This window comes from Taudactylus pleione, unplaced genomic scaffold (assembly GCF_031769625.1).
Source record: "Taudactylus pleione unplaced genomic scaffold, aTauple2 ptg000081l, whole genome shotgun sequence".
Classification (NCBI taxonomy): Eukaryota; Metazoa; Chordata; class Amphibia; order Anura; family Myobatrachidae; genus Taudactylus; species Taudactylus pleione.
In genome coordinates this window covers 872,428-944,516 of record NW_028284483.1, presented here as the reverse complement: position 1 = coordinate 944,516, position 72,089 = coordinate 872,428, and positions in this window count along the sequence as shown.

Genomic DNA, 72,089 nt, shown 5'->3' with positions numbered 1-72,089 from the left:
AAAAATGGGGCGCCGCAACAGGACACACCATCATTTCTCGTCACTCTGGGAACATTCCTTTCCATTCCATATGCACCTTAATACCCCCAGTAGTAGTGCCCCTTATGCAATGTCCCCAGTAGCAGTGCCCCTTAGGCAATGCCCCTTGTAGTAGCGCACCTTATGCAGTGCCACTTATGCAATGCCCCATTGTAGTGCACATTATGCAGTGCCAACAGCAGTAGTGCCCCTTATGCAATACCCCCTGTTGTAGTACCCATAATGCAGTGCCCCTTATGCAATGCCCCAAGTAGGTGCCCCTTATGCAATGCCCACTGTAGTACAGTAGTGCCCCTTATGCAATGTACCCAGTAGCAGTGCCCCTTAGACAATGCCTCAAGTAGTAGTGCCCCTTAGGCAATGCCCCCAGTAGTAGTGCCCCTGTTGTAGTGCACATTATGCCATGGCCCCAATATATAGTGCCCCCAATAGTGCCCCTTATACCTAGCCACCAGTAGTGCCCCAATATACAGTGCCCCCTGTAGTGCCCCAATATACAGTGCCCCCCCAGTAGTGCCCCAATATACAGCACCCCCTGTAGTACCCAATATACATCATGATGTGTCTCCCTTCACCCAGTGCGAGAGCCGGAAGGCAGAACTCATGAGTGAGCTCCTTCCCGACTCCGGCCCTGGGTGCAGCTGCCAATAAGAGTCTGTCTGACTCTTTTTGGCCGCAGTGCTAAAACAATCACACCGCCGTTGGTGTGTTTGTTTTAATATGTAGTGCTGCGGATCGCACGTGCCCTGCTCGGCCCCCCCATGTTATGCCACTGCATTGACGCACATCGAGCAGCCATCTTGCCCTTGCAGCAGATCTGACCAGACACAAACACTGCAGCTCTCTTCACACGATGAGAGCTCTCATGCTGCGAATGCAATTGCATTGGCTAATTTATGCATGCCGATGAAATGGTCAGAGACGCCTGCAATTTTCTACCTTCCCCCTTTGTTTCCACCTCAAACTCTGACTACCTGTCACTCACTTTGCCAATGGATCCTATGTGCGAATGTATTCGCTGCATGTGCGATTTGGAACTTATATGCAAGCGCACTGGTAGCAAATCACACGATCTGTGTAAATATCGCCATTGCGTCCAGCTCTGAATCAGGCCCTGTGTTCTGATATGTAGTTAATCACCAATTGGCAATCCAGTAACTATATATATATATATATCTATATATATATATCTATATATATATATCTATATATATATATATATATATATAGATATATATATATATATATATATATGCAGTGGCCGAAGTGGGAATTTTGAAATGGGCGTATGGAAAATGTTGGGTTGTACTTATACACGCACTGAAAAAGGGGGCATGACCACTCAAAAGAGGGTGTGCCAAAAACACACACACTTTTTTCATCAGTGTAGTGTATCACACCGTAGTACCCCATATACACATTATGCCACACAATAGTAGTTATTGTAGTGCCCCCAACGCAATGCCCACAGCAGTAGTGCCTCTTATATAATGCCCACAGGCTGCATTGTATAAGGGGCACTACTATGTGGGCACTGTCCATTAATAAAATAAAATAGTGGTAGGATAGGGACGTATTTTTATGCACTCCAGTGCCAGCAGCAGCGGGCACTTGTTCAGAAGGAATTACAGGCAAAGGCAGAGAGTTGGGCAAGGAGTGGAGGCAGGTGTGTAGGTGGTCGAGGGCAGAAGGTGGACGAAGAGACAGGTGAGGAGGCATGCTAGTAGCTGGGAAAGGCCTGGAGGTGGGCAAGGACTAGAGGCAGGTGAGGAGACGAGCGGGTAGGCAGGAGAGGACTAGAGGCAGGCATTAGGCAGTGAGGAGGTAGGTGGGAGAGGACTGGATGGGGGCAGGGAGAAGGACAAGGAGGCTTGCTGGTAGGCAGTAGAGGACTGGAGGTGGGTATGTGGGGAGTTCAGCTTGAAAAGTGAAAAAAGAAACACATTTCAGATGCTACCTGTTCAGAACTCAGGTCCTCTGAGTGTTAATAATATTTATAATAAAAAGGTGGCAATTCCACTTCCCTCTTACTGTTCTCTTCCTCAGCTCCCCTCTTTTCTGTCTTCCTCAGCTCCCCTCTTATCATTAGTGTGACTGAGCTATAGAGAACTCCCTTGCAGCTCACTGCATAACTTCAATTAGTAGGTTAACGCCGGTGATACCAGCTCCTGCCTCAGTCGCGGCCGCAGCCCCTCCATCCCCTGCTCGTGGTCGTACCCCAGACCCTCCCTCCTGCGCTTGCCGCGGCACATGCCACACTGCACACCAGCCCAGTCTGCTTCCGCTGCTAGGATCCATGCAGGGCGCCTACTCTTTGCTGTGGCACTGTGGAAGTGCAGAGGAGTAGATCAGTGAGCCCTGGCTGCCAGAAGCAGTGCACCTGGAGCCAGCACCCGGCAGTCTGTCAGCGATTGACCAGCTGACTCCAGCCGCCTGCAGCCAGTGCCCTCTGATCTGTTCGGGGAACGGAAGTCACGCTTCGCGAGAACCACCTTCCCTACACGACCCCCGCTGCTCTGAGACAGGCAGCAGTAAGCAGTGACCACATACACTGACGGCTTCATTCTTATCATGACCGCTTACTACAGTGTATTATTATGTCAGCCTAACATAATAATTAGAGATGTGCGCCGACCCCCGTGTTTTGGTTTTGCTTTTGATTTTGCATCTGGAATTCCCCTGGTTTTGGATCTGGATAGGTTTTGCCAAAACCTCACCTCCGTGTTTTGTTTTCAGGTTTTGGTTTTGTGTCTGGATTTTTTCTTAAAAAATAAATAAAAAAAACAGCTAAAATCACATAAAATGGGCATTTTTTGTTCCTACGCTATTAATAACATCACTAACATTCATTTCCACTCATTTCCAGTCTATTCGAAACACCTCACAATATTGTTTTTAGGGCAAAACGTTGCACTGAGGTAGCTGGATGACTATGCTAAGCGACACAAGTGGGCGGCACAAACACGTGTCTCATCTAGAAGTGGCACTGCAGTGGCAGGCAGGAAGCCAATCAGCGTTATGGTGCCCATTTGCATGTAACACGGACCCGGGAGATCCGTGCTACGTGCATCTGTGTGATTGACACAGACCTCAGTGATCCCTAATCGAGGAAAAACCTCAAGATCCTCTGTGTCGGATCTCGAGGTTTTGCCTTGAGCGGCCATTTTAAAAATGCATGATTGGCTGATAGAGCCGTCTGTCATGGCTCTCAGCCAATCAGCGTTATTGTGCTCATTTGCATGTAGCATGGACCCGGGAGATCCGTGCTACTTGTATCTGTGTCATTGACACAGAGCACTGACGGCAGCCGCGACTACAATGGAAGGAGCCGTTCATTGGCTGAGAAATGGGGGAATGACCTCTCTCAGCCACTGAACATTTAGCGGCGGGGTGTCCATGGTGAAATCCTGCCGCTACGCTCTCATTCGGGAAGTACTGTTCTACTGAACTGTACTTAAGTACGTGCATCGCGATTTTCGTGTTTTTTTTGCCAAGTCCATGGGATGCCTACTTTGGAATGAAGAGGACAGAAGTTCGCATAGGAGATGGTGAGTATATTTTTTTTTCACAGGTCCCCTATGGATACACTACCGGAGAAGTGAACCGATAGCTACAGGGATACATAGGTGAGTATGTGTACATGTGTGTGTGTGTATCTGTGTGTACATGTGTGAGTGCATGTACAGTATGTTTAATAAACTGTCACGGTGTGTGTGTCCTGTGTTTTCTTGAAAAAATTTTTTACATGTGAACTACAGGTACTAGTGGGCCCTTAATGCCCTGCATGCTGGTACTTCTGGATCTCCAGCAGTTCTACTTGTAAAGACAATGGGCCTGATTCAGACCCACTCGGGAGTGGCTGTCCGCTCGCAAGTGGGTCGATGTTATTGACTGAGCATGCGCACGATGGAGGGAGCTCCGTCGTGCGCATGCGCCAGACGCGACGAGCGAAGGAAAGTCCTTCGCTCGTTGTGTCTGATCAAAGGGGGCGTGCTGTCGATGTTGATTGACAGCACGCCCCCTTTGGTAGGCGTGCCGGGGGCGTGCCTCCCTGACGGGGGCGTTCCCACGGGAACGCCTCCCGTCAGAAGCCGGCCCACTGACATCACTAGTGATGTCAGTGGGAGTGATTTTGGCTCTGATAGAGCCAAAATCAATCCAGAGCTTGCGGTTGAAAACCTCAACCGCAGGCTCCGGCTCGCAATTTCGATGGTCGCGATGGTCTCGACCATCGCGGCCATCAAAATGCACGCTCGTATAGCCTGTGGGTGGTGACCCACAGCTATACGAGCGTCCAGAAGGACGCTCCATTTTCATGGAGGCCGGCCCTCATTCAGAGCGTGCGCTCTGCTCAGAGCGTACGGCTCTGAATGAGGGCCAATGTTTGCTATTATTTATTTACACCACACCACATAATCAACCCACCACCCACCGCCACCAGGGGTGGCGGGGATAACCCCGGACTATCAGCCTAGGCCTGGGGTGCCCTGGAGAGAGGGACCCCTTTATTGGGTGGGTCTCCAGCTCTCCAGGGATCCCCGGTCTGACTAGCGGTCAGGGCTGATGCTGCGGCTGGGTCGGGCCGGTGAAAGGGCTCCCCTGGCTGTGGCATCAGCCCCCCGCTAGAAAAAGTTCGGTGCTGGTTCTGGAAGATACAGGGGAACCCTACTAATTTTTTTTCCCCTGTATTTCCAGAACCAGGACCAGATCAGAGCCCAGTGCTGGTTGCGCAGAATACGGGGGACCCCTACATCATTTGTCCCCTGTATTTTGGCAAGGTTCTGACTAGCCCGGTGCTGCTTGTGCTTAAGTACGGGGGACCTCTACGTCATTTGTCCCCTGTATTTAAGCACACCCAGCACTGGGTCACAAATGCCCGGGGTTGGTTGCTCTTTTTTTTGGAGGGTGGAACGCCATTTTTTTCTTTTTTTTTTACACAGGTTTTTTGTTTTTTTTTTACAGCGGTAGCACAGACGGGTCTCACTGACCCATCCGTGCTCTGTGTCAACCACACAGATGCATGTAGCACGGATCTCCCAGGTCCGTGCAACATGCAAATGAGCACCATAACGCTGATTGGCTGAGAGCCATGACAGACGGCTCTGTCTGCCAATCACGCATTTTTAAAAATGGCCGCTCGAGGCAAAACCTCGAGATGCGACACAGAGGATGTTGAGGTTTTGCCTCGATTATGGATCCGGGGCAAGAGGAGAGATGCGAGGGGTGCCTCGGATCACCCCGGATCCCCGAAGTTCGGGTGGGTTCGGTTCTCAGGGAACCAAACCCGCTCATCCCTAATAATAGTACACTGTAGTAAGCAGACATGATAAGAATGATGGGGAAATGGGACTCTTACACAAATTTTAATTTTATTCAACACAGACTGGGCACTTACTCTCGTTATTTCCCTTCCCTCATATTGCGGCTGGCTTTAGGGGCTTTCCTACACTGACACTGACCGCCTGTGAGCAGTGTCAGTGTAGTGGGTGGAAGCATGTACCTTTCCAGCTCAGCGCTGAAGTCACGCCTCCACCCTCAGCTCTGCCATCTTTTGAATCTGAATAAAAAGTTTAGTGCAGTGCTCGAAGTGCCGGTATGCTGTACCGTTGTATACCGACACACTTTGCAGTTACGTAATCGCACACAATGAATCTGTGAAAATATGCTAATTAGGGATGTGCAGGCTCGGATAGGTTCGAGTTTGCACGTGGAGTTCGGATTTTTCCCTCCAAAAAAACGGAACTCAGAAAGAGGCAAAACGTCATCTTACATGGACGAACATCATCATTCCTGGACTTTTTCCAGGAATGATGATGTTCGTCCATGTAAGATGACGTTTTGCCTCTTTCTGAGTTCCGTTTTTTTGGAGGGAAAAATCCGAACTCCACGTGCAAACTCGAACCTATCCGAGCCTGCACATCCCTAATGCTAATATGCTAGACGCCCACTGCTGCTTTCTCACATCCGTAATACCTCGCAGTCCCTGCGTATACATCGGTAACATCAGAGAACATCGGCCCCTCACGCACAATTACAGCAGGTCTGACCTGTCTCAGAATTTGCAAGTCTCAGCGCACGCAGTGAGTACTGCGTAAGCAATCGCAGTGGCTAATTTATGCACGCCCATGCAACAGCGTTCAAACTGACAGGCACGCCTGCGTATCTGCAACCACTCCCCCGTCACTACCCCTAAAAGCTAACGTCCTGTTGCTTATTATGCAATGGATTCCACAGTGTGTCCGTAATCACAGTGCAATTGCCACGCACGCGCTGTGCGGTGTTTGTGCAGTACGCAATAATCGCCAGATATGCATACGCGGTGGCAATTGCGATCCATGCTTGATCAGGACATCTGGTCACTGTTTTACTGCGATCTGGCAGGTGCTGGTTGTTTCACAGGAATACTGCCGTGGGGTACCACAGCACCTGTAATAGATCCGGCTTGTACACGTTTCCGATGTGTCCACGCTGCAAGCTCCGGTCAATGTGAGATATTGTAGGAAGGTGGCTTTACAGGCAAGTGAAACTCTCCGGCTTTTATAAGTATAATTGTTCTTACTGTAGCTGCAATGTAAGTGAAATCAGGGCTTCGTCCAGGAACGCATTTCAGCAACACTATTGGCCTGATTCAGAGCCGGACGCAATTAGCGATCGCTCGTCCTGAAAATAGGGGTGACTATTCAAAGGAACCGTTCGCTGTTTGCGGTCTGTTCACGCCTCTAGGTTGAACGAGCTAACAGAACTTGCGGTCGTTTTTTTGGGAAACTACGCCCCCTGGCCGCTCGCATCCTACGTCATGTCCGCTATTTATTAGATTAATCGAGTACATCGAACAGGGTATGAGCTGCTCGCTATTCTTGTGGTTGGTTTTTTAGCTACCACAATTTTGCGAGCAGTTCTGGCTATAAAATAACCCAGTGACGTGGTCAATGACGCTGCTGTTTTAAATATGCACACCCATAAAACGCCCGTTTTGACCTTTAAGCACGCCTGCGATCGGATCTCCACTCCCCGTTTTCAAGCACCTTCCCCTGTTACCACCCACATACGCCTCATCCTGTCACTCAAATTAGCAGGCATTCGCTATTTTGCGAGCACGTGAATTTCGGCCGCACTGACTGGTTCGCGCATGCGTATAACGATCCGTACGCATGCGCAGTTGGGCAAACATCGCTCGGAGCGAACGAGCTGCCGCTTACGAGTGGCTCTGAATGAGGCCCTATGGTCTTTGTGGAGCTGTATAGGTGAGTAGGCCTAACCCTATCCTTAAACCTAAAAATGATAAAAAATAAATTTGATGTCCACATTCTTTTATCGACATTCACAATTTCAATATTGTCATGTTGACATTCTGTCATTGTTGTCTTGTCACTACAGGTTGAGTCTCCCATATCCAAAATGCTTGGGACCAGAGGTATTTTGGATAATGGAATATTCTGTATTTTGGAATATTTGCATTTCATAATGAGATATCTTGGGAATGGGACACAAATCTAAACACAGAATGTATTTATGTTTTATAAACACCTTATACACACAGCCTGCAGGTAATTTTATACAATATTTTCAATCAGTTTGTGGCTCAAACAAAGTTTATGTATATACATGAAATCATACTTGCCAACTGTCCCTCATTGTCAGGGAGACTCCCTGAAATAGCAGCAATCTCCCTGTCTCCCTGAAGAGTCCAGCAATCTCCCTCATTTCACCTTACCCCCATTATGACACTATTATATAAAATAAAAATCAGATTCATTCATTCAAATGGGATCATTAGTATCATTTCCCTGCATTGGTTATAAGGCACAATGATCCCAATGGCTACATGTATTTTCGGAGAAGTATCAGTGTGTATTCATCAACAAGAAGATTGTACTAACTGCTTTGGGGCTCATTTACATGTGGATGTAAGTCAGGTTTATGACACGCCTCTCAGATGTAGCAGTACACGCCCATTACATGTATGACACGCCCCTCAGATGTAGCAGTACACGCCCACTTTACCGCTGCGCTCATAGGTGCTGCTTTCATAATCTCCCTGAAATGCTTTTCAAACGTAGGCAAGTATGCATGAAATTCATTTGTGCTTCATATACACCGTATATTAAAAAACAAACAAATACCAATCAGTGTGCAATAAACTATAAGCAAGCTGCCAGTGAAACAAAATAGGGAAAGTTCACCCAATTCCCTGAAATGAAATGTTGAGAAATAAAGGATTGTTCACTTAGGCGCTCAGGCTGATAGAAACATGCTTAAAAAAACCAGGGTGGTGGATCTGGAATTAGATAAGGTGATGTCTCACTTCCTTAGAATAATGAGCTCCAATTCTTACTCAAAAAGAATGTCCCATAAAGTTCCATATTAGGTAAAGCACGATATCCTCTTTGTTTCCAAATATCTGAAGCTGTCCAAGGGGTCAATAACTTTCAATGGAGTAACTGTATGGGCTCACATACAGAAAGAAAAGACCACAGTGCAAACAAAACTCCACGTAATAAAGGTTTCATTACAATAGTGCACTCACATTTAATTAGGGGTGTGCACCGGCCACTTTTTGTGTTTTGTGTTTTGGTTTTGGATCTGGATCTTTCTTCGTGTTTTGGATCTGGATTGGTTTTGCCAAAACCACCCTTCCGTGTTTTGGGTTCTGGGTTTTGTGTTTTGGATCTGTATTTTTTTGAAAAAAAGCATAAAAACAGCTAAAATCACAGAATTTGTAGGTTTTTCTGCTCCTATGCTATTATTAACCTCAATAACCTTAATTTCCACTCATTTCCAGTCTATTCTGAATACCTCACACCTCACAATAGTGTTTTTATGTCCAAAAGGTTGCACCGAGGTAGCTGGATGACTATGCTAAGCGACACGAGTGGGCGGCACAAACACGTGACCCATCTAGGCGTGACACTGCAGTGGCAGACAGGATGGCATTGAAAAACTAGGCCCCAAACTGTACATAATGCAAAGAAAAAAAAGAGGTGCAAGATGGAATTGTCCTTGGGCCCTCCCACCCACCCTTATGTTGTATAAACAGGACATGCACACTTTAACAAACCAATCATTTCAGCGCCAGGGTCTGCCACACAACTGTGGCTGAAATGATTGGTTCGTTTGGGCCCCCACAAAACAAGCTGGCAATTTATCTGTCCCTGCACAAACTGGCTCTACGGAGGCAAGATGTCATCCTCATCCTCCTCATCCACCGATTCCTCACCCTCTCAGTGTGTACATCCTCATCCTCACAGAGTATTAATTCGTCCCTGCTGGAACCACAGGTCCCTCTGTACGTTCTGGAGGCTGGTCTCCCTGGAAGAGTTGATAATTCATTTTATGAACATCATCTTCTCCACATTTTGTGGAAGCAACCTCCTACGCCTTTCGCTGACAAGGTTCCCGGCTGCACTAAACACTCTTTCGGAGTACACACTGGAGGGGGGGCAACTCAGGTAAAATAGAGCCAGTTTGTACAGGGACCTCCAAATTGCTTCTTTTTCCTGCCAGTACAGGTACGGACTGTCTGACATGCCTACTTGGATGCTGTCACCGATGTAATCCTTTAACAGACAGACGCACACGCTTGTCGCTGCTGCTTTGAGGATTCAAGTGCGGCTACAGCCCACACAATTCACAAAGACAGAAAAAAAAAAAGAATATTTTTATTGTTTGTGGAGCACACTTTGAGGGTTACACCACCCTTTAACAGACAGACGCACGCTTGTCGCTGCTGCTTTGAGGATGCAAGTGCGGCTACAGCCCACACATTTCACAAAGACCGAAAAAAAAAGAACAATATTTTAATTGTTTGTGGAGCACACTTTGAGGGTGTCACCACCCTTTAACAGACAGACGCACGCTTGTCGCTGCTGCTTTAAGGATGCAGGTGCGGCTACAGCCCACACAATTCACAAAGACAGAAAAAAGAAGAATATTTTTATTGTTTGTGTAGCACACTTTGAGGGTGTCACCACCCTTTAACAGACAGACGCACGCTTGTCGCTGCTGCTTTGAGGATGCAAGTGCGGCTACATCGCACACAAGTCACAAACACATTAAAAAAATAGTTTTTTATTTTTTGGAGCACTTTGAGAGTTACACCACCCTTTAACAGACAGACGCACGCTTGTCGCTGCTGCTTTAAGGATGCAGGTGCGGCTACAGCCAACACATTTCACAAAGACCGAAAAAAAAGAACAATATTTTAATTGTTTGTGTAGAACACTTTGAGGTGTCACCACCCTTTAACAGACAGACGCACGCTTGTCGCTGCTGCTTTAAGGATGCAGGTGCGGCTACAGCCCACACAATTCACATAGACAGAAAAAAGAAGAAGAATATTTTTATTGTTTGTGTAGCACACTTTGAGGGTGTCACCACCCTTTAACAGACAGACGCACGCTTGTCACTGCTGCTTTAAGGATGCAGGTGCGGCTACAGCCCACACAATTCACATAGACAGAAAAAAGAAGATGAATATTTTTATTGTTTGTGTAGCACACTTTGAGGGTGTCACCACCCTTTAACAGACAGACGCACGCTTGTCGCTGCTGCTTTGAGGATGCAAGTGCGGCTACATCGCACACAAGTCACAAACACATTAAAAAAATAGTTTTTTATTTTTTGGAGCACTTTGAGAGTTACACCACCCTTTAACAGACAGACGCACGCTTGTCGCTGCTGCTTTAAGGATGCAGGTGCGGCTACAGCCCACACAATTCTCAAAGACAGAAAAAAAAAGAACAATATTTTAATTGTTTGTGTAGCACACTTTGAGGGTGTCACCACCCTTTAACAGACAGACGCACGCTTGTCGCTGCTGCTTTAAGGATGCAGGTGCGGCTACAGCCCACACAATTCACAAAGACAGAAAAAGAAGAAGAATTTTTTTATTGTTTGTGTAGCACACTTTGAGGGTGTCACCACCCTTTAACAGACAGACGCACGCTTGTCGCTGCTGCTTTGAGGATGCAAGTGCGGCTACATCGCACACAAGTCACAAACACATTAAAAAAATAGTTTTTTATTTTTTGGAGCACTTTGAGAGTTACACCACCCTTTAACAGACAGACGCATGCTTGTCGCTGCTGCTTTAAGGATGCAGGTGCGGCTACAGCCCACACAATTCACAAAAACAGAAAAAAAAAGAACAATATTTTAATTGTTTGTGTAGCACACTTTGAGGGTGTCACCACCCTTTAACAGACAGACGCACGCTTGTCGCTGCTGCTTTGAGGATGCAGGTGGAATCTAGACGGGATTTGGAACCGAGGACACACTACCTCCATCAATTGTCTAAATCCCACTGCACTAATGTCGGATACCGGACGCACGTCTAACACCAACATAGCAGTCAAGGCCTCAGTTATACGTTTTGCTTCAGGTTGACTGCTGTCGTACTTCATCCTCATCGCTAGGGACTGTTGGAGGGTCAATTGTTTAGTAAAAGTAGTGATGTTCCTACTTCCTCTCTGGGATGATGAACAACTCCCAGCAGCAGCAACAGCACTAGGAGGAAGTGGTTCTTGATCTTTCCCTATTTTATTTTTATCGGAGAAAGTTTGGTCCTCCATTTATGTTATATTGATATATATACGTGCGGCTAAAGCGCACACAAACACAGAAAATATTTTTTTATTTTTGCTGGAGAGTAGTGCACTTTGTGGGTTACACCACCCTTTAAGAAATGAGCCAGCCAGCTCTTTACTTATGGGACACAGGCGCACGCTTGGCGCTGCTCCTTTGTTGATGCACGTGCAGCCACAGTGCACACAAGTCACAAACACAGAAAATATATATTTTTTTGGTTTGGAGTGTACTTTGGGGGTTACAGAACCCTTTAACGGTCAAGCCAGCCGGCCCTTTACTTATGACACAGGCGCACGCTTGGCACTACTTTGTTGATGCACGTGCGGCTACTGCGCACACAATTCACAAACACAGAAAATAATTTTTTTTTTGGTTTGGACTGGAGTGTACTTTCGGGGGTTACAGCACCCTTTAACGGTCTAGCCAGCCGGCCCTTTACTTATGACACAGGCGCACGCTTGGCACTACTTTGTTGATGCACGTGCGGCTACTGCGCACACAATTCACAAACACAGAAAATAATTTTTTTTTTGGTTTGGACTGGAGTGTACTTTCGGGGGTTACAGCACCCTTTAACGGTCTAGCCAGCCGGCCCTTTACTTATGACACAGGCGCACGCTTGGCACTACTTTGTTGATGCACGTGCGGCTACTGCGCACACAATTCACAAACACAGAAAATAATTTTTTTTTTGGTTTGGACTGGAGTGTACTTTCGGGGGTTACAGCACCCTTAACGGTCAAGCCAGCCGGCCCTTTACTTATGACACAGGCGCACGCTTGGCACTACTTTGTTGATGCACGTGCGGCTACTGCGCACACAATTCACAAACACAGAAAATATATTATTTTTTTAGCACTTGGGGGGAGCACCCCTGATGGACAGAGCACCCCCTGGACAACACTACAGCACCCCTTTAGGACTGGGACACTGCACAGGACTTTGGAGTGGACACAGCCCCTATGGAGAACTGACTGCACAACACAGTCCAGCCAGCCCCTATGGACTTTGAAGTAGTGGACACAGCCCCTATTAACAACAGCAGCACAGCACAACACAGCCAGCCCCTAAGGACTTTGAAGTAGTGGACAACAGCAGCACTACACTACACTACACTACACAGCCCTAACTCCCACCCTCCCTCTTCACTGTCCACAGCCGAGTGAGAAAATGGCGCCGACGCGGGTACCTTATATAGGATCCAAAACCCGCGAGACTCGGAAGGCGGGATGATGACGTTTTGCCTCGATTTCAGATCCGAGTCAGGCGGGAAAAGTCGAGCCTGATTCGGATCGGACTCGGATCGGGGGGGCTCGGGGGGGTTCGGATTTCAGAAATCCGAACCCGCTCACCCCTACATTTAATACAAACAAAAAAGCATATCACCACATGATGGTCTCTCTGGTCGTTCGGTAGGTAGGCTTGAACATGCCTTTAATCCTCCGTTGGTAAGGGAGAGTGATCATAGGTACAAAGAGGGGAAGCAATCGGGAAGCCGACTGCCTAAATACCGGCAGCCGGCTTCCCGACTGACTTATCCCGGCAAGGGTGAAATGCCGGGCGTTTAGATATAGACGCCCGCATTTCCCCGACGCCGGGAGACCGGCGCCCGGCATCACGATTGTAGTGATGCCGGGCGCCGCGAGCGGACAGCCGCGGGGGGGAGGGTTAGGTTTAGGGCTCCCAGGGGGGACAGGGTTAGGCACCCCCACGGGAGGGTTAGGGTTAGGCTAGTGGGAGGGAGGGTTAGGCACCCCCCCGGAGGAATTAGGTTTAGGCAGCGGGGAAGGGGGAGGTTAGGGTTAGGCACTTAGAGGGGGGATTAGGGTTAGGCACTTGGGGGGGAGGTTAGGGTTAGGCACCCCTAAAGAGGGTTAGGGGGGTTAGATTAGTGGATACTCACCTATCCACGATCGGGATTTCCAGCGCTGTCGGGCTTCCGCTACTTCGCACTCTGCTCCTGTCGGGCTGCCGCTGGCGGGAATCGAACCGCCGGCCGACGGCGGTATTTCATACCCATTCCACAAAGAGGTGTCATTGAATGCGTCCAGTTACTTGCTTAATGCATTTTGAACCTCCAGGGTTCTTGGTCTACCTAATATGGAACTTTATGGGACATTCTTTTTGCATGTTTCTATCAGCCTCAGTGCCTAAGGGAACAATCCTTTATTTCTCAATACACACCTTATACACACTGTCTGAAGGTCATTTTATACAATATTTTTAATAATTTTGTGCCTTAAACAAAGTTTATGTACATTGAACCATCAAAAAACAAAGGGTTCACTATCTCGGCCATGCTAAAAAAATTCTGTATTTCGGAATATTTGAACATGGGAGACTCAACCTGTATTACAAGAGACAATGTGGAGGCTCCCTGCCTCTATTGTACACCTGTGTGGAGAGCAGAGGAATCCCTATATCCACACCTGCAGCTGATTATCTCGGGATCAATTTCTGATATTTTAAGTTAAAATCCCAGAGCTCGAAGTGTGCCGGTATGTCATGGTATGACATACCGGCACTTCGTTCAAGCATTACTTTTTTTTTTTTTCAGTTTGCTAAGGGCGGAGGCGTGACTTAAGCGCCGGATTGTCTGTCAGCCAATCAGCGGCTGGCAGTGGGAGACCGCTGATTGGCCAATGTCCATCTTGCTGTACGGAGGTGCTGGGTTGAGTAGGGACCGCGGGCAGAGCAATGGCTGCGTTACCTGATTCTCCTGCTCGATGCTGCTCCTGGTGCCTGGAATGGAAGTGAGGAGGCGGAGTGTGTGATGTACTGAAGCTGCTGAACACACGTCCGGCTGCACTTACACGAATTGAAGTACGGGTCAGGTAAGGGGGCCCGGCTGCTCCATGTGCAGTAGCAATATGTGTGTGCATGGGGGGAGAGGGAGCGGAAGGGACATGGAGCAAGACGTCCATGATGCTGCTCTTGCTCCCAAGCACACATGGCAGGGAGTGCTGGCACTTGTAGATTCTGATTTGCTGCATAATCACAGCTCACTGACACCTGCTCTATAAGGAGGTTTAGAGCAGGTGTCGGTGAGCTGTGATTCTGCAACAGAGCAGGAACCAGAAGTCCCAGCACTCCCAGCCACATGTGCTTGGGAGCAAGAGCAGCATATACAGCTGTCATCTCCTTTACATGACTTCTGCTACAGGTGTCCTTACTTACACTGCTGCGGAGCTTGCACAAAAGGGACCTGCATCAGCTGCTGGTGGACAGAGGCCCAAGAAAGTAGTCACCATGCTACAAAACCACCACCATGCAGCTAAAAGCACCCTAAGCCCGAAAGCTCCCAGAGTGAAAAAAAACGTGCTGACATGCCCCGTTTCAAGTGACCATACCCCTATGACGTGTGGCCATGCCCATTTTTGGCGCACCTTCGGCGCTCGCTCATATTCACTTCTAAATATTCCATACCCTAACTTCAAAATTCCCACTTCGACCACTGATTGTAACATTAATATTATTGTAACCTGTTTAGCCCCCTACTGCCAGCCTTCACGGTAATGGACTTGGCAGAACACTGTAGACCCACGTTTCCATGCAAACTCCTGCTTCTCTGTTACATTGCCATGTGCTATATGTGGTATTGTTAGGTTACATTATAATGTGTTATCACAAATAATAGATTACAGTGCACAAGAAACATGCATGGATGGACTTAATTGTCAATGCGGTTCAGATGACAGGGGGTTTCCAGGGAGAATTGCCCAAATTTTCCATATTGGGATCTATAAGTGGATAACTTCTTTATATATAGAATCCCTATGGCCGTCATATGTTGGGGTAAATATGAATGAGAGCATTAAAGGATGTCTCTGTATACAGGGATGGATTACAGATTTCCCTGGAAGGAGGTTACACTGTTTCATCGCTGATAGTAGATGTATCAAACAGTGGATGCCAATCCTGCTCTGACTTGAATCTAACATTAGGTATTTCTGACGTGATGAAATTATAAGGGATGCTCCAGAACACTTGTCAGTAAGATCTCAGGTCCCAAGTGTATCGCACAAAGGAAGTGTTGACACAGTCCTTATATCAACAATATGTAAAAAAAAAAAATTAAAAAAGTATCAAGAAGATAAAAAGAAAAATGTAGTTTGAAATACTTTGATTCTTCTGGGAAATGCAAAGAAGAATGTATTGGCCAGTGGTTGCATTTTTCTCAGAAACCCAATGATGTCACCATGTGAACCTGATTTACCATTTATAAGCAATGTAATGGAGATGTCAGAAAGGGCGCAGGGGCAGGTTTTCGTTATTGACGAGCCAAGAAAATTAGCTTACAACCATTACGCTGCATTCAGACACAAGTGTACAGTATTTTCCGGAAGTCTGTCTCCAAAAGAGGACCACCTGCCCTATTCTATAAGGAGCTGAGCTGCTAAACTAGGGGCAACGTTAGTGAACCACAGATGGAGTGAAATGCCATCTGCACGCAGCCTAATGGTGCATACACACGGTCAGATTTTTCTTCAGATCTGAACGATAACAATTTAAAAAATCGTTCAATCGTTTATATCTGAAGGAAAATCTGACATATCTGACATGCCTGAACGATGAACGATGCGCGTTCCCAATGGTCAGATAACGATATCTGACATCTGATGTGTTTGCAGTCAGACTTGGACGATTCCATCATTTTAATGCACTCAAAAATCGTTCAATTGTTCAAATCGTTCAAATCTTTGGTAAAATCGTTCAAATCGTTCAATCGTTCATCTGACAGATCTGACCGTGTGTATGCTACCGCCACTCATTAAATAAGGAAAGTATCTATAGTTGGGATAACATGTACTAAAATGTAAGTACCAATTGTGACAAAAGGGTCTATTCATCATTACATAGTTATCACTAGTGCTTTTCTGACAAGTGATACTTTTACCCCTACACTTGTCATGTCCCTATGTATTTCCCCACTGCCGCCGGTGTCTGTGCACTCCACCTGCCCTCAGTTGCAGCCCCCACCCTGCCGCTGCTGATGTCTGTGCTCCCCCCAACCCCACCTTTTGTGTGTAACCCCCCGCATCAGCTCATCAGTGCTGCTGTGCCCCCAACCCGTGTCCCCCGTGCCCTCTCCCCCAGCATCCTCTCACCTGTGTTCCCGCAGTAGCGCCATGGAGCCTGGATGGGAGGAGAAACTTTAGTGAGCAGGTGAGCCAGAGACAGTGTGGAGTCTGGGGACAATGGGCTACAGCGCCCTGCGGTCTTAGGTGGGTGGTCGCAGGAGCTCTCAGCTCCCAGAGTTATTCAGACACAGCAGGGAGGGATCTGAATAGATCTTTCTGCTGCAGAGGCTGCCGTGTAAATGGCAGCCTGTGAAGTTTATCCCTGTGTAGATTATTGAGGACTGTACAGCATCTCAGGATGGCGTACAGTAACATCACCAAGTTCCGAAAAAACATTTTTTTGAAACTTGATGAATAGCTCTGACACTTAATTTATATGAAAATAGGTGAACATTTTAATTTGAACCTGCTTACATTAAAATTAAGTGATGATGAATAGACCCCAAAGAAACTGGAGCTTGTCCTACTCCATGTCATACCTGTCATAGCTGCATACTTACCTACCGGAGAGTTTTTGGAGGGGGGGAGATACAAGTGGCCACTAAAGGTGGCAAGACGGGACACATTGAATCATCATGATCCCGCCCCCATGCAGTGAAATGCGTGCATCATGCATCATACAGGGGAAGGACAAATTGACTGAGAAACGCGTAATCGCTACCCCGCCACGCCCCTTTCACTAGGAAGTGGACAAAATGTGGTAGGGGGCGTCCCTGCTCTCTCATGAGTTTGAGGAACTCTCCAAAATGTGTGATAGTAGGCAAGTATGACAAGCTGCCATTGGAGGGGCAATACACTGTTACTATGGTGTAACACATGCAGAGGGGTCACTTACCTTCATGGCACCCAGTGCGGCAGGAGTAGCTGTATTGCGCGCCGTAGGCACGCGTGCCCGAAAGGGGGGGTGGCTTCATGGAAAGGGGCATGGTCTCGTCTCACAAAGCCACGTCCCTATGTGCCGATCTTGGGGGCGTTACCGCCTCCCATTCTCGGCACACAGTGGGCTTCCCCAGCGCTCCTGCAGCTGCTGGGGCAGCCCACATCTCTCCCTGCCACGCTCCATGTCACGGTGACACCATCACACGGGGTAACACCAAAATAGCAGAGCAGCTCTGCTATTTTGGTGTCACCCCCTAGGATGGTGTCACCCAGTGCGGCCCGCACCCCCTAGTGACGCCAGTGAACACATGTAGGGCATATTTGCACATTAGATCCCAGCTGCATCCTTGGACAAGCTCACTGTAGGCTATAAATATAATTTTCTCAAGAAGAACAATACTTTGCTGACTGTCCTGGTTTTTTGGTACTTAGAGGGTGAACTGTAACAGATACAAGTTTGTCAGAATCGCAGATACTTTTATTAAACTCAAATCCTGTTGTTTTTGCCTTTGATACGTCACCCCTTTTAATTCAGCTGTAAAAATCACCCATCCTGTCATCTGTGGTTTTGATGAATTCCTGTTCAAATTGATTTTCCCCAAATAACAACCACTCTGAATTCAGTATTCTGCAACAATTAAACTAAAATGGTCTGATTTAAGGCTAAAAGCAAAATCTAGGTATTTGGGTGGAAAAAGCACTTTGTGCTGGGGGGGAGGGGATGCCAAATAAACCAATCTGATTCAGTATGATTAGTGCAGCTGCGTAGCACAAGTCTGACATGCAGTGTACACAAGATCTGCTACTACCTTATGCTAATGCCAGATTCCGTACAGCCAATGTGATGGTCCGTGCATCTGCAAATGGGCTTTACGTATCGTTACGTGCACCAGCTCCGTGCTAGGTGCATGAGATTTGTCAGAAACAGGCAGCCCTAGCGGTACGCACAACTCAGAATCACACAGAGCTTTCACTACACACCAATGACACTCCCACAATACTCGCACGAGTATTGGTTTTCACGTAAAGTGGGATCTGCCAGAGATCCGTCCATCTCAGAATGGATCATTGGTACGCAGAAATGCAGAAATTCGTCTCTGCCCATGTGCTGTCTGGTAAAAATCAATATTTGCGTCTTTAAGGACAGATCCGTCTAACTCAAAATCAGGCCCTTTGCGTGTGCTCCCTGCATACAGAACATTTTTACATTTGCCCCTCTTGCACTTGCAAATTATAATCCAGCAAAACTTGCACTGAACTCTCAAGAGAAAACATGAACAGGACACACTGGGCCTGATTTAGAAGTGCAGTCACAAATACATCTTTTGCCACAGAGCAACTGCACCTATATACTTATGCTGCAGCCAGGGGTTAAAGTGGGCCGGAATGGAGCGAAACAGCGTTCCGTCACTTCTATTTGGAGACGGAACCAGTTCCGCCTCCTCTGACCCACCTTAGCCCGGCGCCGCAGGGAAGCTCCATTTGCCGGGCGCCCGCTGAGATTTTGTTACCAGCGGGCGCCCGGCTCCTCCCCGCGGCTGGAGCTGCTTCCGGCTCCAGCGGTGCAGTATGGGAGAGATGTCATGACGTTTCTCCCATAGTTCCGAGGAGCGGCCAGCCGGACGGACATGGGTTAAGGTAAGTATTGTTTTTTGGAGTTTTTTGTGTAAGTAGCTTCCATATTGGGGCACTACTACTGGGGGCATTTACTTGGGGGCACTACTACTGGGGGCATTACTATTATTATTACTATAGGGGGAATTACTATTGTCACTACTACAGGGGGCACTACTACTGGGGACATTACTATAGGGGGCATTACTATTGGCACTACTACAGGGGGCATTACTACTGGGAGCATTACTTCTACAGGGGGCAGTACTACAGGGGGAACCACTCCTGGGGGCACTGCATAAGGGGCACCACTACTGGGGGCACTGAATAAGGGACACTACCACTACTGGGGGCACTGAATAATCGGCACCACTACTGGGGGCACTGAATAAGGGGCACTACCACTGTGGGCACTGCATAAAGGGCACTACCACTACTGGGGGCATTGCATAAGGGGCATTACCACTGTGGGCACTGCATAAGGGCACTATCACTACTGTGGGCACTGCATAAGGGGCACTACCACTACTGGGGGCACTGCATAAGGGGCATTACCACTGTGGACAATGCATAAGGGGCACTACCACTAATGGGGGAACTGCATAAGGGGCACCACTACTGGGGGTACTGCATAAGGGGCACTACCACTTTTGGGGGCACTGCATAAGGGGCATTACCACTGTGGACACTGCATAGGGGCACTACCACTAATGGGGGAACTGCATAAGGGGCACCACTACTGTGGGCACTGCATAAGGGGCACTACCACTTTTGGGGGCACTGCATAAGGGGCATTACCACTGTGGGAACTGTATAAGGGGCACTACCACTACTGGAGGAACTGCATAAGGGGCACTACCACTACTGTGGGCACTGCATAAGGGGCACTACCACTACTGGAGGAACTGCATAAAGGGCACTACCACTACTGGAGGAGCTGCATAAGGGGCACTACCACTACTGTGGGTGCTGCATAAGGGGCACCACTACTGGGGGAACTGCATAAGGGGCACCACTACTGGGGGCACTGCATAAGGGGCACTACCACTACTGGAGGAACTGCATAAGGGGCACTACCACTACTGTGATCACTGAATATGGGGCACAACCACTACTGTGGGCACTGCATAAGGGGCACCGCTACAATGGGCATTGCATAAGGGGCACTACTGCTGTGAGCATTATGTGTAAGGGGCACTACTGCTGTGGGCATTGTATAAGGGGCACTACTACTGTGGGAATTATGTGTATAATGGCCACTACTGTGTGTCATACATGACTAAGGGACACTACTATGTGGTGTAATGTGAATCAGGGGTGAATCAAGATTGTGCTACTGTGTAGCGTAATTTGAATTGGGAATACTATTTTGTGACCACGCCCCTTTTTAAAAGACCACACCCCTTTTTATCTTAGAAAAACGCCTAGGGGGGGTGAGTTTCACCACTTCTCTAGGACCACTTTAAGCACTGGCCGCAGCCGATAGGAACGGTACAGAGATGCCCACCGTCTGGAATCCATAGGAGAGTGGGGACCCTCCGAAAAATGGGGTCCTCCCTCTCCAAGTACAAACAGCCCTGGGCTGAAAGCTCTTCTCAGCACCCCTGGGCTATGGATGAGGAGGTAAGAGTGTCATTAAATAGTTTAAAAATAGTTTTAATATTTTACAGGTGGACTACATGTCCCAGCAAGGCTGTCCGGGCATGATGGCATGTGTCGAACTGCAAGTGCCAACATGCCAGGACATCAGGGGCCTGCTGGCATCTGTACGCTACCTGTAAAAAAAAATTAAACAAAAGACAGGAGACAGATACCGAGTACTGTAGAATTTTAAAAATTAAAACACAACCACACAGCCATCGTTGACACATTTATTGCTGACAAAATATTGGGGTCCACATCCTCTTTGGGACCATGTAGCATCCCTGAATCTTGGCAGAACAACGTTTCTGCTCCTCCTGAAGCTTCATCACAAATGAGAGGTCACTCTGGGACACTCTCAATAGGAATGAATGGGGACGTGCTGATTAGTCAGAAAATGGGAACTGCTGCTGCTAACTGTCCTTGAGGAGGGCAACCACAGTGTGTGTCCCGCTGCTATAGTGTCAACTGCCCTGGCTGGTTCAACCTACAGATGTGTCCTCACTCATCTTTGCTGTAGTCGCGTCAGTCAAGCAACTGAATCTTACCATTAGCATATGAAGTGCTACAATGCAGCGGCCACAGCTTTTTCCCACCCCAAACTCCGTTTTCAGTCTCAGTCTCACACAGATATACAAGTGTCACATATCAAAGTAATCAGCACAGTCTCCTGGTGCGTCCTAGTCACATCACATTCAGTAAAAAAAAGATGCCCAACACCTGCAGAGTCTCACAGATCAGGCGGCACATTCACATCAGGAATATTGCGCTGCTTGGCGTATTGAGGGCGGCTAGATGAGAAAAGACACATCTGCAGTGCTCGTTATTGGAAAATAGGGGGGACTAAGCCCCCCCCCTCCCCTCATGTTGCAGTACCAACCTAGGCTCAGAGAAGCCCGGGGCTAGTTACTGATTTGGGGAGGGGGGAGGGGGCCATGCCATTGACAAAAAAAAAATTATTCCTTTTAAACCTGATTTATAAAACAAAGCCAGCACAGATCATAGCAGATTACTATCAGATTTGCTGCACAATACGGGGTTGAAATCTGATGGGTATCGATGCTGGGTGACGTAAAACAGTTGAACCATTGCATGGTAAATACTGGTTTCTCTGACTGCAATCCGCGTCGATGCCCGTTGCATTAAATTCGACTGCAAATCTGACACTTAGTGAATTTACCCCCTAGAGTTTTACTTTTTGAGCAGAGCGTTGCCCTTTGCAATATTAGGGAAAATATAGCACTCAGAGCTGATCAGCAGCGCTTCCTGTCCTCTTACCTGAGGGGGGCTGCTGTTGGCTTGGGTCCCGGACCTGCGCCTGCTCAATGAATCTGGCAGGCGTCGGGACCGGCGCATGCACATGAGCGGCAGTGGCGCTGCGCATGCGCACGCTTAACACCAGCTTCTCGGGGCTGCATTATTTCGTTCTCTGCTGATCGCAGCCCGGGTTGGTAGTCCCAGGGGGAGTGGACACCTCCCCCTGGCTGCCTGTCTTCAGCATGACTGGCAGGTGGCGCTTCCAATGGGAAGCCACCTTCAGTCACAGTGAAGCCAAGTGGTGGATTTTACTAGGGGGGGCTGTAGCCTCACAGCCCCTAGGTAAGATCCGCCACTGGAGCTGACCTCTGTCAACTCAGGTTTCAGCGCAAGAAGGAGGGTAGGGAGTGACGCCACATTCCAAATGGGAATATTATACTTATAATGTCTTTACCATTCAGGCACAGCCTCACTCTGCCCGACTCCTTCTACGTTAGATCGTAGTGCAAAGTGACCAAGAAAAACGTTTGCATGATAGCAGCATACGCACTAGGGGGGTTACTGACAGTTAGAAGCTGATTGGTTGGTATTTTATCTCACTTCAAGCTTTGATTAATCTCCCCCCAAGTCACTGATTCGTATTTAAAAACCATGATGACTTGAAGTTATAAAATGCCGGGGATTACATATATAGAAAACGCACGTGTACAGCATTTTGTACAGTACACATGCTGTAAGTGCAATGAAGTGTTATGTTTAAGTAAAATTTGTGTGTAATGAAATAACAGATTATTATTAATAATAATAATAATAATAATAATAACGATAGACTTAGTTAAAACCTGTCTCTAGCAATACGCTTGTAACAAATACTCCTGAGACTGGGCAGCTAACCAGGCTCAGGTGTACACTGAAACAAAATTCAGTCACCATAACAATATTTATCAGTTTAACTAAAATCATATTAGACATTACGATAGAAAACACATGGTACATAGAGGCTAATGCCAAGATGGGGAAAATAGCATTAACATTTCCAAATATATTTCCCAATTTATTCACATTTAGGGTAAACATGCTGTAAAAATAAGTTATTCAGTCACTTAACATTTGAAGGGCACAGCTATATATTCTTTTTCACCGGGTGCCCCGAGGTGCTGAGGAGGCTGTCCCGAGGTGCTGAGGAGGCTGTCCCGAGGTGCTGAGGAGGGTGTCCCGAGGTGCTGAGGAGGGTGTCCCAAGGTGCTGAGGAGGGTGCCCCGAGGTGCTGAGGAGGGTGTCCGTAGGAGCTGAGGAGGCTATCCCGAGGTGATGAGGAGGGTGTCCCGAGGTGATGAGGAGGGTGTCCGTAGGAGCTGAGGAGGCTATCCCGAGGTGCTGAGGAGGGTGTCCGAGGTGCTGAGGAGGGTGTCCCAAGGTGCTGAGGAGGGTGTCCCCAGGTGCTGAGGAGGGTGTCCCCAGATGCTGAGGAGGGTGTCCCAAGGAGCTGAGGAGGGTGTCCTGAGGTGCTGAGGAGGGTGTCCGTAGGAGCTGAGGAGGCTATCCCGAGGTGCTGAGGAGGGTGTCCCCAGGTGCTGAGGAGGGTGTCCCCAGGTGCTGAGGAGGGTGTCCCAAGGAGCTGAGGAGGGTGTCCCGAGGTGCTGAGGAGGGTGTCCCGAGGTGCTGAGGAGGGTATCCGTAGGAGCTGAGGAGGCTATCCCGAGGTGCTGAGGATGGTGTCCCGAGGTGCTGAGGAAGGTGTCCAGAGGTGCTGAGGAGGGTGTCCCGAGGTGCTGAGGAGGGTGTCCCGAGGTGCTGAGGAGGGTGTCCCGAGGTGCTGAGGAGGGTGTCCCGAGGTGCTGAGGAGGGTGTCCCGAGGTGCTGAGGAGGGTGTCCCGAGGTGCTGAGGAGGCTATCCCGAGGTGCTGAGGAGGGTGTCCTGAGGTGCTGAGCAGGGTGTCCCTAGGTGCTGAGGAGGGTGTCCCAAAGAACTGAGGAGGGTGTCCTGAGGTGCTGAGGAGGGTGTCCCAAGGAACTGAGGAGGGTGTCCTGAGGTGCTAAGGAGGGTGTCCCAAGGAACTGAGGAGGGTGTCCTGAGCTGCTGAGGAGGCTGTCCTGAGCTGCTGAGGAGGCTGTCCTGAGCTGCTGAGGAGGCTGTCCTGAGCTGCTGAGGAGGCTGTCCTGAGCTGCTGAGGAGGCTGTCCTGAGCTGCTGAGGAGGCTGTCCTGAGCTGCTGAGGAGGGTGTCCTGAGCTGCTGAGGAGGGTGTCCTGAGCTGCTGAGGAGGGTGTCCCAAGGAACTGAGGAGGGTGTCCTGAGGTGCCGAGGAGGCTGTCCTGAGCTGCTGAGGAGGGTGTCCTGAGCTGCTGAGGAGGCTATCCCGAGGTGCTGAGGAGGGTGTCCCAAGGAACTGAGGAGGGTGTCCTGAGGTGCTGAGGAGGGTGTCCTAAGGGCTGAGGAGGCTGTCCTGAGCTGCTTAGGAGGCTATCCCGAGGTGCTGAGGAGGGTGTCCCAAGGAACTTAGGAGGGTGTCCCGAGGTACTGAGGAGGGTGTCCTGAGGTGCTGAGGAGGGTGTCCTGAGGTGCTGAGGAGGGTGTCCCGAGGTGCTGAGGAGGGTGTCCCGAGTTGGCTGGATAGACGATTAGTAGGCGCTAAAATGTCTCTCTACTCATCTGAAGGGAAGTAAATGTCCACTAGTGTAAAATGAGTATTGTCTCAATTTCCATGTTCCCGGACATGGTACCAAATGCCCATGTGGATGTAAAATGTGACAAATGAAAACAGAAACAGTATAAGCAGTACAGTACATTAACCTGACTAAGGAACTACGTAGGAAAAGATCAGACCTCAGTGTGACAGAATATGAAGCACACACAGTACATTAGTTATCCCAGGTTGTCTAAAAAATTAATAAGTTTGCAGACAGAGGACTAGGTATCTAAAATATTATTAGGAAAATGTTCTCTAAATGTATTTGATAAGTCAAGAAAAAGGGTATATTGCAACTGACTATGCTGTCTCTCTACAAAGAAAATGTAAAGCATGTTTGGCTCCAAGCCCAATTACACACAATACAATGCTTAGGATGTACATCCCTATGTTGACCATATTCAGTACTCTTAATTGGAATATCTAGACAATGTGGGTCCCATAGCAAGTTTGGAAGGAGCCCATTTACACAAACTTCTCATACAGTATCTGCAGGCTTACTGATGCTCCCTCTGTTGATCAGTCCAGTACACACATTACATTGTGCAATATACTGTACATGGGGGAGCTGAAAGGGGGGGTACTAATTACCCAGGCTTGCTGGAGGGGCCTGGCACCGTGCCCCCTCCATCTTACCTCACAGCAGCTCAGCACACGCTGCTGTGTGCTGGGCTGCAACGGGAGACTGCTAGTGGTGGCTGAGAAGCAGCCGCAGCAGACTCCTATGCCTGTGGGGGGGAGCGATCACACTGACTGTGCCCCCCTCAGGCTTTGCGCCGGGCTGAGGGGCTCACAGGACCCCCTCCCCAGCGCGCAGCATTTTTTATCCTAAGGGGTGTGGCCGGGCCTCCAGCGATTAGGACATGTCCCCCATCACAGCTCTTAGCTCCTCTGACTGTACTACCCCTGCCAGCTTACTGAAGCTCCTTCTGTTGATCAGTCCAGTATACACATTAAATTGTGCATTATACAGGGTGTTTCACTCACTATTGGCCCCAAAGTTTTTCTTATAACTTGTAAAGTAATTGACGTAATTTTGTGAAATGTGACAGAGACGTAGCTTGGTCTATGAGAAACACGAGGAAGTCACAGCAAGTGTTGAAAGTGATCGCCATTAGCAGCCAGGCCAGCTGTTCACCACCCTAGTCAGCAGCGTAGTCCAAAATTCAAATAGGGGAAACACACCAACTGCCACTGAGAATATAACCAGTGAGGATGGCAGTTGGTGTGCTTGCCCCATTTGAATTTTGGACTGCGCTGCAGCCCGACCTCTGGAGCCGCCGCTGCTAGTCAGTAGGTATTCCCGCTTCTGACAGTGGGGTTGTGTATGAGGCGTCCACATTCATTGTGTCTGTGTGTTACGCGCTGATATGAACCTTTATCAACTCAGTTTTCAACTACGTCTGGGCAATAAATACATGTTGTTCAGCTACGTACCGGTTCATATCGTCACGTAATACACAAACACGAGGTGGGGCTGTGTCAAATTTCACTAAATTTTGTCAATTACAAAACTTTGGGGCCAATAGAGAGTGAAACACCCTGTACCACCCCTGCCAGCTTACTGAAGCTTCTTCTATTGATGAGTCCATTATACACAATCCAATGTCCATAACATCACCTCCGCTGGCTTACTGAAGCTCCCTCTACTGATCAGTCCACCGTGACTGTTATTCTACTGACCAATAGGAAGCAGCCTTCACTTTTAAGAAATTGCAGGCTTTACTATCATGGTTTTCTATGATAGGGGCCACAGACTAATCATTAGAGGGAGTTTCTTAAAGCTGGAGGAAATTAGAAATTGTCTGCAATTTCAATATTGCTGCCTGGAGATCCCCCTCCACCAAACTGTGTGTCCTGTAACAGCTTAATCCCCTGTTAACCATGGTAATTTCACCCATAGGCCCTCATTCAGAGCCGCTTGCAAAAAGCGGCCGCTTTTGTTTTGAAAGGTGGCCTCCTGGCCACTCGCTAAGCTGTGGGTTACCACCCACAGCTTTAGCGAGTGACCAGGTGATGGTCGTGATGGTCGAGACCATCGCGACCATCGGGGCTTGCGACGGACCCTTGTGGTAGGGTCTTGTCTACCGCAAGCCCCAGGTAGCTTCCTGCTCTAACAGAGCAGGAAGCTCCCTACTGACATCACTGGTGATGTCAGTAGGGCCGCCTACAAACGGCAGGCGTTCCTTCAGGAACCCCTTCGTTTGTCCGGGCCACCACCCCCACCCCGCCTACAAAACGGGGCGAGCTGTCGATCAACATCGACAGCCACCCCATTTGTAGCGAGCCCCGGAGCGAGCAAATTTGCCACTCGCTCCGGGGCTTGCGCACGCGCACTGCAAGCACTGCGTGTGTGCAGGCCCTCGCCATTGACCCGCTTGCGAGCGCATAGCACTTGCGAGCGGGTCTGAATGAGGGCCTTAGTCCTAATCTTTACCACATGAAAGGGCCTATTTATCAATCATATTTACGGGATATCCCACAAAAACACACATTCTTGGGGGGGTACCAGCAAATATTACGTATTCCCTGAATGTATCTACGTGGTTGTCTGCTAAGATCCCCAATTTTCATTTGTTAATGCAGCCCCAAATTTGTTTCTATGTGAGCTGCTTCAATGGTGAATTTGTCCTCAATTTTACTTCTTGTCTGTCGCCAACATAGCTCCTTTTTGGAGCCCTTGTCCCAGCGACAATGGAACAGTCCTGCGAAATAAAAATTCATTATTGCCAAGAATTGCAGTGATGTTTAATATCATGGGGCTGGCCGCAAAAATTAATAAATATGCCCCATAGTTTCAAAGCTTATCACTTAGGCGTAAATATACTAAAGTGAGAGTTTTTAGAAGAGAGTTTTAAAAGTGATGTTGCCCATAGCAACCAATCAGATTCTAGCTATTATCTTCTAGAAGGTGCTAGTTAAATGTTAAGTAGAATCTGATTGGTTGCTATGGGCAACATAACTTTTAAAACTCACTTCTAAAAACTCTCACTTTAGTAAATTTACCCCTTAGAGTTCCATGTCCATGTTAACAGCCTCATATGAACTACAGTACAATCAATTTTATTATACGTAATATAGGCTCTAAAGCCGGAGTGACAAGAGTGAAGGTCTATGGGGCCTATCCTTGGAGAGAGATAAAGTGGAAAGAGATAAAGGGTCTCATTCAGAGCCGCTCGTAAACGGCCGTTCGCTCGTTCCGAGCGATGTTCGCACATCTGTGCATGCGTACGGTTTGTAATACGCATGCACGAACCAGTCAGTGCGGCCGAAAATCGTTTGTTCGCTAAATAGCGAATGCCTGCTATTTTGAGTGTCATGAGGAGGCGTATGTGGGTGGTAACAGGGGAAGGTGCTTGAAAACGGGGAGTGGAATTCAGAACGCAGGCGTGCTTAAAGGTCAAAACGGGCGTTTTAAGGGAGTGCATAATTAATACATCAGCGTCATTGACCACGTCACTTGGTTGTTTTATAGTCAGAACTGCTCGCAAAATAGCGGTAGGAAAAACCAACCACAAGAATAGCGAGCAGTTCATACGCCTTTCGATGTACTCAAATAAATAGCGGACATGACGTATGATGCGAGCGGCAAAGGGGTGTCTTTTTCAAAATTACGACCGCAAGTTTTGTTCGCTCGTTCAGACTTAGAGGCGTGAACAGACCGCAAAGAGCGAACGGTTCATTTGAATAGCCACCCCTTTTTTGAGAACGAACGACCGCAAATAGCGTCCGGCTCTGAATCAGGGCCAAAGTCCCAACCAATCAGATCCTAAATGTCACTTTACAGGCTATGTTGGAAAAATGACAGGAGCTGATTGGTTGCTACATTATCTCTCTTGAAGGCTTAGTACATAGACCCATTTAGACCCTTATATTTCCAATAAGTAAATCACAAACATACAGTATTTATTATCCATTACCAATAATGATCTGGTTTATATAAGATACTGTTTTTCCTGCCATGGATACAGTATGATTACAGTGCTCACTAGTCCATACATTTTTTTAAATCTACACTTATATGGTCATCCAACGATTAGGGCTCAGCAGCAGAGTCATGCACTCATGTGTATCCGTATGGCTCCTGCAGCCATCCATTCCTGTGTATGTACTATTACGTCAACACATCATACCCAGCTGTGAGGTGATTTCAGGACAATGATAGCAGGAAACAATCCATGTATACAAGGATCCATAGCCAGGTAAGGGAGAAGCGGGTTACAGGCCCCAAAGAACACCAGTCTCCCAGAACTTTGCAATAGCGGAAGCAACATTTGAGACAACCAAAAAGACTGGTTTATTTAGTTGTGTAGAGAGTGGTCCAACGAATTGCAGGATAAGTGCATTCTTGACCATGTCCTCATTTAACCTTCACCTCCAAGTGTTCCGTTCAGCACTACACAATATACCTATTCCTAGGCAGGGGAAAGAGGAGCTGACGAGCGCAACATTGCGGCTTCCTCGGCTCCTATGTTTCTGGGATAAAGACTTCAGTAAGTAATTTAATTTTTTTTTGTAAATGACATATTTGATTTAAAAGTACATCTTTAGAAAAACAAATCACATGTCATTTTTAAAAACCAAGCAATGTACTTTTTGGTTTTATTGGAAGGTTTAACCCTGGTGGACTTCATAGCTTTCCAAACCGATCCAAGCTTCAGCTCTTACAACATGTCATATCTAATTGTGATACTAAACAACTCTTACCTGCTGTATGCTAGTGGCTGCCAGCTTCTCAGTGTCATAACCCAGCACTGCGTATCTCCAATCCCCACCAGTGTGTTCATGTACTGGGCCAGGCTGGGATACAGGACGCACGATGAACTGTACTGGAACTTGAGTTAAAGGATTCTGCCATGGATGAAAAACATGTTTTTCAGTTACAGATTGGTTTAATATCTTTATAAAGATATTAAAGCAAAGTCTACACTGTTTATAGGGAAAGTGAATGGTGTAGCAATGGTTATAATGACGCTGGGGACAGCTGATGACCCCGAATATGCTCAAGGCTGCTCTGTTCCTTATCACTCCTTGTAGTCCCATTTAACAGTCACATAGTATAGGATATCGTCCTAAATTGGGAGCAGTGTACGATGACATCACTGCGTGACGCTCCCATGAGGATTAGAATGTGTCCAATATTTGCTAAACAGGTCACACTGGTGCTCCCAGATTTTGCAATAGGGTCCCTGGGCCTTTAGGTTCAGCTCTGGGCAAAGTATAGACCCATACTGGCTGTGATTTTTTTAAATGTTAGGAATATATAAGTGCATGGTAAGTTATACCAATTCATCAGCAATACGTTTTGATCCATATAGAACAAGTTATGTTAATGAAGGTAAATGTTGGTTGGTGTGATTTGCAGCACATTAACATAGTCCTTCTGTACCATGAACAACCCTGAGGACATGGCCAAATAATAATAATATTTTCATTCATTCTTTAATAAAGGAGAGGCTCCTAAATGGTGTGAGGTGGTAACAGCTGGGGAAGTAGATCTGAATAGCAATTACTTAGTTTTGTGTTACCTGGTAGTGGCAGCGATGGTCTTGATAAACTTGGTTCAATTTTTGTCCGTTAGCTATTTCTCAAACTCTCCAAAGACCAATCAGCACTCGCAATTGGAAAATAGTGACACATTAGACCACATCCCAGGACCGCCCAGGCCATGGATTTGATCTGCCAAGCCAAATCCCTTTAACATGCCCCAAATTGCCAAACAAGACCTCTTTTGAGTCTTAATAAAAATTAAAAACTGACTATATTGATATTATGTATATTTATTAAATGCTATTCCATTGCATATATTTCAATATGGTACAGGTTCACTTCAGAGGAAAAATTGTATGTATCATTGTGCCTTATTGATTAGTTGGAATCTAATCAAAAAGAAATAGTAAGTTGGCACTTGGACATACCATGTTGCAATGCAAGAGGTGCGAATATATTTGTTTTTTTGCATGCAGGGTAACTACAGGCTGCTTTTACATGTAGCCCACCAATGCTGGACAGATTTATCATTATACTACAGTTTAGATGTCAGTGTGGACACGCCCCTCCAAATCTGCATCTCTCTGCCCTCACCTGCAGTGCATCATGTTTTTACCCAGGTCCGAGTGCTGCATCCCAAGACATAGCATCGGATCATCATCGCCCATCTGAGTAAACCTAAGCCTACTCTGAATGGCCGCCGGAACTCCTCTGCCTGTGTCAGGAAATCTGCATCAGAAGACACAGACCCTGGCCTGGACGCACCTACCAAACAGAGGGTACACGTACCTGTTTTTGTAAAACTGTCACTGTTGCCGCCCTTGCCCCGCCCTCCAACAGGTGCAACATGTCAATCATACTGCAGCTTAGGGGGCACTGCGAGTGATCTAGTCACTGATCGACATGTGCGTAGTACAGGTCCTGCGCATGTGCCGATCGCCCACCATAGAACTTGTGCGCAAACCAAAGGGTTTGCGTACAACTCAGAATCAAGTCCCAAGTAAATAAAATGGTGTCACAAAGACTTTCCCATCTGTAAATGACATAACCATGAGAATAAACCAGTGACCATGTAATTATTACATTATTTATATGAAACACGTGGTCAGTGCTGGTCTAAACATCAGACAGGTGGTCATAAAATCTATGCGGATTGTTTTCTCATTGCCTCCTGATTTTGTTTTACCCTCTACCCCTACACAGAAGGGGCCTTTGGTTACCCCCATTCTTTACTGACGCACGTTTTGCGGCAGCCATAAAGCATCGCTGCTGAATTAGGTGCTTTAACTCAACCATGATTTGCATTTGTATAGTTAATTAACAACATTCTATTCCATATAAAGTTTTGCAATTGTCAGCCAGAACGTTGCTGAGCATAAATCATTGTCCCCAGCTTAGAACTGCTCTATTTTCTTTGCCTAATGAATTAAGATCTACGTTAAATATTCATGTAATAAATACATTTTAATTAGTTTCTCCCTATTTTTGACTATTCAAAATCAGCATATACAGACTTTTTTTTTTTGTTGTTTGCTGGGAAATGTGCGGTTAGATACCCCACTTAGCACCACACCCTGAGGCAGAGTTCAATGGAAACCAAATGAATACAGCTGTTCTGTGTGAAGGGAAAACACCCAGCTATATATTCTTTAACTTTATACATCTAATTAATGACGTCTCCAGAGGTTACCCTCCTGTGAACCAATACAAGCAGAATAAATCAGAGCAGGAACATGTGGAAGATAACATGCATGGAATGCCTTGCCAAGCTGTGATACAGCTATATGGGTTTCTTCCAGTTTCCAATTTGTATTTTAAAACCGCTTTTAAGCCGCTTGACTGATAATAGCTATGGGGGAAACGTGCCAGTGGGTGTATGTCTGGAAGGGATACAATACTGTCAGATGACATTAATACCTATACTAAACAATACATTGCATGCTGACCGTATGATACTGTGATAAGTCCAACCGAATGGTCCTTTGCATCAAGGTCCGTTCAGTTTGATTCTATTAGTGTCCATCTTAAAACTAAATGTATATTCTATGGTAAAAAGCTAGTCTTCACTAAATATGGTGGTGCAATGTTTATTTCCAGTACACATTGAGGATATCCCATCCTCCCCATGAAAATAAATGGTCCACACGGGACTGTATACTCTATTGTAAAAAGTGCTATGCTTATTTCCAGTGCATCCTCCCCATGAAAATAAATTGTCCACACTGGAATGTATATTCTATTGTAAAAAGTTATATGTTCTATAATGTGGTGGTGCAATGCTTATTTCCAGTGCATAATGAGGATATAACATCCTCCCCATGAAAATAAATGGTCCACACGGTAAAGTATGTCTCATCTACAGGTCCATCAAGGTTAGTAGTATTATCTCTTTGTCAGCAGTATCTGTAGTTATAAAGTAAAGCTGTGCCCACTCGTTGGGGTCATCTGGTGATTGGCTCAAGCAGATTAATGGGAACCAGAGCTGTAACTAGGGGAGTGCAAGCGGTGCTGTCGCACGGGGCGCAGAGCCCTGATGGGGGCACTGTCGCTGCCCCGTGGTACATGCATGTGGCAAGCAGGGTGCCTGGAATGGCATCCTGCAGCCAGTAGTGCTACTGCAGAGTTGTCTGGAGTGTCCAAGGGATGCTCCGAGCAGGCACCCTGCAGCCTGTGGAGCGTCCTTGAGATATTGGGTAGTGCTCTACTTCCCAGAGCCAGCGTCCCCGACCTCTAGAAGATTGATCCAAATCAGTTCGGATCAGACATGCTGCACGGCATCATGGGAGAGATTTATCAAACCTTCTAAAGAGGAAAAGTGGAGATGCTGCCATAGCAACCAATCAGCTTCTACGATAGCTGTCATTTATAGAATGTTCTACTGTAGACAGATGACAGCTACAATCTGATTGGTTGCTATGGGAATAATACCTCCACTTGTCCTCTTTATAAATCTCCCCCAGTGTGTGGAATAGAATATTATGGCCATATAATAGATTGTTCTCTATTTATTAAAATGTATTAACATTTACTTGTATAGCGCCAGCATATACATTTGCGATCTATTGCCCAGATCTCGATCTAGTCTAAAGCTTAATCCTACCCCCAGCGCATTCCCCACAAAGTGTTCAATAAGCTTTAGAAACAGATGGCACCCAGCCATTTACGTTACCCCCATGTGAGCATATGACAACAACGAGAGAGGGGGGCTTACAAAGGCTGCACATGGGCGCCATCCTCTCCCCTGGTCACCCCACCAGTTGGCGACAACCGCAGGGCGCCGTTGATCCAGGTATATGTAGCTAGTAGCCTGCTAGGTTTGGTATCTGCGTCTTCTAAAGCCAGACTGGGGAGCTACACAAGTATTTGTGAATAGGAAATGCACTCTCCTGAACCGTCTGGTAACCAGAATCCTAATCTAATTCAATGAAGGTGAGTCGTTGCCAATGAAAATGTTCTTCAATGTCAGATTATATACAGGATAATAAAGTATAACAATATACCAGCATAGATCTGAGACACGTCATTATTATGTCGAAGTAGAAATAAACATATGTAGTGGCAGACTTTTCAAACATCTGTTCTTCTGTGTATAAAGTGTATATACATTACAGGCATAAAAGCGCTACATTGATTGTACTCCATCGCTTTGTTTAATATCTAGATCTGTAATGGAATCCTTATTACAGAATTAATTACAGCTTCAGTACGTACATTTGCAGCTGAAAGTGGAGCTGACTGCTGATCTCGCTGTGACTTCTGTATGATCCTCTCAGGACTTGAAAAGGGAAAGCTATAGGTAATTTTACAGAGGGACGCTGGTTCCTGGGTCAACCCATAACAGAAATTAGGGTGTCTATGTACTAAGCCCTGGAGAGAGATAAAGTGGACAGAGATAAAGTACCAACCAATCAGCTCCTAACTGTCACTTTACATGCTGTATTTGAAAAATGACAGTTAGGAGCTGATAGGTTGGTATTTTATCTCAGTCCACTTTATTACTTTTCAAGGCTTAGTACACAGCCCCCTATATTTTGGGAAACTGAATACAAACAAAGTAGGAGAGCTAACTTCTGCAGTACTACAGGTTTCTGTAAAATGAGTCTGGGGGAAGACGTATCAAGCTGTTGCCCGTATCAACCAATCAGCTTCTAGTTATCATTTATCTAATGCATTCTGTAAATTGATAGTTAGAAGCTGATTGGTTGCAATGAGCATCTTCTCCCCCTGTCCTCTTTAAAAGGTTTAATACATCTGCCCTTGTGTGTCTTTGGTCTGTGTTTTATTTGTATTGTATCAGGTTTGCATTTTATGTAATGAAGTAGAACTGCTGTTTACATTATTTCCCTGTTATACAGAGCATTGCATTAGGCACCGCGGCTCCCACATCATATTACAGGGTAAGTTGGACTATACAATAGCTTTGTGTCAGTATCCCAGAAATCGGGAAATAGACAACATTGCTTGATGGTCACATACTGTACAGGACAAGCTAGAGAGAGGAATTGCTGCAAACAGTATGTACCGAGTTTGAAATTCTCCTCTCTGGGAGATGAGATGCAGCAGCCTGCTTCAGGGGGGCGGGGCCGGGCCCCACGTCATTAGGATCCGCCCCGTCGCATCAACGGTCCCTTGGGAGGGGGCCGCGCTAAACTGTTGCAGTTTACATCATTTTAGCCAGAACCCTCCATACCGACTGGCAATTCGGGTATTATCTCCTATCCATCCGGCCCACTTTACTTTGGGATGTGGGATATCTGTATACTTTCCCGAGAGTACCGGTGAGGGTACCCCTAATATCGAGAATCTACTGCACATTCCGGGAGAGTAGGTAAGTATGAAACACTTTAAATAAAAGCTAAAAGAAGATATACATGCCAAAGTCAAATAATTGGATACGATTGCTGTACAATTATTATCTGACGATATAGTCGTCTATGGTCGGATGACGTGTTACTAGGACGCTACTTTGCATGGGTGCAATCCAATGCGCACAAATGCGATTCCACAATACACATACGCTGACGCACATAACTCACACGCATATATATATATATTAGGGGTGTGCACCGGCCACTTTTCGTGTTTTGTGTTTTGGTTTTAGATCTGGATCTTTCTTCGTGTTTTGGATCTGGATTGGTTTTGCCAAAACCACCCTTCCGTGTTTTGGGTTCTGGGTTTTGTGTTTTGGATCTGTATTTTTTTTTAAAAAAGCATAAAAACAGCTAAAATCACAGAATTTGTAGGTTTTTCTGCTCCTATGCTATTATTAACCTCAATAACCTTAATTTCCACTCATTTCCAGTCTATTCTGAACACCTCACACCTCACAATAGTGTTTTTATGTCCAAAAGGTTGCACCGAGGTAGCTGGTTGACTATGCTAAGCGACACGAGTGGGCGGCACAAACACGTGACCCATCTAGGCGTGATACTGCAGTGGCAGACAGGATGGCAGTTTGAAAAACTAGGCCCCAAACTGTACATAATGCAAAGAAAAAAAAGGTGCAAGATGGAATTGTCCTTGGGCCCTCCCACCCACCCTTATGTTGTATAAACAGGACATGCACACTTTAACAAACCAATCATTTCAGCGCTAGGGTCTGCCACACAACTGTGGCTGAAATGATTGGTTCGTTTGGGCCCCCACAAAACAAGCTGGCAATTAATGTGTCCCTGCACAAACTGGCTCTACGGAGGCAAGATGTCATCCTCATCCACCGATTCCTCACCCTCTTCAGTGTGTACATCCTCATCCTCACAAAGTATTAACTCGTCCCCACTTGAATCCACCACCACAGGTCCCTCTGTACCTTCTGGAGGCTGGTCTCCCTGGAAGAGCTGATAATTCATTTTGATGAACATCATCTTCTCCACATTCTGTGGAAGCAACCTCCTACGCCTTTCGCTGACAAGGTTCCCGGCTGCACTAAACACTCTTTCGGAGTACACTCTGGAGGGGGGCAACTCAGGTAAAATAGAGCCAGTTTGTACAGGGGCCTCCAAATTGCCTCTTATTCCTGCCAGTACAGGTATGGACTGTCTGACATGCCTACTTGGATGCTGTCACCGATGTAATCCTCCACCATTCTGTCAATGGTGACAGTATCAAAGTGCAGTGACAGTAGACATGTCAGAAATTGTTGTCAGGTCCTTCAGTCCGGACCAGATGTCCAAACTTGGTCCTGCCTGCCCTTCATCACCGCCAGCGGGTTGCTTAGGATACCTAAGTTTTTTCCTGGCAGCCCCAGTTGCGGGAGAAAATGAAGAAGGAGCTGTTGACGTGTCACGTTCCGCTTCAGCTGACAGTGTGTTCACCAGCAGGTCTTTGCACCTCTGCAGGCTTGTGTCGGCCGGAAAGAGAGACACCACATAGGCTTTAAACCTAGGATCGAGCACGGTGGCCAAAATGTAGTGGTCTGATTTCAACAGATTGACCACCCTGGAATCCTGGCAAAGCGAATGAAGGGCTTCATCCACAAGTCCCACATGCCGAGCGGAATCGCTCCATCTTAGCTCCTCCTTCACTTTCTCCAGCTGCTTCTGCAAAAGCCTGATGAGGGGAATGACCTGACTCAAGCTGGCAGTGTCTGAACTGACTTCACGTGTGGCAAGTTCGAAGGGCTGGAGAACCTTGCACAACACGGAAATCATTCTCCACTGCGCTTGAGTCAGATGCATACCCCCTCCTTTGCCTATGTCATAGGTGGATGTATAGGCTTGAATGGCCTTTTGCTGCTCCTCCATCCTCTGAAGCATATAGAGGGTTGAGTTCCACCGCGTCACAACCTCTTGCTTCAGGTGATGGCGGGGCAGGTTCAAGAGAGTTTGCTGGCGCTCCAGTCTTCGGCACGCAGTCGCTGAATGGCGAAAGTGGCCTGAAATTTTTTTGGGCCACCCAAAGCGTCTCCTGCACGCCCCTGTCGCTTTTCAGAAAATTCTGCACCACCAAGTTTATTGTGTGAGCAAAACATGGGACGTGCTGGAATTTGCCCAGATGTAATGCCCGCACAATATTGGTGGCGTTGTCAGATATCACAAATCCCCAGGAGAGTCTAAGTGGGGTAAGCCACTGGGCGATGATTTCCCTCAGTTTCTCTAAGAGGTTGTCGGCGGTGTGCCTCTTACTGAAACCGGTGATACACAGCGTAGCCTGCCTTGGAACGAGCTGGCGTTTCTGAGATGCTGCGACTGATGACGCTGCTGCTGTTGCTGCGTAAGGTGATACATCTACCCAGTGGGCTGTCACAGTCATATAGTCCTTAGTCTGTCCGGTTCAAACTTGTCCACATGTCCGTGGTTAAGTGGACATTGGGTACAACGGCATTTTTCAGGACACTGAGGACACTTTTTCTGACGTTTCTGTACAGTCTCGGTATCGCCTGCCTAGTGAAGTGGAATCTAGACGGGATTTGGAACCGGGGACACACTACCTCCAGCAATTGTCTAAATCCCACTGCACTAATGGCGGATACCGGACGCACGTCTAACACCAACATAGCAGTCAAGGCCTCAGTTATACGTTTTGCTTCAGGATGACTGCTGTCGTACTTCATCCTCCTCGCTAAGGACTGTTGGAGGGTCAATTGTTTAGTAAAAGTAGTGGTGTTCCTACTTCCTCTCTGGGATGATGAACGACTCCCAGCAGCGGCAGCAGGAGGCGTAGCAATGCAGGATCCTCCGGAGGAATCCCGGATAGGAGAGTCAGTCATGCCAGTGACATGGCCTGCAGGACTACTTCCGATCCTGACTAAAGAGGAAATTGACGAGGAGGGAGTTGACGGTGTGGTTTGCAGGTGCTTGGATACAACAGGACAACGGGATTTAGGTGTCCCTGGACTGCTTACGGTCTTAGCCAAAGTTTCTGAACTTGACAGTAACTTATTATGAACGCGCTGCAGGTGCCGTATAAGGGAGGATGTTACTAGGTGGTTAACGTCTCTACCCCTACTTATTCCACCTTTACATAAGGTACATATGGCAAGACAGTTGTTGTCCGGATTTGGATAGAAATATTGCCAGACCAAAGAGGTGGAATGTTTGGTCTTCTGCCCAGGCATGACCGTGATGGGCTTTTTCATCCCACGGACAACAACTGTCTCCCCCGGAGCCTGATTTAAACAAACCACATCACCATCAGAATCCTCCTCGCCAACTTCCTCCTCAGCGCCAGATACACCAGTATCCTCATCCTGTTGTACTTCAACAGTTTGCATATCAGCAAGTGGACTGTGGGTGCTCCTTTCAGCACTTGCAGGGGGCATGCAAATGGTGGAAAGAGCCACCTCTTCCCGTCCAGTGCTGGGAAGGTCAGGCATCGCAACCACCACCACACTTGGACTCTCCTTGGGGATTTGTGATATCTTCTTAGAACGCACAGTTCTTCGCTGTGCTTTTGCCAGCTTAACTCTTTTGATTTTTTTAGTGGGAGGAGGGCTTCCATCGTCATGTGAAGCTGAACCACTAGTCATGAACATACTAGGGATCGACCTTAGCCGTTCCTTGCCACTCCGTGTCGTAAATGGCATATTGGCAAGTTTACGTTTCTCTTCAGATGATTTAAATGTTTTTTTCAAGGTCATTTTCCTGAACTTTGTCATTTGGGATTGTATGTGCCCTCTATTATGACATTGGGCATCGGCCTTGGCAGACGACGTTGATGGCATGTTATCGTCTATGTCATGACTAGTGGCAGCAGCTTCAGCACTAGGAGGAAGTGGTTCTTGATCTTTCTCTATTTTATTTATATCGGAGAAAGTTTGGTCCTCCATTTATGTTATATCGATTTGATATATACGTGCGGCTAAACACAGAAAATATTTTTTTATTTTTGCTGGAGAGTAGTGCACTTTGTGGGTTACACCAGCCTTTAAGAAATGAGCCAGCCGGCTCTTTACTTATGGGACACAGGAGCACGCTTGGCGCTGCTCCTTTGTTGATGCACGTGCGGCTACTGCGCACACAATTCACAAACACAGAAAATATATATTTTATTGGTTTGGACTGGAGTGTACTTTGGGGGTTACAGCACCCTTTAACGGTCAAGCCAGCCGGCCCTTTACTTATGACACAGGCGCACGCTTGGCACTACTTTGTTGATGCACGTGCGGCTACTGCGCACACAATTCACAAACACAGAAAATATATATTTTTTTGGTTTGGACTGGAGTGTACTTTGGGGGTTACAACACCCTTTAACGGTCAAGCCAGCCGGCCCTTTACTTATGACACAGGCGCACGCTTGGCACTACTTTGTTGATGCACGTGCGGCTACTGCTCACACAATTCACAAACACAGAAAATATATTTTTTTTTGGTTTGGACTGGAGTGTACTTTGGGGGTTACAGCACCCTTTAACGGTCAAGCCAGCCGGCCCTTTACTTATGACACAGGCGCACGCTTGGCACTACTTTGTTGATGCACGTGCGGCTACTGCGCACACAATTCACAAACACAGAAAATAATTTTTTTTTTGGTTTGGACTGGAGTGTACTTTGGGGGTTACAGCACCATTTAACGGTCAAGCCAGCCTGCCCTTTACTTATGACACAGGCGCACGCTTGGCACTACTTTGTTGATGCAGGTGCGGCTACTGCGCACACAATTCACAAACACAGAAAATATTTTATTTTTTTAACACTTGGGGCGAGCACCCCTGATGGACAGAGCACCCCCTGGACAACACTACAGCACCCCTTTTGGACTGGGACACTGCACAGGACTTTGGAGTGGACACAGCTCCTATGGAGAACTGACTGCACAACACAGTCCAGCCAGCCCCTACGGACTTTGAAGTAGTGGACACAGCCCCTATTAACAACAGCAGCACAGCACAACACAGCCAGCCCCTATGGACTTTGAAGTAGTGGACAACAGCAGCACAGCACTACACTACACAGCCCAGCCAGCCCTAACTCCCACTCTCCCTCTTCACTGTCCACAGCCGAGTGAGAAAATGGCGCCGACGCGGGTACCTTATATAGGTTCCAAAACCCGCGAGACTCGGAAGGCGGGATGATGACGTTTTGCCTCGATTTCAGATCCGAGTCAGGCGGGAAAAGTCGAGCCTGACTCGGATCTGCCTCGGATCGGGGGGGTTCGGATTTCAGAAATCCGAACCCGCTCACCCCTAATATATATATATACATAGACGTTCGTATGTATATTCACATATGTACATGTAGATGCTCATTTGCATATGCACATACATACAGACACATAATTGCTATTTCAATACACAGACGCACATATGCGAACGCATACATATAGAATGGTTCCCACACATTATAGTTAATAACCAGAGTTATTAAAGGTATTTGTTAGCTAATAGTTATGATATAATACGTTCTTAAAAGAGAGCTAAGGTTCAGAATACAGTGGACATGTCATGTTTGGTATCATACTAAATCCCTGTTTATTTGCAGACATCCGTTTCTATCGGCAAAGAAGTTGCCTCATGCGTACGCTAGTTAAGATGATAGGGAGTTATTGAATAGAATGTTATTACTAGTATGCAGTGTTGTAGCCAGTTGAAACCAGTTGTTCAGCGGGAAACTACACAATGTGACCGTTGGAAGACTGAGCCATACCCATGATGACACCGTATGAACTGACCAATGATCAGAAGCAAGAACCAATAAGAACCTGTCAATTTGTCTCTTTGTTAACTCTGAAACCTGTAAGGTATATAAGCTGTGTGCTGACATCAGTGTAGGGGCACAGACGTCTGCATTGATGAGTGTATACTGGGACCAGTGTGCATGCGTATGTATTGGCTGTTACTATTTTCATTGCTTTTTACTCTAATTGTTAAATCTTACATCGTGTTACCCCTTCTACATAAATAACTTTTTGTGCTTTGGAACAACACGATTGGACTTGAAAGCAATTCTTTCTTAAGCGACTTGCAGCGCTGAAAAGCGACTTATAGGAATCAATATACACAAGACAATAAGTTAAAGTAACCAGAAGGTGGGAACCCCCTTTACTTGAGAGGCAGATGTTATATTGGAGTAAGACAGTGATAAACTCAGCTTTGCGCCAACTCAATCTGCCTCTGCACATGCATAATGCAGGCGGCTGTAGTATGCCAACTAGGGCCATGAACTTTTATTAGATCCATTTTTCTGTATTGTCAGCATCTTCTAAGAGCAGCAGCCAAACCAAGCCCACGTGCATTGCTGTGTGTCTCGTCACCGTCTTACATAACCATGTAGCGCAATGGTAAAACGCTGTGACTGACAACACACGCAGACACACGGACAAGTTACCGCATTCATGGAATGTCTCCCAGCAGGATGTGTGCTCAGGCTGAGAACTTTCATTTTTCTATAGAACACAGATATGCATATCATAAATTGTAAAACGGCATATTTACTGCTGGACAGGAGAGAATCCCAATGCTCTGCCGTCAGCTGAATACTAAATCATATGACTCGTTATTCCAGCAGCCCAGGCTACACAGACATTTAGTGGATAGCTACTACTGTCCTTCAGGTGGGATTAAATTAAATGCATACTGTATCTAACTAGTACACTGACAAATATGTTTTTTATTACATATCCGAGTGAAAACGTATCTAGCAATGGTAAATGGGATGTGCGTTCTACAGGTCTTTCTGGTCCCACATCATGCGCTCAATATTAGGACCTAAACTACCATAGGGGCAGAGGGTGGGGCGTCTTAAGAGAGGAGGGGGCCCGTGTGCAATCCCCGTGCCTTGCCCCCTCCTTTCTCCCCGGCGGCCGACTGACGCGGCTGGCTGGTAACCGCTGAGTCAGTAGACTCTGGGCACTAGAGTGTGCCCAGAGTCTACTGCGCATGTGCAGAACGCCGGGAAAAAGGCAGCGGCTGCCATTTTCTGGTGTTCTTTGCATCTCTGACACCTAATGTTGGACAGGTGAGTTTTAGATAATATGGGTGCAGTGCGGGGCCCCTCTGGACCCGGGGGCCCGTGTGCACAGTACACCCTGCACCCATTATAGATACGCCCCTGGCCCTTATATATGTTGCTATGGGGCCACAAATGATTAGTTACTCCCCTGGCTTCATATAAAATTAAAGCTGTATTGGAACTGTGGGGTGGGTGCAATGCCTGAGGGAGAAGAGGCAACATTTGGTAATGGAGAGGGGTGCTGCCGAGGGTGCACCCAGAGCTGGAACTGGCGAGACCTCATAATTGCTTCAGCAGCGGTCTCATCTTGTTGTGCCAACACTCACAACCTATTAATTACAGCAGAGATCATTTTTATAACTACTGTATTGATGGGTAAAATATATATTCTTCATTTCAATTGCTTTAAAAAGGAATTATTAATTCAACAGGGAATCCTGGATAAGGCAAAATATTTGTTCAAATTATTCAAAGTATAAAGAGAGTAGAGAAGTGTCGCTCAGAAAATTAGAAAAGGTGATTTTACATTTTTTTCTCGCTAGGAGTACTGTACACACCGCTTATTTCATTATGTATATCTTGACTTTTATTTTGTCTACATCGTTATGCCCTTTCTCCTTATAGTTATGCCTGAGCAGCTCCTGTGCAACTCTCTAGGCTGCAGGCTATGGAGCGGAGGGAGTGAAGCACAGTAAGGGAGTATTTGCACCTATGCAAACCAATGCAGTTCGGGACACAGATGCATGTAAGCCTAGGAAAGCTATATTTACTCTGGGTGGTCAATGGCAGGTGCAGATAGTGGATGCTGATGATGTCACCAGCTCTAGCTGTGAATGGTTGTTTGCCAATTCACCTTTGGCACTGATTGGTGCGTTCTTAGTTGCTCTGGCATATATTATGCTTTTCTCTATGTGTCTAAGGAGGGGAGTTGCGTCTTATGCATTAGGGAAGTATTTCAAGGACTATTGATGTCAAGTAGCAAATGCGTATTGTGACAAAAGCACTGGAAAGGTTGTCAAGGGAAGATATACATAGCGGGTAAAATAAGTATTGAACACATCAACATTTTTCTCAGTAAATATATCTGTAATGGGCCTATTGAAATGACTTTTTCACCAAATGTCAGCAACAACCCATGCAATCCACACATGCAAAGAAATCCAAGCATAGATGTCCATAAATTATGTGTAATAATGTGAAATGACACAGGGAAAAAGTATTGAACACATGAAGAAAGGGAGGTGCAAAAAGGCATGGAATGCCAAGACACCATCTGAAATCTATCAGTAATTAGAAAGCAATCCTGCCCTTTGTCAGTGCAAATTAATATAAGCTGGTTCAGTCCCAACTGATGGCCTATAAAAAAGGTGTCTCATTACCAACAAGAAACATCTCATGATGGGTAAAAGCAAAGAGCTCTCTCAAGACCTTCGCAACCTTATTTTTGGAAAACATACTGATGGCATTAGTTACAGAAGGATTTCTAAACTTCTGAATGTTCCAGTGAGCACTGTTGGGGCCATAATCCGGAAGTAGAAAGAAAATCATTTCACAATAAACTGGCCACGACCAGGTGCTCCTCACAAGATTTCTGACAGAGGAGTGAAAATAATTATCAGAAGAGTTTTCCAAGAGCCAAGGGCCATTTGTGGAGAGCTTCAGAAAGATCTGGAATTAGCAGGTACTATTGTTTCAAAGAAAACAATAAGTAATGCACTCATCCGCCATGGTCTGTATGCACGCTCACCACGCAAGACTCCGTTGCTGAATAAACAGCATGTTGAAGCTCGTTTAAAGTTTGCTGCACAACATTTGCATAAACCCAGTGGTCGAAGTGGGAATTCTGAAGTGGGGGTAATGAGGTAGCCTGTGCACGCGCACAAAGAAAATGGGTGTGGCCATGCGTCACAAGCACATTGACACTCAAAATGGGATTATCAATATTTTCATTAATGTCTCATGTCACCCCTGCTCCTCTTCCTCTTTCCCTTCAACTTTATACCTCTTTAACCTTGCACTTTTCCAGTGACACACAGGGCTGCAGGGGTACACAGAGGAGGTTAGAGACACAGGGGTGATGGTGCACACATGGGAGGACGGTGAGGGAGGACAGCACACACATGGGGACAGGGAGGGTGGGACAGTGCACACATGGGGACAGGCAGGTGCGCTGAGAGGGGGGGTAGTGGGAACTATTTGCCCGGGCTTCCTGAGGGGCCTGGCAGGGGGACCCTGTCCGGCGCTGCCCCCCCCTCCCTTCTCCGTCTCTCACAGCAGCCCAGCACACAGTGTGTGCTGAGCTGCAGTGGGAGATTGCTCGTGGCTGCTGAGCAGCAGACACAGCAGTTTCCTATGCCTGTGTGGGGGAGCGATCACACTGATCGTGCCCCCCCTGGCTTTGCACCGAGCTGAGGGGTTGCCAGCGCCCCCTCCCCAGCTTGCCGCACCACATTGCGGCGCTGCGCAAGTGTGTTATTTTTTTCCTCAAGGGGGTGTGGTTACACCTCCTCCGATTAGGCTACGCCCCCTCTTCACCTGGGCCCGGCAGGGCTCTCTATGGCACTGGGGACAGGGATGGGGGACAGTGCACACATGGGGACAGGGAGGGGGGACAGCACACACATGGGGACAGACGGGGGAAAGTGCATACATGGGGACAGGGATAGGGGGGTAGTGCACATGTGGGGACAGGGATTGGGATAGTGCACATATGGGGACAGGGATGGGGCAGTGCATACATGGGGACAGTAAGGGAGGACAGCAAACACATGGGGACAGGCAGGGGGGAAAGTGCACACATGGGCACAGGGATGGGGGACAGTGGAATCATGGGGACAGTGATGGGAGACAGCACACACATGGGGACAGGCGGGGGGAAAGTGCACACATGGGGACAGGGATGGGGGACAGTGCAATCATGGGGACAGTGATGGGAGACAGCACACACATGGGGACAGGCGGGGGAAAGTGCACACATGGGGACAGGGATGGGGGACAGTGCATACATGGCGACAGGGATGGGGGACAGTTCACAAATGGGGACAGGGATGGGGATAGTGCACACATGGGGACAGGGAGGGGGGGACAGAACACACATGGGGATAGGGAGGGGTTACAGCGCACACATGGGGACAGTGAGGGAGGACAGCACACATGGGGACAGGCGGGGGAAAGTGCACACATGGGGACAGGGATGGGGGACAGTGCACACATGGGGACAGGGATGGGGGATAGTGCACATATGGGGACAGGGAGGGGGGACAGACAGAACCTGCCCGGCCGGCAGACATTGAACACAATGCGGCAGCAGCAGCATGAGGGGAAGAGCTGTAGGGGACAGAGCAGAGCACCGAATGGTTCCTAGCTATGTGCCAGGCAGGTGCCGTTGATCATGGCCTTGAGAGGCCACCTCGTTCTTTAAGGCCGGCTGTGACTGACCAGCCAGCATACTATAATGAGTCCAACAGACTCATTATTAGTACTGCTAATACCAAGGGTCCAGTGCTAAGCACCAGCTGCCTGTACTTTCATAACCGCACACTGCGGTTTAGTGCTTGAAGTGCCGGTATGTCATACCGTTACATACCGGACACTTCGAGCACTGGATAAACCTGTGAAATACCGGGAGAATATAGTCTGGTCAGATGTTCAAAATTGAACTCTTTGGGTGCCATAATACACACCATGTTTGGAGGAGAAATGGCACTGCACATCACCCCAAAAACACCATACCAACAGTAAAGTTTGGAGGTGGGAATATCATGGTGTGGGGCTGTTTTTCAGCATACGGTACTGGCATACTTCATATGGTTGAAGGATGAATGGAAAAATGTACTGAGACATTCTTGATAAAAATCTGCTGCCATCTACCAGGATGCTGAAGATGAAGCGAGGGTGGACATTTCAGCAAGACAATGATCCCATACACACAGCCAAGGACACTCTTAATTGGTTTCAGTAAGAAAATAAAGCTTCTAGAACTTCAACTAATCACATGACTTGAATCCAATTGAAAATCTATTGAAAGAACTAAATATCAGAGGGCCCGATTCAGACCCACTTGCTAGGCAGCGTTCGCATGGAGACAGCCAATTTTTGCAATCTGCGCATGCGTACGCATCGCAGTGCGCGAACCAGTCCATGCGATCGGGAACTGCACATAGACAGCTCAGCAGAATGAGTGACAAGACAAGCCATTGTGGGTGGTGACAGGGGTTGTCATAGAAAACGGGGAAGTGGAGGTGCAAACGCAGACATGCCCGAGCATCTTAACGCTGTTGCAGAGGCGTGCATAATTAAGATGCAGCATCATAGTCAGGGGCTGGCTGGCAACTTTTAGCCTGGAGGGCAAATGCATGCAGGTGGCCCTGGCAGAGGAGTAGCGTGTAGCCAGGGTGCCCGGAGCACATGCGTGCTTAGGCGCCCCCCCCCCTCAAGTGTTCCAGGAAGGAGGCGGGTCCATATGGAATTAATTTAAAGTAAAAATAAAGATATGGGGCAGCCCCCTGTAGTGGTGCTCATATGCAGTGCCCCCTGTGCCCCAGGAGAGGTCCCCCTTATACAGGTCACCAGTAGTGATCCTCCTATGCAGTGCCTCTTATACAGTGCCCCCAGTAGTGGTCCCCCCCTGTGCAGTGCCCCTTGTGCCCCCAGTAGTAAGCTTCTTATATAGTGTCCCCAGTAGTGGTCCCCCCTGTGCATTGCCCCTTGTGCCCCCAGTAGTAAGCCCCTTATACAGTGCCCCCAGTAGTAGTCCCCCCCTTGTAGTGCTCCCAGTAATAGTCCCCCCCTTGTAGTGCCCCCAGTAGTAGTCCCCCCCTTGTAGTGCCCCCAGTAGTGCTCTCCCCCTTGTAGTGCCCCCAGTAGTAGTCCACCCCCCTTGTAATGCCCCCAGTAGTAGCCCCCCCTTGTTGTGCCCCCAGCAGTAATCCCCATTGTAGTGTCCCCAGTAGTGCTCTCCCCCTTGTAGTGCCCCCAGTAGTAGTCCCCCCCCTTGTAATGCCCCCAGTAGTGGTCCCCCCCCTCCCACAGTACACACACACACACGTAATAATAAAAAAAACACCTGAATCCTCGCTCCCGCCGCCGCCATCTGCTCCTCTGTCTGTGCTCCCGGGCCGGGCCGCTCTCCATTATGGGAGAGACGACATATAACGTCATGACGTCTCTCCCATTACCCACTGCAGGAGCCGGAAGATGGAGCGGCTCCTGCAGTGGGCGCAGCAGCAGTCAGTGAGAGTCTGACAGACTCTCATTGGGTGCCACTCAAAACAAACACACGGCTGCCGGAGCCGGCGGCTGTGTGTTTGTAACTGTGTAGCGCTGACGGAACTCCGTCCGTTCAGCACTACACGCGCGGTGGAGCTGCGTCACACAGGCACATGGCACCCTGCCCCCCGGCCCAGCCCACCACTTATCATAGTACACGTCACTTGGCTGAAATTTACACTTGAGTGCTCGCAGTGCTTGCGGTAGAGTATGGTCAGCCACAAGTGCTGCGATCACTTCCGATGGTACTCAATGTTATCGATGGGTGGATACACTTCCCGGAGATGATGTGCGTTAGTGGGCATCTTAAGACAGGCTGGTGGGCGTCTGCATACACAATGCGATCGCACGCTAAGACAAAGTGGGCGTGCTAATGCCTTGACGTGCGATCGCATGCCTTGCTGTGGGTTGGCCGGATTTGCATACTCTGGCGAACGCATCTGGCGAGCGGGTCTAAATTGAACCCAGTGTTCATAGAAGAGGCCCACGGAATCTTCAAAATTTGAAGACTGTTTGTGTGAAAGAATGGACCAAAATCACACCTGAGCAATGCATGCGACTAGTTTCTCCATAAAGGAGGCGTCTTGAAGCTGTCATTACCAACAAAGGCTTTTGTACGAAGTATTAAATAAATTTCAGTAAGCGTGTTCAATACTTTTTCTCTGTGTCATTTCACATTATTACACATAACTTCATTTATGGACATCTATGGTTTGATTTCTTTGCATGTGTGGATTGTATGGGTTGTTGCTGACATTTGGTGAAAATGTAATTACAATAGATCCATTACAATTATATTTACTGAGAAAAATGTATATATATATATATATATATATATATATATATATATTAGAGCAGGACAGGCCAGGACAACTTTTTATGTTTTGTTTATTTTGTGCTGCTAATAAAACTAGCTGTGGGTACTTGTACCAAGGCCCTTGACCATTCCCTCTGGGAAGGGACACCCAGGTCGGCACTGCAGGAGGCGTGGTGTGATGGAGGTGGGCGGAACTGGGGGCATGATGATGCGATCACGTCATCATGGCCCTGTCTCCCGCTATACAGTGCCACGATTACCGTCATTGTAAAACAGGGCGGAGCCATGATGACGCGATTCAACGCAAATTGCATTATTGACTTCCTGTAGCTCCTAATTCACTCAGGAAGTGGGCAGCTGCGGCAAGGTGGTTTAAGTCTCTGGGATATTCACCCAGCTTTCCATGCTGCCAAGAGCGCCACCTGACTGTTCCGGTAGGGTAGACAAGTATGCCCTGGACTGGTGTACTGCTACTTGGCTGCTGCTACAAGTGCAACTGTTTACCCCACCCTTACCTCGACCTTGCCACAGTATTTTGCAAACAAAACAAATGGCTACTAACATGGGCATAAGTGCATGTGGCACATGCCTGGCATAAAGAGGGTGCATATGTTTCTGGTACTTACTTGCATAAATCTATGTTGCATATACACGTATTTGCAACTTTTTTAGAAAGCTAATTTTTAAGTTTTGGGGCGAAATTGCCACCAACCAGGGGTTACAGTGGGCAGGAACGGGGTGGAACTGAGTTCCATCACCTCTAATGATAGGTGGAACTAGTTCCCCCTCTGAATAGAAATCCTACACACAGAGTACCACTGTCTGGTGGCGTCCACCTCCCCATCCTCGGTTTCCGGCTCCATGTTCCTCCTCCGCCCGCAGCCTGCTCCTCCTTGTCACTCACTTTGTGGCCCTGCATCCTGGTGGCGTCTTTTGTGGCCCTGCGTGCGTGACGTCATGCCTTCACTGATGCTACGTAGTGCACTGCAGAGCCATAAAGAGGAGCAAGGACCAGGGCAGGCATGAAGGTGAGCTGCTGTTAGAGGGACATGAGGGGGGATAAGCTGCTGGTGGGAGAGGAGACACATCAGGAGATGCTGCTAGAGGGACATGTTAGGGATAAGCTGCTGGTGGGAGAGGAAACACATCAGGAGATGCTGCTAGAGGGACATGGGGGGATAAGCTGCTGGTGGGAGAGACACATCAGGAGATGCTGCTAGAGGGACATGGGGGGATAAGCTGCTGGTGGGAGAGGAGACACATCAGGAGATGCTACTAGAGGGACATGGGAGGGATAAGCTGCTGGTGGAGGAGGAGACACATCAGGAGATGCTACTAGAGGGTCATGGGGGGATAAGCTGCTGGTGGGAGAGGAGACACATCAGGAGATGCTACTAGAGGGTCTTGGGTGGGATAAGCTGCTGGTGGGAGAGGAGACACATCAGGAGATGCTGCTAGAGGGACATGGGAGGGATAAGCTGCTGGTGGGAGAGGAGACACATCAGGAGATGCTGCTAGAGGGACATGAGGGGGGATAAGCTGCTGGTGGGAGAGGAGACACATCAGGAGATGCTGCTAGAGGGACATGAGGGGGGATAAGCTGCTGGTGGGAAAGGAGACACATCAGGAGATGCTGCTAGAGGGACATGGGAGGGATAAGCTGCTGGTGGGAGAGGAAACACATCAGGAGATGCTGCTAGAGGGACATGGGGGGATAAGCTGCTGGTGGGAGAGGAGACACATCAGGAGATGCTGCTAGAGGGACATGGGGGGATAAGCTGCTGGTGGGAGAGGAGACACATCAGGAGATGCTACTAGAGGGTCATGGGGGGGATAAGCTGTTGGTGGGAGAGACACATCAGGAGATGCTTCTAGAGGGACATGGGATAAGCTGCTGGTGGGAGAGGAGACACATCAGGAGATGCTACTAGAGGGACATGGGAGGGATAAGCTGCTGGTGGAGGAGGAGACACATCAGGAGATGCTACTAGAGGGTCATGGGGGGGATAAGCTGCTGGTGGGAGAGGAAACACATCAGGAGATGCTACTAGAGGGTCATGGGTGGGATAAGCTGCTGGTGGGAGAGGAGACACATCAGGAGATGCTGCTAGAGGGACATGAGAAGGATAAGCTGCTGGTGGGAGAGACACATCAGGAGATGCTGCTAGAGGGACATGGGGGGATAAGCTGCTGGTGGGAGAGGAGACACATCAGGAGATGCTACTAGAGGGACATGGGAGGGATAAGCTGCTGGTGGAGGAGGAGACACATCAGGAGATGCTACTAGAGGGTCATGGGGGGGATAAGCTGCTGGTGGGAGAGGAGACACATCAGGAGATGCTACTAGAGGGTCTTGGGTGGGATAAGCTGCTGGTGGGAGAGGAGACACATCAGGAGATGCTGCTAGAGGGACATGGGAGGGATAAGCTGCTGGTGGGAGAGGAGACACATCAGGAGATGCTGCTAGAGGGACATGAGGGGGGATAAGCTGCTGGTGGGAGAGGAGACACATCAGGAGATGCTGCTAGAGGGACATGAGGGGGGATAAGCTGCTGGTGGGAAAGGAGACACATCAGGAGATGCTGCTAGAGGGACATGGGAGGGATAAGCTGCTGGTGGGAGAGGAAACACATCAGGAGATGCTGCTAGAGGGACATGGGGGGATAAGCTGCTGGTGGGAGAGGAGACACATCAGGAGATGCTGCTAGAGGGACATGGGGGGATAAGCTGCTGGTGGGAGAGGAGACACATCAGGAGATGCTACTAGAGGGTCATGGGGGGGATAAGCTGTTGGTGGGAGAGACACATCAGGAGATGCTTCTAGAGGGACATGGGGGGATAAGCTGCTGGTGGGAGAGGAGACACATCAGGAGATGCTACTAGAGGGACATGGGAGGGATAAGCTGCTGGTGGAGGAGGAGACACATCAGGAGATGCTACTAGAGGGTCATGGGGGGGATAAGCTGCTGGTGGGAGAGGAAACACATCAGGAGATGCTACTAGAGGGTCATGGGTGGGATAAGCTGCTGGTGGGAGAGGAGACACATCAGGAGATGCTGCTAGAGGGACATGGGAAGGATAAGCTGCTGGTGGGAGAGGAGACACATCAGGAGATGCTACTAGAGGGACATGGGAGGGATAAGCTGCTGGTGGAGGAGGAGACACATCAGGAGATGCTACTAGAGGGTCATGGGGGGGATAAGCTGCTGGTGGGAGAGGAGATACATCAGGAGATGCTACTAGAGGGTCATGGGAGGGATAAGCTGCTGGTGGGAGAGGAGACACAGGCAGGAAACTGATGGTGAGGGACCTGGGCAGTGAGCTGCTGAAAGTACACAAGGGGGTAAGCTGCAGAGACACAGGGGGGTGGTGTTGGAGTGAAGACATGGGAATGGGGTGAGATGCAGGGGGGGGCTGATGCTTGTGAAACACAGGAAGATGATGCTGAAGAGACGGTGGGATAGAGAACTTTTTTTTTTTTCAAGCGACATAACACTGTAGACTCAGCTGATGGCAGGACGGCTAAAAAAACATCTAAAATTTACTTCACACTCTCATAGCCCCCAAAGCTTCTGAGGGCCTAGGCGGCCCCTGGCCATTCACTTTAAAGTTTCCTATACACAACAGTGTGTGTTTGTGTGTGAAGATCAGTCTTCACATTGTTCTAGTCCACAGGTTCTCAAACTCAGTCCTCAGGACCCCACACAGTTCACATTTTCCAAGTCACCCAGCAGGTGCACAGGTGTATTCATTACTCACTGACACATTTTATAAGATCCACAGGTGGAGCTAATTATTTCACTTGTGATTTAGTGAGGAGACCTGGAAAAAGTGCACTGTTTGGGGTCTTGAGGGCCGAGTGTGAGAACCTGTGTTCTAGTCTTTCAGAGTAGCTCCTCCTAATGTGTGTGTGGGGGGGGGAGGAGTAGGCGGCGGGGAAGGTGAGTACCACCACCTCTCTAAGACCACTTTAAGCCCTGCCACCAACTCTACATCAGCCCCAATAACGTTATCAGAACTACTTATTTTATAAAAAATAAATAAAATACTTCCCTTGCCGTATAAATGATTTAACTTCATATAGTCAAAGACTTCTGCTTCCATTAGTGTTAATATAATCTCTTTATAAAGTTATTTTCCTTTATTTAAAGTTATGAATGGATTTCTGTTTTGTGGTCACAACTGCAGCAAGCGATGAACAATTCTCTACCACTAATAGTTATTAAGCACTCGGGTTTCAGCGTGAAAACAAGTAAAGTCATTCTAGTCCTTTCTAGGAAAATAATACATTGTGTAGGTTAAATACAGTACGGATATCACATGCCGAGTTCTCGTCAAGGTTACCAAAATGTTTTAATATGCAGTTAATAAGGGAAAAGTTTGATGCTGTTGTGTCCTGTTATGTTTGTTTTTTTTTCCTGTGTTTTCTTTATGCAGTAATTTCTTGTGACTGTACCTGATGGAGTGGAGTTTATTGTAGCAAATAGTACCCAAAGGGTAAAGATTAGATCAAACCTCAGTTCCTATAACAATTTTTTTTGCACATATTTTGTTTTACATAGTTTACTATGGAGCGGATTCTGATTCTACATCTTTAGACACAACCATCGCATCATCAAAACTTACACCAGCCCAATGCTAAGTGCCAATTCTCCATCCGAGTATGGTCTCCAATGTGAACAATGAAGGATTCAGAGGCAGATTAGCCATGGGCCGCACCGAGAAGATTGCCAATGGGCCGAACTGCTTGTGGGGCCGCCTTTTTTTTTTTGCAATGTTGCAAATTAGAGGGTACTAAGGCCCAACAGCGCATTTGTGGCACTCCTACATCATGGCTGCTTGCTGTGTGTATGGGGCTGAGTAGGCAGCTGGGTCCCGCTCACTGCGGGGGTAGACCCAGGGGCTCTCAGCTGGGGTGTTTTGGGGGTAAGAGCTTCACAATGTGTGCAAGGCATCAGGGGCCATGGAACACAACAGTGCAGGCCCCTGTACACGGGCACAGAGGCCGCTGTGTTGTCGATTGAGCACTGGGAGACTTGGAGCAACATGCCCTCTGCCTCCTACCTCTCACAGTCAGCCCTCTGACTCCTACCTGTCACAGCCAACCCTCTGCACCCTCCGTGTCACATGCCCTCTGCTACCTACAGTACCTGTCACAACTTACCCTCTGACCCCTGTCACAACTTGTCCTCTGCTCCCTACCTGTCACAGTCGGCCCTATGCACTCTACTCATAGTTGCCTACCCTCCTGGATCACTGTCCACTCCTGCTGCCACAGATTGTAAATCATAAATCCCAGATTTTTCACTGCAGGTCAATTCAACCTGCCCAGGGGACCACCAAGGAGTTGCTGAGCAAAGACAGTGATTTTTTGCAGTCACTGTGACTGCTGTTAGATGGCCGATGCTAAAAACATTGAGATAATCGCGATCTGGATATGATGCTGCATCTTCAGACACTGTACTTAGAACGTAGATGTTGAAAGGCATCTTTTTTCCTTTAGACGCCTCCTGCAGCATTAGCATACTTACTAGGGGTGTGCACCGGCCACTTTTCGTGTTTTGGTTTTGGATCTGGATCTTTCTTCGTGTTTTGGATCTGGATTGGTTTTGCCAAAACCACCCTTGCGTGTTTTGGGTTCTGGGTTTTGTGTTTTGGATCTGTATTTTTTTGAAAAAAAGCATAAAAACAGCTAAAATCACAGAATTTGTAAGTTTTTCTGCTCCTATGCTATTATTAACCTCAATAACCTTAATTTCCACTCATTTCCAGTCTATTCTGAATACCTCACACCTCACAATAGTGTTTTTATGTCCAAAAGGTTGCACCGAGGTAGCTGGATGACTATGCTAAGCGACACAAGTGGGCGGCACAAACACGTGACCCATCTAGGCGTGAAACTGCAGTGGCAGACAGGATGGCATTGAAAAACTAGGCCCCAAACTGTACATAATGCAAAGAAAAAAAAGAGGTGCAAGATGGAATTGTCCTTGGGCCCTCCCACCCACCCTTATGTTGTATAAACAGGACATGCACACTTTAACAAACCAATCATTTCAGCGCCAGGGTCTGCCACACAACTGTGGCTGAAATGATTGGTTCGTTTGGGCCCCCACAAAACAAGCTGGCAATTTATCTGTCCCTGCACAAACTGGCTCTACGGAGGCAAGATGTCATCCTCATCCTCCTCATCCACCGATTCCTCACCCTCTTCAGTGTGTACATCCTCATCCTCACAGAGTATTAATTCGTCCCTGCTGGAACCACAGGTCCCTCTGTACGTTCTGGAGGCTGGTCTCCCTGGAAGAGATGATAATTCATTTTATGAACATCATCTTCTCCACATTTTGTGGAAGCAACCTCCTACGCCTTTCGCTGACAAGGTTCCCGGCTGCACTAAACACTCTTTCGGAGTACACACTGGAGGGGGGGCAACTCAGGTAAAATAGAGCCAGTTTGTACAGGGACCTCCAAATTGCTTCTTTTTCCTGCCAGTACAGGTACGGACTGTCTGACATGCCTACTTGGATGCTGTCACCGATGTAATCCTTTAACAGACAGACGCACGCTTGTCGCTGCTGCTTTGAGGATTCAAGTGCGGCTACAGCCCACACAATTCACAAAGACAGAAAAAAAAAAGAATATTTTTATTGTTTGTGGAGCACACTTTGAGGGTTACACCACCCTTTAACAGACAGACGCACGCTTGTCGCTGCTGCTTTAAGGATGCAATTGCGGCTACAGCCCACACAATTCACAAAGACAGAAAAAAGAAGAAGAATATTTTAATTGTTTGTGTAGAACACTTTGAGGTGTCACCACCCATTAACAGACAGACGCACGCTTGTCGCTGCTGCTTTAAGGATGCAGGTGCGGCTACAGCCCACACATTTCACAAAGACCAAAAAAAAAAGAACAATATTTTAATTGTTTGTGTAGAACACTTTGAGGTGTCACCACCCTTTAACAGACAGACGCACGCTTGTCGCTGCTGCTTTAAGGATGCAGGTGCGGCTACAGCCCACACAATTCACATAGACAGAAAAAAAAAGAACAATATTTTAATTGTTTGTGTAGCACACTTTGAGGGTGTCACCACCCTTTAACAGACAGACGCACGCTTGTCGCTGCTGCTTTGAGGATGCAAGTGTGGCTACATCGCACACAAGTCACAAACACATTAAAAAAATAGTTTTTTATTTTTTGGAACACTTTGAGAGTTACACCACCCTTTAACAGACAGACGCACGCTTGTCGCTGCTGCTTTAAGGATGCAGGTGCGGCTACAGCCCACACATTTCACAAAGACCGAAAAAAAAAGAACAATATTTTAATTGTTTGTGTAGAACACTTTGAGGGTGTCACCACCCTTTAACAGACAGACGCACGCTTGTCGCTGCTGCTTTAAGGATGCAGGTGCGGCTACAGCCCACACAATTCACATAGACAGAAAAAAGAAGAATATTTTTATTGTTTGTGTAGCACACTTTGAGGGTGTCACCACCCTTTAACAGACAGACGCACGCTTGTCGCTGCTGCTTTAAGGATGCAGGTGCGGCTACATCGCACACAAGTCACAAACACATTAAAAAAATAGTTTTTTATTTTTTGGAGCACTTTGAGAGTTACACCACCCTTTAACAGACAGACGCACGCTTGTCGCTGCTGCTTTAAGGATGCAGGTGCGGCTACAGCCCACACATTTCACAAAGACTGAAAAAAAAAGAACAATATTTTAATTGTTTGTGTAGAACACTTTGAGGGTGTCACCACCCTTTAACAGACAGACGCACGCTTGTCGCTGCTGCTTTAAGGATGCAGGTGCGGCAACAGCCCACACATTTCACAAAGACCAAAAAAAAAAGAACAATATTTTAATTGTTTGTGTAGCACACTTTGAGGGTGTCACCACCCTTTAACAGACAGACGCACGCTTGTCGCTGCTGCTTTAAGGATGCAGGTGCGGCTACAGCCCACACAATTCACAAAGACAGAAAAAAAAAGAACAATATTTTAATTGTTTGTGTAGCACACTTTGAGGGTGTCACCACCCTTTAACAGACAGACGCACGCTTGTCGCTGCTGCTTTAAGGATGCAGGTGCGGCTACAGCCCACACATTTCACAAAGACCAAAAAAAAAAGATCAATATTTTAATTGTTTGTGTAGCACACTTTGAGGGTGTCACCACCCTTTAACAGACAGACGCACGCTTGTCGCTGCTGCTTTAAGGATGCAGGTGCGGCTACAGCCCACACAATTCACAAAGACAGAAAAAAAAAGAACAATATTTTAATTGTTTGTGTAGCACACTTTGAGGGTGTCACCACCCTTTAACAGACAGACGCACGCTTGTCGCTGCTGCTTTAAGGATGCAGGTGCGGCTACAGCCCACACAATTCACAAAGACAGAAAAAAAAAGAACAATATTTTAATTGTTTGTGTAGCACACTTTGAGGGTGTCACCACCCTTTAACAGACAGACGCATGCTTGTCGCTGCTGCTTTGAGGATGCAGGTGGAATCTAGACGGGATTTGGAACCGAGGACACACTACCTCCATCAATTGTCTAAATCCCACTGCACTAATGTCGGATACCGGACGCACGTCTAACACCAACATAGCAGTCAAGGCCTCAGTTATACGTTTTGCTTCAGGATGACTGCTGTCGTACTTCATCCTCATCGCTAGGGACTGTTGGAGGGTCAATTGTTTAGTAAAAGTAGTGATGTTCCTACTTCCTCTCTGGGATGATGAACAACTCCCAGCAGCAGCAACAGCACTAGGAGGAAGTGGTTCTTGATCTTTCCCTATTTTATTTTTATCGGAGAAAGTTTGGTCCTCCATTTATGTTATATTGATATATATACGTGCGGCTAAAGCGCACACAAACACAGAAAATATTATTTTATTTTTGCTGGAGAGTAGTGCACTTTGTGGGTTACACCACCCTTTAAGAAATGAGCCAGCCGGCTCTTTACTTATGGGACACAGGCGCACGCTTGGCGCTGCTCCTTTGTTGATGCACGTGCAGCCACAGTGCACACAATTCACAAACACAGAAAATAATTATTTTTTTGGTTTGGACTGGAGTGTACTTTCGGGGGTTACAGCACCCTTAACGGTCAAGCCAGCCGGCCCTTTACTTATGACACAGGTGCACGCTTGGCACTACTTTGTTGATGCACGTGCGGCTACTGCGCACACAATTCACAAACACAGAAAATAATTTTTTTTTGGTTTGGACTGGAGTGTACTTTCGGGGGTTACAGCACCCTTTAACGGTCAAGCCAGCCGGCCCTTTACTTATGACACAGGCGCACGCTTGGCACTACTTTGTTGATGCACGTGCGGCTACTGCGCACACAATTCACAAACACAGAAAATAATTTTTTTTTTGGTTTGGACTGGAGTGTACTTTCGGGGGTTACAGCACCCTTAACGGTCAAGCCAGCCGGCCCTTTACTTATGACACAGGCGCACGCTTGGCACTACTTTGTTGATGCACGTGCGGCTACTGCGCACACAATTCACAAACACAGAAAATAATTTTTTTTTTGGTTTGGACTGGAGTGTACTTTCGGGGGTTACAGCACCCTTAACGGTCAAGCCAGCCGGCCCTTTACTTATGACACAGGCACACGCTTGGCACTACTTTGTTGATGCACATGCGGCTACTGCGCACACAATTCACAAACACAGAAAATAATTTTTTTTTTGGTTTGGACTGGAGTGTACTTTCGGGGGTTACAGCACCCTTAACGGTCAAGCCAGCCGGCCCTTTACTTATGACACAGGCGCACGCTTGGCACTACTTTGTTGATGCACGTGCGGCTACTGCGCACACAATTCACAAACACAGAAAATAATTTTTTTTTTGGTTTGGACTGGAGTGTACTTTCGGGGGTTACAGCACCCTTAACGGTCAAGCCAGCCGGCCCTTTACTTATGACACAGGCGCACGCTTGGCACTACTTTGTTGATGCACGTGCGGCTACTGCGCACACAATTCACAAACACAGAAAATAATTTTTTTTTTGGTTTGGACTGGAGTGTACTTTCGGGGGTTACAGCACCCTTAACGGTCAAGCCAGCCGGCCCTTTACTTATGACACAGGCGCACGCTTGGCACTACTTTGTTGATGCACGTGCGGCTACTGCGCACACAATTCACAAACACAGAAAATAATTTTTTTTTTGGTTTGGACTGGAGTGTACTTTCGGGGGTTACAGCACCCTTAACGGTCAAGCCAGCCGGCCCTTTACTTATGACACAGGCGCACGCTTGGCACTACTTTGTTGATGCACGTGCGGCTACTGCGCACACAATTCACAAACACAGAAAATAATTTTTTTTTGGTTTGGACTGGAGTGTACTTTCGGGGGTTACAGCACCCTTAACGGTCAAGCCAGCCGGCCCTTTACTTATGACACAGGCGCACGCTTGGCACTACTTTGTTGATGCACGTGCGGCTACTGCGCACACAATTCACAAACACAGAAAATAATTTTTTTTTTGGTTTGGACTGGAGTGTTCTTTCGGGGGTTACAGCACCCTTAACGGTCAAGCCAGCCGGCCCTTTACTTATGACACAGGCGCACGCTTGGCACTACTTTGTTGATGCACGTGCGGCTACTGCGCACACAATTCACAAACACAGAAAATAATTTTTTTTTTGGTTTGGACTGGAGTGTACTTTCGGGGGTTACAGCACCCTTAACGGTCAAGCCAGCCGGCCCTTTACTTATGACACAGGCGCACGCTTGGCACTACTTTGTTGATGCACGTGCGGCTACTGCGCACACAATTCACAAACACAGAAAATAATTTTTTTTTTGGTTTTTCCTGGAGTGTACTTTCGGGGGTTACAGCACCCTTAACGGTCAAGCCAGCCGGCCCTTTACTTATGACACAGGCGCACGCTTGGCACTACTTTGTTGATGCACGTGCGGCTACTGCGCCCACAATTCACAAACACAGAAAATATATTATTTTTTTAGCACTTGGGGGGAGCACCCCTGATGGACAGAGCACCCCCTGGACAACACTGCAGCACTCCTTTAGGACTGGGACACTGCACAGGACTTTGGAGTGGACACAGCCCCTATGGAGAACTGACTGCACAACACAGTCCAGCCAGCCCCTATGGACTTTGAAGTAGTGGACACAGCCCCTATTAACAACAGCAGCACAGCACAACACAGCCAGCCCCTATGGACTTTGAAGTAGTGGACAACAGCAGCACTACACTACACTACACTACACAGCCCTAACTCCCACCCTCCCTCTTCACTGTCCACAGCCGAGTGAGAAAATGGCGCCGACGTGGGTACCTTATATAGGATCCAAAACCCGCGAGACTCGGAAGGCGGGATGATGACGTTTTGCCTCGATTTCAGATCCGAGTCAGGCGGGAAAAGTCGAGCCTGATTCGGATCGGACTCGGATCGGGGGGGTTCGGATTTCAGAAATCCGAACCCGCTCACCCCTAATACTTACACATCGCAACTGTGTCCAAAGATGCAACAGCGATGTATTCTGCGTCCATCTCTTAATCAGGCCCAATGTGTTTTATTTCTTTTCCGTAGGGGACAATGTGTTTTATTTTTTTCCTGTGGGGGACAATGTGTTTGGTTTTTATCCTAAGGGGGACAATGTGTGTGTTGTTTACCTGTGGGGGCCAATGTGTTATATAGTTTTCCGATGGCGGAGGAACTGCGCATGTCACGTTCTGCACATGTGTAGAATGGGTCCTGCAAGTTTGCTTGCAGTTTCCCCAAAGCTGCAGCATGCCAATCATGCTGTGGCTTTGGGGGCACTGTGAGCGAATTTGTAGGACCCATTTAGGGGCAGGGAGAGCACATTGATGGGGGTCACATCCATTTCATAGGCATGCTGTGGCAAGGGTCTGCATCTTCTAATGCAGATTTCCTGGCCCTGGCTGAGTAGTTATGTTGCCCTGAGTAAGCTTAAGTTTACTCAGATTGGCTAAGACTGCGGGCATCGTGACCGATGGTGATCAAACGCTCAGGTGTGTATTCAGCATTATATATCACATGGAGACACTCACCCTCTCACACATGGGTGTCTCTTCACAGAAGATCTCTCACTGGTCTGCTGCAGGGGGTCACACTGTACAGGACCTCTCTAAAAAAGCTGTGTGTCCAACTACAGTTACATTGGAACTAATACATGTAAGTGTTGGCACACGTCCAGACATCGCACATGCAGTAAGTCATGTTAGCCAATTTCCAATCAATCCTGGAAGGGACCATTGGATTGCTGTTAAACGTTTCCTGAGATACCTAGAGGGTACAAGTTCCTTGAAACTAAAGTTTGCAACTGTAAGTTTGGATTTACAAAGTGGGATGTTGATTGGGGATCAGATGAGGATGATAGTCGTTAATACACTGGATGCACTGTGTATTGGCAGATGCAGCCATCAGCTGGGCTAGCAGGAAAAGTCTACTGTTGCCTTGGCTAAAACTGAAACTGAATACATGACACTCACAAAAACAGCATTGACGCATTTTGGCTGAAGGAGACTTTGGGCTCTATTTATTAACATTATTTTTACTATTTATTTTAGTATCACCTACAGTTACTAAAGGGCAATTGGAGTAGAATTCGTAAAATTCTACTCCAAGCCCTAATTATCACTTACAGTATTTTTAGTAAGCAGATCGCATTTCCCATAATTGTAATGGAAAATGTGATCTGGCCACAGTTACTAAAAATAAAATGTGAAAAAATACCAGGGAAAGCCCTGTGATAATAATTCCACCTGGAGGTGGCGTTATTAAAGGTCTCCCCCGGTTACCGGACTCCTGCTCTGCTATAACAGGCAGAGCAGAGCCCGTAGCTGGCCCCAGTGATCAGCTGTTTGTTCTAAATTCACACGCTGATTCACTGTAAATAAAAGTAAAAAAAAAAAACTTACCTGACTCCAGGGACCGGAGTTCGGTGCTCCGGTGATGTCCTCTCTCCGGTCAGTCAGCTGGTCTCCCATGCTGCACTGCGGCCCGGTCGTCACCTGACAGGGTCCCAGTGCAGTATGGGATGTCAGCTGACCGGAGGACATGGAGGACTTCACTGGAGCCCGGATTATGCAGGTAAGTGTAATTAAGGAAGAGGGCGAAGTCGCGGGAGGGGGGGTCACGGGGGTCCACGATCGCGGGGGGTGGGGCTTGGCAACTGGGGTGGGGCATAGCGCAGGTGGGTGGTACCAGCGGCGGCCAGTCGGCGCACGTGCGGGGCACTTGTCACTGTATTTTTGGGTGAAAATACCGTGACTAGTGTGCGGAGGGGATTCGCAGGGACAGAGCTTTCTCGCAAGCTCTGTCCCTGCAAGGGATTTGTAGTAAATCCCTGTGATATTGCCTGAATTCGCACTGCGAATTCAGTCGGTAATATCACACTACAATCCGCATTACCAGTGCGGATTGTAGTAAATAGAGCCCTTTGTGTGAATTTGGTCTTCTTAGTTCAACTATACCATCGGCATTGCATGTGACAATAATGGGGCAATTGACTTGTCGTCCAGCAGCAAACATCATGATCGTTGTAAGCATATTGCCATAAGACACCATTTCATAAGAGAGCTGGTAGGTAGCATTTCAGTCAGTGTAGAATATGTGGTTAGTGAGAACCTTGCTGATGTTAACCAAAGGTCTGACATCACTTGTGCTGAGTGCCTTTCTACAAAAATGAGGACTGGAGTGCATTTGGAATGTTAATGTGTTATGCTACTGTATATTTGTTTATGTCACCCTGTGTTTTGGTTACAGGTGAAGCATCCAAAATTTGGAATGTCTTATTTTATTATTGGAGGAGAGGGCTCTGCGCTGTCTCCTACTTTGTGCTGGTGCCGGGACCCTGCAGTGTTGGAGTCACGTCACAGCAGGACCTCCGACCTGGCCAGCCTGAATGTGCTACTGTGCATGCGTAGTGTCTCCAGGCATCTTCAGCTCCATCCTACATACAGTAGTGGGAGGATGTGCCCCTGAGTGTCTCCTCATAGAGACTGCTGGCACTAAAGGTGAGACCCTGCACACTCCACTGTGTCACCACCGCTATATGTAAGCGCATACTCCACTGCCGGCACTGTTTATATGTATACAGCTGTGTGCTCCCCTATACGCACACCACCTGCATTAACCCCCCCGCACATTCCTGACTGGATCTACAGAACCTGCTGTATTGTGTACCTACAATACTGTGCTAACCATAACTCATCCTACCTGTTTAATAAACCGCAACCTGTATAAGTTATTCATCGTGTGAACTGACCTCCATCACACACCTCTGGCACCTATATCAACACCTATAGCATCTGCCAATAGATTGTAAATGTCGTTAAACAGGAGCTAAAGTTAGTTACCAGTTAGGTGGTCACCAGAGTCACCGAATTGTTGTGTATCTTTTTGGAGCTCCTGTGCTCCACGCCATTGTGTATTCTGGCTGTTTCTCCTGTCGCTGGTGACTTTACTTGATGGATATGGGGTCATGTGGTATGAAGGGTGCTGACGCTTTTCCTCTCTACGCATGAGAAACTTTCTCAAACACTACTTTATCAGCTTCATTCTAATCCTGCTTCTGTGTTGGCTTCCTGTATAGCTCACCACTAATTGCCAACAGGTACTATTTACTAAGCCCTTCATATTTAAGTGATAAGCCCAACCTTTAAGCATTGGCCATTTGCATTCACAGGGCAAGGGCGAAAGAGTACAGATAAAGACTTGCCTAGTGAAAACATTGCAAAACAAGTTTCACAAAAACAAATGATTAGGACTAAAATTAGAGATAGAATAGAAGATATTCCTCCCAGAATGGTATTTTGATGTCCTAGGCCCATGGGTAAGGAATGTTATTGTTTTCATTTGGTGACAGCATTGCATCCTTGAGATGATTGTCTTCGGAGGTTGCTCAATTTTCATTGCTCTTCCAGTTTTGTTGAAAGTAGTAAATGCCTTGCGAAATTTTTGATGTGTCCATACCAACTAGCTTCTTATATATACAATTTCTCCAGCATCTGAGAGCAAGTATGGAGGAAATTTTATGGAGACTAGCTGTAGTACCATACTAGTTAACTATCTGTATTTTGTCTCGATGTGTGTAGAGCAGTGGAGAAGAACCACATTCAAGGCAATTGGTTGGACCACACTTGTGGGCTAAAGCTGCCAATAAGTTCTTACCAGCTTTTAATAAAGTGATGTTTCTGAAAAAGAATTTGGATTGGCTATTAATTTACACCAAGCAGAGACATAACCTTTTCTGGGAGATTCTAAGGAGGTCTGAGGTCCCGTTAGGGATCACTTACTTTTAAATACTTACACAAAACTCTACTGGGTTGGTCAAAGCTAGTACACAGGTCAGCCAATGAGGCAATATAGGAATTGGTTTCTATAGACAACTACTTTACATGTCCTCTTTTTAGCCCCCTCAGTTGTGCAAAGTCCCATTTCATGCTAGGTCAACAGGGAAGAGGTTAAGATTTTGGGGTGTCTAATATGGAGAGTGCAATAAATGAAAGAGTGAGCCTTAAACTTTTAAAGAGTATGAGATGCTCGCAAGTGAGGGTATGATATTAAGGCATACTGTACTGTAGGTGTCTAGGGAGCCAAAGTGCATGTTGAAATAATTTTTCCCCTAAGACCTAGATCTATCTGCACACATGAATTATATTAACAGGATGGTTTTAGGAGGACATTAGGGCACTTGGAGATAGAGACAAAAAAAATGGCACTCTACAGAATGGGACCCTGCATACGGACTTGTTAGAAAATATATCCAGTAGGCAAATGCAAAGGGAAGATGTAGAATATATAGTTAGGGTTATAAGACCATGCAAAGCACAAGGAATCACTTCATCTACACTCTTCTTACTTGATTAAGTAGAAGAGCGTCTCATTGTTCCAGCCAAACATCATTTTAAAATGATGAAGATTAAAAAAGGTAATCTGGCCTCATTTTGGTATGAATTATAATTACATTAGAGAAATAAATGCAATCTTCTCAAACTGGATGTGAACTCATTTGTTCTTGAAAGCTCTTTACTTCTTAGCTGATGTACGAAGCATTCCAAGAGAGTGATAACTGTTCCAACCTACACTGAGTTATTAGCAGACAATGTGGAGATGTAAGTCCAAAGAACGCGATGTTCCAGCCCATGAGCCAACCTCAAACCCTAAACCAGTAATGAATTGCTCTTTACACTATAGTCAAGACTAGGGGTTAAATATGGGGTCTCCTTAGATGGCACAATCCAAACATGGAGTTCCTCTCTATGTTATATTTAGAATGTTAACGAGATCCCTAATTTCAACATTCACTAAAACATCATAATGGAAAAATGTCTTCTCATAGCTTTTCTCGCCTCATTGTAGCTAGAGACCAGCAAAACGCCTGTAATCAAAGTGTACAGGATGGGGAATTGGTTCTGTTTTAATTCTAATCCTCACTAATTGTGCTGATTTAACAGTTCCAAGTGCGTTGGTTAATGAATTTTTACATTTTTGTTTACAATTTGTTGCCAAGTGAAGCAATCAAGACCCAGATTCGAGTTTATTATAAAAAAAATGATACAGATATGAGAACGGAACAATGGCTCTTTCTGATGTTTTATTACCTTATGGCGGGATAACGTCCAGTAATGTGTTCAAAGTTGGAAGACTATAGCATAATCAGTCAGCTCTCTTTATTGTCAGCTGATGCAGAGTGGTTTGTGAAATGGGGGTACTTGAAAAGGCGTATATAAAAGAAACTTGCGTATTTCCGCTCACATGCACAATTTCGAGATGTGTCCGGTTCTATGTTGGCGGCTTATACGCCTGCAGTACACCGAGTCATCATCAGCAACGTTTATACGCTCCTGCCCGCCCGCAGGTGCAAACGGTATGCCTCATAACAGGCAAATATAGGCGCACAACTGCTAGTCTGCATGAGCCTCATTTGTCTACTCAGGCTCCTAACAGTGGTGACCTACGCTAGTTCTCCTCCTCCTCCTCTGTTCTGCCGCTCCTGGAATATGGAGGAATAAGGGCCAACTCTTGGCGCATATGTGTCCATTCTCTTTGTGAGCATACGCTACTCAAACTGGCGTAAGTCCATCTCAGCATCAGGTCCTATGTGTTAGTGGTGTTATTACAAAACCCTTGGGGAAGTTGGGAAACTACTATGGAACACATGATTCATACAGATGATCCTCACTTAACCTACAGTACTCTTTTAACAACCACTCAGACTTACGACCACCGATGCAACCAGCTGGAACCCAGAGTACAATGACTAAAATGTTACTCTGAATGTCTTTTTTTTTTTATATATAACTTTAATTGTACTCTACAGTATGTAAGAGTTATGCAAAGTAAAATACAGTTACAGTATCAAGTTTGAGTTTCCTTTATACCTTTTCTTTATTCAGCATAAATAAAAAAATATTACCTGTATTAAATATATATGGCTCCTTGTTTAGTGACCAATTTGTTTAACGACCTAGTCGTAGGAACGGAACTCGGCCGTTAAGTGAGGAGCATCTGTGCTTATCAAACCTAAGTGGAGAGCAACAAATCAAATTCTAGCTATTATTTTTTGGACGGTACTAAAGAAATGATAACTATAATTTCATTGGTTGCTATGGGTAACTTCTCCATTTGTTCTCTTTAGAAGGTTTGACATGTAAGAGACTGTCTGGAAAGCAGAGTGATAGATACATCTTTATGCCCCCTCCTCAGGTGTATCTGGGCACTCAATAGTTTGGGCACCTTATGCTCAATAAAGATGTGCCCACTACCAAATATGGATGACCTCTTGTTACCTGAAGCGATGCTGCCGGATCGTGTAACACAACCTGTTACTTCTTCCTGCAGCGCTTCGGGGAGAGTGGGAATGCTACAATCCATCCTTAATACTTCATTATTAGCTACAGTATTTAGGGGTCTATGGGCCTGATTCAGAGCCGCTCGTAAGCGCCCGCTCGTTCGTTCGGAGCGATGTTTTCACTTCTGCGCATGCGTACGGATTTTAATACGCATGCGCGAACCAGTCAGTGCGGCCAGAAATTGTTTGTTCGCTATATAGCGAGTGCCTGCTATTTTGAGTGACAGGATGAGGCGTATGTGGGTGGTAAGGGGAAGGTGCTTGAAAACGGGGAGTGGAGATCAGAACGCAGACGTGCTTAAAGGTCAAAACGGGCGTTTTATGGGTGTGCATAATTAAAACAGCAGCGTCATTGACCACGTCACCTGATTGTTTTATAGTCAAAACTGCTCGCAATATTGTGGTAGCAAAAACCAGCCACAAGAATAGCGAGCAGTTCATACGCTGTTCGATGTACTCAATTAATCTATTAAATAGCGGACATGACGTATGATGCGAGTGGCCAGGGGGCATTTTTTACAAAATAGCGGCCGCAGGTTTTATTCGCTCGTTCAGACATGGAGGCGTCAACAGACCGCAAAGAGCGAACGGTTAATTTGAATAGCCACCCCCTTTTCATAAACGAACGACCGCAAATTGCGAGCGGCTCTGAATCAGGCCCTATGTACTAAGCCTTGGAGAGAGATACAGTGGACAGAGATAAAGTCCTAACCAATAAGCTCCTAACTGTCATTTTCAAACACAGCCTGTAACATGACAGGAGCTGATTGGTTGGTACTTTATCTTCGCTCACTTCTTCTCTTTCCAAAGCTTAGTAAATAGACCCCACAGTATGAAGGAAGTACTGTGCAATTTTTTTGGAGTAGAGTTTGATCAAAAGTCGACAACCCCTTCAGTGGACTATAAAATCCAAACATAAAAGTTTTCATATATGAAGCAGAACGGTCAATATATATTGTTCAGTTAACCCCGAAAAAATGTGTCCTCTACCTACCTAAGGCAATTTGATATTGTTGTTTTCATGGCTTGTAGCGATTTATATTAGTGCAAACTTTCACTTTTCATTTTTTAACATAATAACATGTTTACATTTTTTTACTTTATCATTTCATTGTACTATAATGATTCATGTTTATTGGAGAATACGCCTACAATATAAATAACACTCGGTTTAATGTGCAAGAGACATGTTAATATATTACAATTACAATTTTAAAGCTATTATTAATGTTTACAATAAATAAAAAAACTTTTATTTACCGTTACTTTGTTACAACTTGAAGAATTCATAAGTCACTGACTTGCAAGGGTCTTTGATCAAATGGCAGTTGTTAAATATATTTATAAATTCTAATAGCTCCTTGTAAAAACAATCAAGAGTTCAGCTGAATTTGTTATTGTAGGAAGAGGTCATTATTTTGTACATGCACTATCAGCGATTGACATCATAATCATCAACGCAAGGAATCTCCCATTCCCTAACCACAGAAGATAATTATCTTCAGAAATTCACATGGAAATTTGACTCCTGCTAAAAGCGGTCTCAGGTGGGTTTAGACGTTTGTTCTAGATAAAATATATCTGTATTTCTCATTTACATAATTCATGGTTGAGTCATTCGAGACAGTATGTTGAGCATAACATTCAACCGAGGAAGAGTTGGAGAAAGACAATACTGAATATTACTTGCAAATGCAATTTTGTAATATTTCCAGATGTAAAATAGGGATGCAGTTATAAAACCGGCGGCTGCAATGCCGCCGGCTTCAATACTGACATCCAAGTCCTACAAGGGACTTAAGTTAGGCATCGAAATACCGACGCCTATCTTAATCCCGATCCTGGAACGCTGAAGGACACCAAGCGGTATGAGATAAGTCCGGGATGCCCTTAGCGTTAGCCACGGGGGGGGGGGGGTTGGGTGTAGGGAGCATAGCAGGGTTGGGTTTAGGTTTTGGGGGGGACGGTTGGGGTTAAGCACCCCTAGGGGGGAAGGTTAGGGTTAGGCTCTAAGGAGGGAGGGTTAAGTTGAGGCGCAAAGGGGGGGTTAGGTTTAGTCACTAACAGGGAGGATTAGGTATAGGCTACAAGAAGGGAGGGTTAGGGGGGGAAGGGTAAGTATACTTACCCGACCCCCATCAGGATATCAACCATCGGGATGCCGATGTCTGTATTCTGACAGGAGGCATCCCGACAACTGGCATTACATTACCCATTCCATAACCAGGGAGGCTGAGGTATTTTATATACCCTCCACTCAATGCTCTTGGTATGAGAAAATACAGTACTATGACAGAATCAATACCTACCACATACTCCTCTGTATATTATTGGCTTAGTATGGATATTGAAAGATCATGTAGGGTTTTGAAAACAAATAATGGTGGAATGGTCAGCACAACCATGGTGACACATGTGATCTATCCATATCAATATATATCTTACACTTTTAGCAACTCCTCCACCCTCTGAAATCCTGCACTTGCCTCTCTAGGATAGCAGACTATAAATTTATAAACATAAATTTTCATGCAACTTTAGAAGCTTATGTTACTCTCCATGAGTGAACCTCACAAAAACATACCACAGTAAATTATCAAATTATCATGGAATTTAGGCCCTCATTCAGAGCCAGACGCTCTGAGCAGAGCGCTCGCTCTGAATGAGGGTCGTCCTCCATAAAAATGGAACGTCCTCCTGGACGCTCGTATAGCTGTGGGTCACCACCCACAGCTCATACGAGCGTGCAGGATGATGGTCGCGATGGTCTTGACCATCGCGACCATCGCCAGTGCGACCAGAAGCCTGTGGTCGGGGATTTCGACCACAAGCCCTGGAGTGATTTTGGCTCTATCAGAGCCAAAATCACTCCCACTGACATCACTAGTGATGTCAGTGGGGCCGGCTTCTGACGGTAGGCATTCCCTTGGGAACGCCTCCATCTGGGAGGCATGCCCCCGGCACGCCCACCAAAGGGGGCGTGCTGTCAATCAACATCGACAGCACGCCCCCTTTGATCAGACACAACGAGCGAAGGAAAGTCCTTCGCTCATCGCGTCTGGCGCATGCGCACGACGGAGCTCCCTCTGTCGTGCGCATGCGCAGTGCACACCATCGACCCACTTGCGAGCGGACAGCCGCTTGCGAGTGGGTCTGAATGAGGCCCTTAGTTTCTTACCATGGTAATTCAGTGCGTTCCATCTTAGATATCACCGTGTTACAGTTTCATAAGGGATCTTCACTTCACTGTGCAATATGCTGTACAGTGTGCAGTGCAAGAAATGGGGTAAAATATAGTCTAGCCCTTAAATTGAATTCATTGCTATTGTAAATTGTATTTCATGTAAATATAGTAAGCTGATGTTTGACATCATGGACGAAATTCAATTGTTTGCACCCCGTTCATGCCCGACGAAACTAATCAATTGTTGCTACAGCCGAGCGCGATCAGCTGCCGGTGCCGGCATTTCAGTTCGCACCCCCCGAGGGTGACGAGCTGAAATGCGTGCTAAGTGACCCGTTTGGAAACCCAAACGGCACTTTTAGCGATTGCGCCCAACACTTTGGTCGGGCGTAGCTGTTTTATACAGCTAAACCCAACCTCTATGGGCGTTTTTTCAATTGAATAGCGCCCCGCGATATCCCTTCACTTTAGAAGGGAGATCGAGCACGCTAAAACAACTGAATTCCACCCCATGTTGTTACATTTGGTTGATAAAAATCACACACAAAGTAACAGAAAAAAAAAACAATTAACTTTCCAACACCTAAAATTTCAAAAGAAAAACAAAAAGTAAAAGAAAAAAATTTGTGGCAGAAAATGAAAGCACGGCTATATAATTAGTGAGGCCAGTTAATAACTGGTGTAGTAGTGGAGCACAGTGACACGATGATAACACTACAGTAAGAACACGGAATTCACATGCCAGAGAAGTCATTCCTGTCTCACTTTCCCATATGTTCGGACTTGAAGTAATAGCAACTTTGTGCCTAGAAACATGCTGTACTTCCCACAGTGGCATACATTCAGTCAATTGCCTTTTCCAGTAATTATAGCTGTCTGCAGGGGCTCGTCAGTGACATTTCCAACTAAGAGGCCCATTCATTACAAGGAAGCATGGGAAATATCACACAGAGTCATCTCATGTCCGCACTATGTGAATATAAAGTGTTGGGTGGAGGTGATTTATTCCTAGCTCTTATATATCTCCTTCTCTCACTCTCTGTTAAAATTGCATTGCAATCCCTGGCTTTCTTTTTCATTGGATGTTATATACTGCCACATAAGTAACGCAGCACATACACAAAGCATAAATGACAAACAAACCAGGAGCAACGGCGAACTCAGACAATAGAATATGATAAGAAAGAGGTTGATACCAAAGAGCTTACAATCTAATTTTTTTTAAAGCGTTGCGGAATATGTGTGTGCTATAGAAATAACTGGTAATAAATAAATAATTGTAAACTCACATTTCCTTTCCTTTATAGTCACCTATTTTTACACCTTTGTTTTTCTATTAGCCGGTGTAGAATTATTTATATGGTGTGAACTTCATATGTACTGTGTTATTACAGCTGTACTCTACGTTCCGCACACGGGATGTAGTTAAGTTACTGGTGTCTGGTATGCCGGCCACCAGAATCCTGACGCGGACAGCCCGACATGGGATTAAAGGTAGCCGTCTAAATCCCGACACCTATGTTTAGCCCGATGCCGAAATCCCAACAGCCTCCATGCCAAAAGTAGGTATGTGGGGTATGTTAGGTATTACCCGTGGGGGGGATGGTTAGGTTTAGGGACACCCGGGGGAGGTTAGGGATAGCCACCCCCCAGGAGGTTTAGGCTAGGGAGGTTAGGGTTAGGCACCACTGAGGGAGTGTTAGGGTTAGGGGGGGAGAGGGGAGGGTTAGGGTACTTACCAGACCCAGTCGGGATATTGAGCTTTCGGGCTTCCGGCGTCGGTATTTCGCTGGCATTACATACAGATTCCCCGCACACAAGGTGGGCAATTTAGTAGCATAGTTGTGATAGCAGTTTCTGATGTCTGACAGGTGCCACGTACAGCACAGTATAAAGCCAGTTACTAGGGTCTATTCTGAGAAATGTAGTTATAATGTAGACATTACAAAGTCAACCATGTCAGATCTGCCGCTTTCAACCAAAGAAGCAGCATCGGTGAAACATCGGGAACATCACGCGGACCATCGGACATCGGAGCAACCCTAAGGTTGTTCATAATGTCCAACAAGATGCAGTCACTGGATTTAACATACCCCCAAAATGGCGCCGACACTCCTCCATTTCACCAACATTCCCCGCCACAACCCCCAAACGCCAGCAGTGTGTCAAACCGCGACTTACTACACTGCGAGCGCCATCACAAAAGTATCACGGCAGATGCGCACTGCGGCGTTGACACATGCACAGACCACAAAACATTGGCCATTTGCAACCGAATCTAAACTGCGTCCACCTACGAATAAGGCCCAATGCCATTTGTATCTCACGAGCTTCCAGGAAGTGTTCACAGTAGATGCAACCTGTAATTGTTTAAGGGGGTCCGGCAGAGTACTTGAAGTTTATACCAGATGTCATCCTATACATTCAGTGGGGCACCAGGACACCTCCCATGCACTCTGCGCATGGTAAAGCACTTTTTAAGGATCTATGGACCAACATAAACAAAAGTTCTAACACACTAAAGTGCCACATGCGATAGAAACAGCAGCCGTGTCCCCTCACAGGCATAATGCACTAATGTAGCTAAACCGAGTAGCATTTTCCGTAAAACACCATGACAAAAGCTGCCACAGACTTGAGGACAGTTCCCATAACCCAAATGTTAGCATTCACCTCTGTGTGCATGAGGGAGACAAGCAGTGGCGGATCCAGGGGGGGGGAGCGATTGGAGCGATCACCCCCCTAGCACAGTTTGTCCGACCTTTATCATCTCTCTC